Raw genomic sequence first — 72,089 nt, 5'->3', positions numbered from 1 at the left:
ATGCTACCATACCCGACCATATAGGTTCGGTGTCCTCCATACCCGACCATGACAAGGCTCAGTGTTGTCCATACCCAACTGCAGTGGTGTTCGCACAATAGATATCATACCCGGCCATATAAGCTCGGTGTCACAAAATAGATACATACATATATGATATACATGAGTATCCAAAGGAAACATTACAACTCTATCGGGGTGACATAAAGTCCGTAAACCCCCGATTTCTATAATAGAATCACCATCATCAGTATCATCATCACTATGGAGAGCTTTTACCAATAATATCATAAGAATCTTGAAAGTCATGGACTTCTAGCATTTGTAGGAATAGGACATTACAGATATCTTAGATGGATTTACAATAAGGAAATCCTGCCTTTAGAAAGAAGGGTTAGCCTTACATACCTTTACGTCTTCTTAAATACTTAACATTCTCCTCCAAAGTCTGCAAAATCTACATTCAAGTGTATTCATACTAAGGTTAAGTCTTGAAAACACTCTTAAGTTCAAACTAGTGCAATTAACCAACTAACAAAATTTGGGAAGCATTTCCCCTATTTTATCAACTTCCACCAAATTACAAATAAACTCCCAAACAATAATAATAACATTCACAATACCATATTCAAGAAGTTACATTCAATTCAATCTCAAATTTATCCAAAATCCCTTTTCAAGTTCATCTCATAGTCATCTTCTTCACTTCAACACTTTATAAGTTTTACGCTTTAATTCTTTTCCTTTCCAAGAATTACTAAATATTTACATCAACTCCATCATTTAAATAATAGGAAGAGCATACCTTATATTAGAGTAACTTCACCTTCCTCAACTCCTTTCAAGACCAAGTTTATCACAACTTTAAAAAGAAGCAAGAACAATCTCCTTCCATGGATTGCCTTTGGGTTTTGATGTTGATCTTTTCTCTTGATGATATGGAAAGTTTTGGAGTGTTATAGAACCTTCAATAACTCTCTATAAGTGTGGGGAAATAAAGGTGGGATTTTGGTATGAAAATGGGATCTTTTGGGATTTAAAAAGGTGGCAAAGTCGCCACCCCGCACCAACTTGCGGTGGAGATGTGGCTCAGCATATGGGATATGCGAACGCATCTCCCCTCCTATCCATGGGGTGGAGGTTTGGTAGTGGGGCATACCATTTTGGGGGGTTTTCTGCCCATATGCGGTCCATCATACTGAGTATGCGGCCGTATATGGCCCTATTTTGCTCGGTTTCACGAAAATGTGTTCTTTTCGATTCGTTTGACTTCAAATCCTTATGGAACCTTCTTGGAACTTGTGCAAAACTTCATTAACCATCTAAGGGGACATATAGCTCCCCCTCAAGGCATTACTAAACAATTTATAACTCAAATACTGCAAAATCTTCCCAAAACATGACTCAAATTCCAATTCCTTCGACGAACTTACTTCCACCGATTCATATGACTCCAAAACCTTAAGGTACACACTTAAAGTTATCAAATACCCTTTTTAACCTTATAAGGAATTCATGTCCACTTTAGGCTTGCGTTAGTCTACTCATAATGCAAATGACACGAAATTTCCAAGATGTAACAGACCCCTCGTTGGTTGTCCCGACTGATAACATAACAGTCAATGATAGTTTGACTTACGAAGAAGTCCCAGTGAAAATCCTTGATCGTCAAGTTTCCAAGTTAAGGACGAAAGAAATTTCTTCAGTAAAAGTCCTTTGGAGTAGTCAGAAATTTGAAGAGGCTACGTGGGAAGCCGAAGAAGACATGAAGTCCAATATCCTCATCTCTTTAAAGAGTCAGCAAAAAGTGTTGAAGGTAATTTGCCCTTCCATTCAAATTTTTATTCTATAGTCTCCATGTCTTTCCAGTATTCAGTCAGTTTAGTAGTCACTCAGCCGAGTGGTCATTCAGCCAATTCAGTAGCTGTCCAGTTCAGCAAGCTAATCAGTTTAGTATCCCTTTCGGTTCAGTTTTCATGTGTTCATGTCAGTTAGTGTACACACGTCTCAGTAGTCACTCCTTACCAGAACCCATTATTCAAGGACGAATGATCCCAAGGGGGAGATATTGTAACACCTCAGACCTTTAACTTAAGCTTTGATCATGATTTTAGACTTAGAAAATCAGATAGAGAACGTTGGAGTTGGAATTTTTGCTACAGTTCAGCAGATAGAGTTTTACGCCCAGGATTACTGACCATAACGTTAGATACGGACCGTAACTCGGTCCGTAATTATTGATTTGGTCACTGGTTTTGGGACATGAAAAATTATGGTCAGGAATTACGGGCTGTAATTCGAATTACGGACCGTAATTTGTGGTCGTAATTAAATAGGTGTTTAGTTGGGCATTCTGTTTTGAGACATCAAAAATTACTGTCCAAGAATTATTGACTGTAATTTGAATTATTGATCGTAATTCAGTCCGTAAAACTCAATCCGCACCAGAACCTATAAATACCTGGTTCCAATCCTAATTTTTATTTTTACAAGTCCCTAAACCCTAAAATGACCCGTTCTTCTCCTCCATTACCAAGAACACTAAGGTAAGCTATCCTAACCTATTCCAAGTGGATTAAATCATGTGTTCATCTAACCTAATCAGGGAATCATTGTTCTAAACCTAGGATTTTCAAGAAAACCCATATTAAAGGTTTGAGACACAAGCTTTTGGGATTCTTCTCAAAGGTCAGACTTTTATTGTGGATTGTGAAGCAGCTAAGGTATGTAAGACTAACTATCTACGTTTGAGAACGTTTATGATTCTCCCTACACCTCATTCTACATGCTTATCAGTATTGACTTAGAATGCAGTTTAGCCCTAGTTTCTTGAATAGTTGTAGAATTGCTATCTTTTAGGGTTATAGTTTCATAATTCGTTCATGGTGATCACTTTAAATATCATGAACTCAGTACGTAATCATTATAAACTTGTGTATTGACACCACATGAGTCTCAGTCAGTATATAAAGAGTTATTTGTTTAAGTCCCATAATCAGAAACAGTTATGGTGCTATCAGCTATAGCCAGTCTTAGTCTTGTAAATTGTTTAATGTTGAACAACTATTGTTACACCCCTCGTCTCCGTAGTAGTAGAACCTATGGGTTCCTAGCCGGGTATGCCCTTGGAATAGAGACCCGAGCCTGAGTTTGGAGATAGGAAATGTCTTACCCCGTGTACAAGATTACCAGTATATGTTCCCGGTAATTTACAAACTTAGAATTTGAGCGAATCAAGTTGACGCGATCGGAACAGAACCAGAAAAATATGCAAGACACCAGTCAACGTCGACGGGTCATCGACATGTTCGACGGACCGTCGACGTGCGGCGTCGATGGGATTCCTTAGCCATTCTTTTGTAGGCGCAGGTCGACGGGCAAGTCGACGGATCGTCGACGGGCCGTCGACCCGCTCGTCGAACCGGACCGCTGTATCCTTTTTGGCTTCCAAGCATAAATATGTGGGTCACGACTTCATTTCATATTTTCCTCCTTCCAAAAATTAGAAAACCAAAAAATATTCTCTTCCTATATTTTTCATCATATTAGTGAAGATTTGACAAGACCCGGACCCCGTAAACCCGAGATGGTGAAGAAGAAAGGTTGCTTCTAGGGTTCCTGCAAAGTTGTAAAGCTTAGGGAGTCAAAGTGAAGTGGTTCTTGGGATTCTTGACCCCTCAAGGTATGTAAATGATTTCTATCTTTGTATTTAAGTTGAGTATCAAGAGTTTTAATGATTCTAAGTAAAGAGGGGTTAGTTGTGAAAGTGGTAAGGTGATGAAAGACAAAATAGTAACTTAGGGTTATTTTAAGAGATGATTGGGAATGGATTTGAAAATATTTTGATATATAAGTGTTGCTTATTGTTGTTATTTAAAGTGAATGATAAGTGGAAAGGTTGTTAAGCTTATGAGAGAAATGTTATCCATGATTCGTTAAGCTCTCTATGCATCCAAAGGAGGTTAGCAAGTGAAGTACATAGTCTAATGAAGGTCTATGTTATCTTAATTGTAGATTTACAAGTCGAGACGTAGAAGTTGGACGATTTGATATACGTCAAGATATGTTAAGGCTATCCTTTCCTTCTTTTGGCATGATCCTATGATGTGATCTAACAAGCGAGTAAGCGAGATTTCACATTACTCTACTCTTAGAAGTAAGGAGTATTTCAGTCTTTGAGGTTCATGTACCCCTTTATGATTATTCCTTCTGTTCAGGGTCCAGTTTTATGTATATAGTTATTCATGTGTTACATTCATTTATATATATATATATATGTATGTTGACCCATGACAGGAAGGAGTTATATATGCAAGTATTAAATGTGTATGGGGTATGGAAAGGAGTAGGCGTTATATACGCATTACCACCTGATCAGCTGGTGCACTATGATGACGATATGAGAATCAGGCTGCAAGTATTGCAGCAATGTATATTATGATAGCCACAGAGAGGCCGATATGATATGAGAAAAGAGGCAGGCGTTATATACGCGGATGTCCTTCATTGATAGGCATGAGCATGCATATTATGCGCCCACAGAGGCATTGTTAGATATGCAGATTTATGCAGATACTAGTTCATACAAGTACATGCAGTCAGTCATTTCAGCTTATGAGTTCAAATCTTATCCATGATTTCCCATGTGTATATATATATATAATGTTGCTTTTACGCTTTACATGCTCAATACATTATCCGTACTGACTCCCCATTGCTCGGGGGGTTGCGTTCATGCCCGCAGGTACAAGGAGATAGACAAGTGGTCCAACTCAATAGGACCTCTAGATCTAGCAGTGGTCGGTACGCTCCATTCGATCCGGAGCTACAGTCAGTTTTGGTATGCCCCTTTTGAGATGTGTATGCATATGGGTATGACGGGGCCCTGTCCCGTCCTTTCTACAGCTTTCATTCCAGTAGAGGTCTGTAGACAGTTTTATGTATTAGTCAGATGATGTATCCTTGTCGGCTTCTATTTTTTTGTGTACAGTATATGTAGCAGCCTAGCTGGCTTGCACTGTTCTTCCGTATGAAGTGTATATATGTATGCAGATTGTGCAGAGTTCTGATGTTTCCTTTTTATGAGATTAGTTTGTGTCGTTCATGGGTCTTTGATGTTCAGTATGTTTCAGATAAGTATTTAAGGGTGTTTGGTCGCTAGAGGTCAGGCTCCCGTCACGGCTCATCGGGTTGGGTCGTGACAGAAGTGGTATTAGAGCAGTTCCGTCCTAGGGTTGTCTACAGACCGTGTCTAGTAGAATCTTGTTTATAGGCATGTTGTGCACCACACTTATAAACAGGAGGCTACTGGACATTTAGGATGATGTCATTCTTTCTCTCCTAGATTGTGCGATAGAGCCATGTGTTAGGCGTTCGCTTTCTAATAAATTGTTATGATTTCAGCAGTGCCTCCCAAGAAAGCTACAGCTGCCCAGAAAGGCAAGAAATCCACAGATGAGGCCACTAGCCTCACTCGACAGGCCACGAGAGCCCAGGATGAAATTCAGAGTGAGGGGCCATTTGAGACATCGCATACACCGCCTCCACCACCTGCCCCAGTTCCTCAGCCGGATGCACCGGGCCAGGATGTGCGGGATGCCGTACGGTTGTTGACTAGATTAGTAGTCGCCCAGGCTCAGCGGCAGGGAGTTGGTATTGACCAGGCAGATGGGACTAGTAGTTCGAGGGTTAAGACCTTCCTTGGGTTAGGTCCTCTAGAGTTTTCCGTGGCAAAGCAGAATATGGACCCCCAGGATTTCATTGATGGTATGCAGAGGACTTTGAGAGTTATGTATGCGGATGAGGTCGAGTCCGTACAGTTGGCTTCGTATAGGCTGCGTGATATTGCAGTACAGTGGTATCAAACTTGGGAGTTATCTAGAGGAGAGAATGCCCCTCCAGCTGTGTGGTGAGAGTTCGCAGATGCTTTTATCCGCCATTATTTTCCTCCTGAGCTCAGGTGAGCCCGAGTAGATAGATTCCTACGTATTGAGCAAGATAGTATGAGTGTCCAGGAGTACTGCGTGTATTTTGATTCTATGGCCAGATATGCTCCAGCCATGCTGGCTGAGATGGAGGATAGAGTTCATCGTTTTGTGGTTGGTCTAGGGCCACATTTGATTGATGCTTGTACGACTGTCGCATTACAGCTAGGCATGGATATCTCCCGTATATAGGCATATGCGCAGAATTTGGAGGATCGCAAGCACCAGAGGAGGACAGATCGTGATCGTGACTGGGGCCATGGTAAGAGGTCCAGATCTTTTGATAGTGGGGGTAAGTTTAGAGGAGGACAGAGACAGCAACATCCCCGATATCATTTCCATTCAGCAGGGAGTAACATCCCCAATATCCTTTCCATTCAGCAGGGAGTGTATCTCCGCAGTTTCCAGGTCCGAGATTTGACAGGTCTCCTTATTCCGGAGCAGGCCAGAGTTCTAGAGCACCAGGCTCTCTGTACAGACCGGAGTCAGGCCAGATGAGACCCCCTTTGCCGCGATGTGCCCAGTGTGGCAAGTTACACGCCGGTCAGTGTCGACTGGATCAGATGGTTGTTATGCTTGTGGCCAGCTAGGCCACAGGGCGAGGGAGTGCCCGATGAGGATGGGTACAGGTATAGCTCAACCTACAGGGTCTGTGGCTGGCTCTTCTTCTGTAGTGCGCCCTTCAGGGCAAGTTTTTCAAACGCCAGCAGGGCGAGGTAGAGGGAGGAGTGGAGCGTCTAGCTCGAGCGGTCCTTGTTGACACCCAATTTTGGCCCTCTGTATTTAAAAATTAACTTCTTTAGGCTTCCTAGTCATTAAATAGCACAAAATACTGTTTTTATACATTTTTTAAATTTAATATAATTTATTGATGATTGTCCTTATTTTTATCAATTTATTTTCATTTTAAATAATTATTTTGTTACAGTCGTTTGTATATAAACAACATGCTAACACAGTTTTACTTGAATTAATTAGCAGGTCTCCTTAATTCAAATCACATTTTTTACTTTATTCACAAAATTACCTTAAATATATTTTGATACTTTATTATTTTAGTTACAGTCTATTATTACATGGAAGTCGGAGGAACTAATTTTAAACACAGATAAGATTTAACATATGGTTTTGTGAAGCCCATGGTTTTGGCACATGGGTTTGGATAAAAAATGGTTTATCTTTGTCTATATAAAGGAGGAATTCCCCACTCATTTTTCTCATCACTTGCACACTACCTCACACACATTTTTCTTCTCTCTACTCTCTCTAGATTTTCTTTCTATAGGAAGACTAGCAAGGCTAGTACTTTCTTCTTATTTCTATATTTTTTTTTAATTGTCTTTATATTTCATTCATACATTTCTTCTTTAATTATTCATATATATTGTCTTTACATTTATTTACTTGCATCGTCTTTATATTTCTTTTATATACATTGCCTTTATATTTATTTATCTATATTATTTTTACATCTATTTATATACATTGTGTCCTTAAATTTCTTCATATATTGTTTCTATATTTTTGTATTATCTATACATTTTTCTTTACATTTTACATACATTTTCCTTACACTCTCCACACTTTTCCTTTATATTATCTTACATCTATCTATTGTTTTATATATTTTTTATGCACATACGTTATATACATATACATGTACATATTTACATTACTTAACTACTAAGAAAAGAAGGGAGAAACTTTTCATTAAAAGGAATGCACTTATTGTCTCTACATTTTTTATGCATTATCTTTATATTTTGCTATATTGTCTCTACAACTTTATTTATTTTCAATACATGTATACATTGTCAAGTATTTTCTTTACACTTTTGTCAATACCATCACACTACATGCCTATTTGTTTTCTATATATTTTGCTATGTACATTTACTTTACATTGGCTATACATCATATTTATATTTACCTATATTTTCATTTGTATTCTTATGTTCTTTTTACATACATCATTCACCTATACATTTGATACATTACATACACTACACTAATTCTAGGGTCAAATCAAGTTTCATCATTCTTTTGTCAAATCACGTTTTCAAAAACTTTATGTCAAATCATCTTTTCAATAACTTTTTGTCAAACTATTTTTTCAAGGACTTTGGTCACATTATTTTTTCAAAGAATCTTTATCAAATCACTTTTTAAAGACTTTATGTCACATACCTTACTTTTTAACTTTTTCAAATTATTTTAACTAATACTTTTTCTTTCATCTTGCAATTTATTACAAATACAACACTTTTGGCCGATGAAGAAATTTCTGTCGATTTTCAAGGTCTCCCATGTGCAAAAGACGGGTTTTTATTTTAAGTTTATTCATTATTTCTTTAATTCATTCGATAGTTATTTATGCTCTTACTAATACTTTTACTAAGTGTTTATACAGGTATCTGGAGACACATCCCGAAGACGACACTCGGAAGGAACCCGAACACTTCACCGAATCCTTGTTTGTATTTACTTTCGCGCGTTATTTAAAATTGTACAAAACATAAACTCATAGTATAGTGGAAACTTTATTTTTGAAAAACGGGTTGATATATTTATTTACTTGTCGCCGTTTTTGTTTAACTTAAAATTTGTCATTCGCTTTAGGCAAGACTTAGGCCGTCAATACTTTCATAAATCGATTAAATCGATTTGGTATAAATGCTTCGTTAAATTCACACTTTTGACGTTTAGGCAAAAATACTAGTCCATCCTTTATTTTATATTCTTTATACACTTTTAATACAACTTACATTTTATATTGTTTCATGTACACTAATACATATTTTACTTAAGTTAAATCCACATTTTGATGCTAGGTAAATACTAAGTCGTCTATTTACAAATCTTTTATTCTTTAAAGGCATTACACATTTTTACTCATTTTTTATCCACAATTCCTTATACTTATTTTTTGCCAATACTTTTTACAATTCTTTTGTTCCATATTATTTTGATAGGATATTCATTAAACACACTTTTTGTTACATCCCGTATTTTTTTGAACGTCGGATTAATTGTAAGTTGAGGTGGGGCCCACACGTCAAGATTTTTTTTTTGGGACATGTGACAAATTATATGAATCACATATGTGAAGTTAAACACAAGTCAAGAAGGACCCTTGGGCCAAATCAAAGTGGAAGCCCTCCAAAAGGGACAATTTAAGGAAGCATTTTCGGATGATCTGACTTCTAGGGGCAAAAACGGTATTATAAATTTGGACTTTGGGAAAACGCCCAGAAATAAAAGTTGTATATAATTGAATTGGCTTTCCATTCATAGGTCGTGGGCCCTCATACGATATCGGGATCAAACGTTATGATCGTTTTACTGAACGAAGGTCCAGGCAGAAAAAAAGGTCTGCGCGATCGCGCCTGGGAGGGGCGCGAACGCGCAGAAGAAAATCTGTAACACAGCGCGAACGCGCCAGAAGGTGGCGCGATCGCGCTGAACACTTTTCTAGACAGTTCTGGCAGATTCTAAAAGGTTATATAACGGGGCTTTAGCCCCCAATCAACAACAAAACACCCTCTAAGCCTCCCCAAAATCTCTGAAAACTTCCACCAACTTCCACCCATCAATTTTCACGCAAATCAAAATATAATTTTCAAATTCCGGTCCAGACAGCGCACAGTTGCAACTACAAAATTGTGTAGTAATGTGTTGTGGCTCAAGGTCAGGGTGAAGAAGTGAAGATACAGAAATATTATCGCGATATAGGTATGAATCTTTCATTGTTAACATTAATCTTGGTTGATTTACGGAAAAGGAGTTGTTTAACTGCTGTAAATTAATTTGGTTGGTGGAAATATGGTACAAACACCCTATGGGATGTTTTATGGAATAATTTGATGTGGGAAATAATACTATTGATTCTGGTATTGTTATTGTTGTGCTGGTTGTTGAATTGAGAATTCGGGCTAGGCATATAAACAGGGGAGATGCTGCCCAAATTTCTGTAGAAAGATGTTAACTTAAGATTCAATTCCTAAGAGCGTATAATTAATATTTGGTAATTGTGACCATTTGTAGAATTTGGAGAGTTTGGGATTTGAATTTGGAAGTTGGAAACTTGTTATGAAATTGTATGCCAAAGATTTGATGTTTTGCATAAGTTATGACTTTGGCGGAAAATTGTATATCATGTATATCGAGTGTATAACTTGAGGAAAACGATATGAAATGTTTCTAGAACTATATGGTGATGATCTTGATTGTTGATGAATGTGAAATTATTGATATTAGTTGAAAGTTTGGGTTGAATTGAAGATTATGTCAACTTGTGAGAAAAATGACTAGTTGAAGGATATTTGTGTTTTTAATGTTCATTGTTGATATTGATGTTGTCGTTTGGGTTGTTGTTGATAATCTATAGCCGAGTTGAATTCTCGGGGTGCTATATGTATAGGGGAAGTGCTGCCGAAATTTCGGTAGACAAATATGCATTAAGTTGAAATTATGGTATTTATAACTTACAATTGGTAAACTTGACCAATTGCAGTTTTTCGACGAAACGGGAAGTGAGTTTGGAAAGGCGTAAGGAGCGTGAAAGGTATGTAAAGCAACCCCAATTCTTCCCTTGGCATGCCCTTAGTGTGTTAGGGTCGGATCCGGGCCTCGAAGGACCTCTTGATGGCCCTCGGAATCCGCAAGAGAAAATTTCAGTTTTTCCTTCAGTAGAATTGAACCATTTTGATACGCTATTTCTTGGAATTATGCAATTTTGCTCTCAATCACTTAAAAATTCATGGAATATCTGTAGAACCTTTTTAGGTGATACCATAAGCTTAGAGGGCATAATTTGAGCCCGCCGCCTTGTTTGTCCCGAGGCGGGCCCACTATTTCCGGTTTTGCCCTTAATGTGTTAAAGCTTCCTTTTTAAGCGATTTTTGAAAGAAATGCTTCGATTACCCTACTAATCGCTTAACGAATATTATTTTAAATATTCTACTAAATATTATAAATTATTTTGACACTCGGAATGACTTCAGGAAAGTTATATTTCTGTAATTTATTATGATATCCGAAATATATTTATTATGATTCCGTCTGACTCCATGGATTTGTTTGGCTTTGATACGCTTCATCGAGTCTTTGAAAACATTTTATGATATTTTTAAATTGCATTAGTCTCTCACTACTCCATTCGTGGATGTCCCAATGTTTCCCACACTGAGCCCGGGCCAGGATATGTTGTCAAGCGTGATTCTCTGCATTGTTCGCCGCGTCCCGATGTGAGGGGGCAGGTATACGCGTACATGGGTCTGTGGAGTATGATGTGCCATGTCCGCCTATTCTGATCTGATCTGTTATGGCCATTTTGATATGACATTTTATGATGCGGGGCCACGCCCCTTTATCTGATTCCTCTGTATGGTGGCACCAGTGTCGGGAGGGTGGCCACGTTCTGTCTGCTGAGTCCCGTGGCAGGGACCGGATATGATATGACATATGTTTCTGTACACATTCTGTCTGTTTTGGAAATATGCATTTGACACTCTGGATTTTGTACTCATTTTCTGTAATCATTATGATTTGACTTCTGTGATTCCGCTTTACATATTCAGTACATATTTCGTACTGACCCCCTTTCTTCGGGGGCTGCGTTTTCATGCCGCGCAGGTACAGACGACAGGTTCGCTGATCCATCTGTTTAGGATCCCATCTCTGCTATTTTGGGGCGCTCTCTTCTTCAGAGCCCATCTTTTGGTACAGTCTGTCACTGCTATCTGGATATGTACATTATTCTGGGTATGACGGGGCCCTGTCCCGTCTTATGATTATGATATGTTCTGTAGAGGCCTGTGGATATATCTGTGTGGGTTCTGTACATATGTTTGGGATATTTTGTTCTATGATGGCCTTATCGGCCTATGTGTGCCAAGTCTGCTTTTCTGTTAAATTCTGTAGCGTCCACTGATATTATTATTATATTATTATTCTGTTAATATGCTAATTTGTGTATCGGGTACGTATAGGTGCCTAGCTCGGGCACTGGTCGCGGCCCACGGGGTTGGGTCGTGACAAAAGTGGTATCAGAGCGGTTCGTCCTCGGAATGTCCACAGACCGTGTCTAGTAGAGTCTTGTTTATCGGTGTGTTGTGCACCACGCCTATAAACAGGAGGCTACAGGGCATTTAGGATACTACCCTTCTTTCTGTCTTAGATCGTGCGTTAGAGCTGTGTTATCAGGATGACTCCTCCCTAACGAATGGTTACATTTGCAGATATGCCTCCAAAAATGGCGACAGCGGCCCAAAAGGCCAAGTCAGTGGCCGTAGGAGAGACTAGCCGGGTCCAGAGGACTACCAGGGCCCAGGCATATATTGCTCCGGAGACTTTGCCCCAGACAGAGGGTTCTTCTACACCGCCACTCGTGGAGGAGATTGGGGCGGTCGCAGCCGCAGATCGGGGGGCGGCTCCACCGCCAGCTCCCGCAGTTCCAGTACCTGAGCCTCCAGCTCCACGACCAGGCACTGAGGATCAGTCTATGAGAGAGGCAGTCCAGTTGCTGACGAGACTTGTGGCAGTCCAGTTGCTGACGAGGACCGGCGTAGAGGACATCAGCCCGACAGGAGCCAGGATCGGAGACAACCCAAGAGGGCCAGATCAGCTGGGTATTCTGGGGAGTCTTGGAGTAGGCAGCCTCAGGAACAGCAGCAGTCTAGCAGACATCCTTCCCAGCCGGCACAGAGCACACCTCCGCAGTTTACAGGTCGAAGATTCGATAGCCCAGGGTATTCAGGAGCAGGCCAGAGCTCCAGGACTTCAGGTCCGCGGACAGATGGGGGTTCCGGTCAGATGAGGCCACCCAGGCCTCTGTGTTCTTATTGTGGCAGATATCATCCTGGAGAATGCTACAGAGTCACCGGTGCATGTTTTTCTTGTGGCCGTCAGGGCCATTCTGTGAGAGATTGCCCGTATAAGGGTAATTTGGGTGGTGCAGTGCAGCCTACCGGATTAGATGTTGGTTCATCATCTTCATCTGTAGCTATGCACCCCCCGGGACAAGGTACATCAGCACCAGCAGGCCGCGGTAGAGGCCGTGGCGGAGCTTCCAGTTCTGGCGGTCCTTCGAACCGCATCTATTCCCTGACTATTCGACAGGATTCGGAGACGCCACCAAATGTGGATATAGGTATATTATTATTCCTTTCTCGAAATATATGTGTAATGATCGGTCTAGGCTCTATTTTGTGGTACATTTGCCCGTCCTAGTTACTAATAGGATTGAGGAAACACCCGAATTGACAAAAACCGTTGGGGTAGCCGTGCATATAATAAAAGGTGAGTCTTGAAGATTTAGAGGGCTAATATAATAAATGCATAATTAGAAAAATGAAAGACCCTCTCTAGAGCGGAGTGGGACCCGCTACGAAAATTGTTCGGAAATTGTTAAGACCCCAGTTTGCCCTAGATTGCGTAAAAAGGGTCGTGTGAGGAAGTGGGTGCTATTATATCAGCGTTAACGTGTCTAAGTGAACTAAAGTTTCGAGGTTAAGCGTGCTAGGGCCAGAGCAATTCTGGGATGGGTGACCCCCTGAGAAGTAAACAAAATTTTCACAAGTATAGGAATAAGGGACGAATGGAAAATTTGGGATAACCTAAAGGAGATTAGGATATGCGGAGTGATTAGAAACCCCCAAGAAATCGGGTAGACTAAGACAAGATAAGCTGGTGAGGAAGAAGATAGCGCAATGCAACTTGGGACCGAGAGTAAGTTTGAATAGGCGTTTGGGAACTGTTTTGTGAGAGAAATGGTAGTAAATGTGTATGTGTGCATATGACACCCCATTCATGACTGTACCGACCGACAGGTGGACCTCAGCAGCCAGTGTCGCGAGGTATGAAAGATATTAACTGAACAGAATTTGAGAGACAAAGCGAAAGACATGGTACAAATATTTCAAGTAAACTGACACCAATTCCGTCGCTAGCTAAGGCCGGGACGTTCTAGCACAACGATGTTCGGAAATAGAAAGAAAACGAGTACGTAAAAGGAGGATAGTAATAGTAACGATTGGGAAATTTTGAAGGAAAGAAAGAGACCTCTTCGACGTATTATAATACCCCATAAGGCTAGTTGAACATTCGAGGACGAATGTTCTAAAGGGGGGGAGGATGTTACATCCCGTATTGTTTTGAACGTCGGATTAATTGTAAGTTGAGGTGGGGCCCACACGTCAAGATTTTTTTTTTGGGACATGTGACAAATTATATGAATCACATATGTGAAGTTAAACACAAGTCAAGAAGGACCCTTGGGCCAAATCAAAGTGGAAGCCCTCCAAAAGGGACAATTTAAGGAAGCATTTTCGGATGATCTGACTTCTAGGGGCAAACACGGTATTATAAATTTGGAATTTGGGAAAACGCCCAGAAATAAAAGTTGTATATAATTGAATTAGCTTTTCATCCATAGGTCGTGGGCCCTCATACGATATCGGGATCAAACGTTATGACCGTTTTACTGAACGAAGGTCCAGGCAGAAAAAAAGGTCTGCGCGATCGCGCCTGGGAGGGGCGCGAACGCGCAGAAGAAAATCTGTAACACAGCGCGAACGCGCCAGAAGGTGGCGCGATCGCGCTGAACACTTTTCTAGACAGTTCTGGCAGATTCTAAAAGGTTATATAACGGGGCTTTAGCCCCCAATCAACAACAAAACACCCTCTAAGCCTCCCCAAAATCTCTGAAAACTTCCACCAACTTCCACCCATCAATTTTCACGCAAATCAAAATATAATTTTCAAATTCCGGTCCAGACAGCGCACAGTTGCAACTACAAAATTGTGTAGTAATGTGTTGTGGCTCAAGGTCAGGGTGAAGAAGTGAAGATACAGAAATATTATCGCGATATAGGTATGAATCTTTCATTGTTAACATTAATCTTGGTTGATTTACGGAAAAGGAGTTGTTTAACTGCTGTAAATTAATTTGGTTGGTGGAAATATGGTACAAACACCCTATGGGATGTTTTATGGAATAATTTGATGTGGGAAATAATACTATTGATTCTGGTATTGTTATTGTTGTGCTGGTTGTTGAATTGAGAATTCGGGCTAGGCATATAAACAGGGGAGATGCTGCCCAAATTTCTGTAGAAAGATGTTAACTTAAGATTCAATTCCTAAGAGCGTATAATTAATATTTGGTAATTGTGACCATTTGTAGAATTTGGAGAGTTTGGGATTTGAATTTGGAAGTTGGAAACTTGTTATGAAATTGTATGCCAAAGATTTGATGTTTTGCATAAGTTATGACTTTGGCGGAAAATTGTATATCATGTATATCGAGTGTATAACTTGAGGAAAACGATATGAAATGTTTCTAGAACTATATGGTGATGATCTTGATTGTTGATGAATGTGAAATTATTGATATTAGTTGAAAGTTTGGGTTGAATTGAAGATTATGTCAACTTGTGAGAAAAATGACTAGTTGAAGGATATTTGTGTTTTTAATGTTCATTGTTGATATTGATGTTGTCGTTTGGGTTGTTGTTGATAATCTATAGCCGAGTTGAATTCTCGGGGTGCTATATGTATAGGGGAAGTGCTGCCGAAATTTCGGTAGACAAATATGCATTAAGTTGAAATTATGGTATTTATAACTTACAATTGGTAAACTTGACCAATTGCAGTTTTTCGACGAAACGGGAAGTGAGTTTGGAAAGGCGTAAGGAGCGTGAAAGGTATGTAAAGCAACCCCAATTCTTCCCTTGGCATGCCCTTAGTGTGTTAGGGTCGGATCCGGGCCTCGAAGGACCTCTTGATGGCCCTCGGAATCCGCAAGAGAAAATTTCAGTTTTTCCTTCAGTAGAATTGAACCATTTTGATACGCTATTTCTTGGAATTATGCAATTTTGCTCTCAATCACTTAAAAATTCATGGAATATCTGTAGAACCTTTTTAGGTGATACCATAAGCTTAGAGGGCATAATTTGAGCCCGCCGCCTTGTTTGTCCCGAGGCGGGCCCACTATTTCCGGTTTTGCCCTTAATGTGTTAAAGCTTCCTTTTTAAGCGATTTTTGAAAGAAATGCTTCGATTACCCTACTAATCGCTTAACGAATATTATTTTAAATATTCTACTAAATATTATAAATTATTTTGACACTCGGAATGACTTCAGGAAAGTTATATTTCTGTAATTTATTATGATATCCGAAATATATTTATTATGATTCCGTCTGACTCCATGGATTTGTTTGGCTTTGATACGCTTCATCGAGTCTTTGAAAACATTTTATGATATTTTTAAATTGCATTAGTCTCTCACTACTCCATTCGTGGATGTCCCAATGTTTCCCACACTGAGCCCGGGCCAGGATATGTTGTCAAGCGTGATTCTCTGCATTGTTCGCCGCGTCCCGATGTGAGGGGGCAGGTATACGCGTACATGGGTCTGTGGAGTATGATGTGCCATGTCCGCCTATTCTGATCTGATCTGTTATGGCCATTTTGATATGACATTTTATGATGCGGGGCCACGCCCCTTTATCTGATTCCTCTGTATGGTGGCACCAGTGTCGGGAGGGTGGCCACGTTCTGTCTGCTGAGTCCCGTGGCAGGGACCGGATATGATATGACATATGTTTCTGTACACATTCTGTCTGTTTTGGAAATATGCATTTGACACTCTGGATTTTGTACTCATTTTCTGTAATCATTATGATTTGACTTCTGTGATTCCGCTTTACATATTCAGTACATATTTCGTACTGACCCCCTTTCTTCGGGGGCTGCGTTTTCATGCCGCGCAGGTACAGACGACAGGTTCGCTGATCCATCTGTTTAGGATCCCATCTCTGCTATTTTGGGGCGCTCTCTTCTTCAGAGCCCATCTTTTGGTACAGTCTGTCACTGCTATCTGGATATGTACATTATTCTGGGTATGACGGGGCCCTGTCCCGTCTTATGATTATGATATGTTCTGTAGAGGCCTGTGGATATATCTGTGTGGGTTCTGTACATATGTTTGGGATATTTTGTTCTATGATGGCCTTATCGGCCTATGTGTGCCAAGTCTGCTTTTCTGTTAAATTCTGTAGCGTCCACTGATATTATTATTATATTATTATTCTGTTAATATGCTAATTTGTGTATCGGGTACGTATAGGTGCCTAGCTCGGGCACTGGTCGCGGCCCACGGGGTTGGGTCGTGACAAAAGTGGTATCAGAGCGGTTCGTCCTCGGAATGTCCACAGACCGTGTCTAGTAGAGTCTTGTTTATCGGTGTGTTGTGCACCACGCCTATAAACAGGAGGCTACAGGGCATTTAGGATACTACCCTTCTTTCTGTCTTAGATCGTGCGTTAGAGCTGTGTTATCAGGATGACTCCTCCCTAACGAATGGTTACATTTGCAGATATGCCTCCAAAAATGGCGACAGCGGCCCAAAAGGCCAAGTCAGTGGCCGTAGGAGAGACTAGCCGGGTCCAGAGGACTACCAGGGCCCAGGCATATATTGCTCCGGAGACTTTGCCCCAGACAGAGGGTTCTTCTACACCGCCACTCGTGGAGGAGATTGGGGCGGTCGCAGCCGCAGATCGGGGGGCGGCTCCACCGCCAGCTCCCGCAGTTCCAGTACCTGAGCCTCCAGCTCCACGACCAGGCACTGAGGATCAGTCTATGAGAGAGGCAGTCCAGTTGCTGACGAGACTTGTGGCAGTCCAGTTGCTGACGAGGACCGGCGTAGAGGACATCAGCCCGACAGGAGCCAGGATCGGAGACAACCCAAGAGGGCCAGATCAGCTGGGTATTCTGGGGAGTCTTGGAGTAGGCAGCCTCAGGAACAGCAGCAGTCTAGCAGACATCCTTCCCAGCCGGCACAGAGCACACCTCCGCAGTTTACAGGTCGAAGATTCGATAGCCCAGGGTATTCAGGAGCAGGCCAGAGCTCCAGGACTTCAGGTCCGCGGACAGATGGGGGTTCCGGTCAGATGAGGCCACCCAGGCCTCTGTGTTCTTATTGTGGCAGATATCATCCTGGAGAATGCTACAGAGTCACCGGTGCATGTTTTTCTTGTGGCCGTCAGGGCCATTCTGTGAGAGATTGCCCGTATAAGGGTAATTTGGGTGGTGCAGTGCAGCCTACCGGATTAGATGTTGGTTCATCATCTTCATCTGTAGCTATGCACCCCCCGGGACAAGGTACATCAGCACCAGCAGGCCGCGGTAGAGGCCGTGGCGGAGCTTCCAGTTCTGGCGGTCCTTCGAACCGCATCTATTCCCTGACTATTCGACAGGATTCGGAGACGCCACCAAATGTGGATATAGGTATATTATTATTCCTTTCTCGAAATATATGTGTAATGATCGGTCTAGGCTCTATTTTGTGGTACATTTGCCCGTCCTAGTTACTAATAGGATTGAGGAAACACCCGAATTGACAAAAACCGTTGGGGTAGCCGTGCATATAATAAAAGGTGAGTCTTGAAGATTTAGAGGGCTAATATAATAAATGCATAATTAGAAAAATGAAAGACCCTCTCTAGAGCGGAGTGGGACCCGCTACGAAAATTGTTCGGAAATTGTTAAGACCCCAGTTTGCCCTAGATTGCGTAAAAAGGGTCGTGTGAGGAAGTGGGTGCTATTATATCAGCGTTAACGTGTCTAAGTGAACTAAAGTTTCGAGGTTAAGCGTGCTAGGGCCAGAGCAATTCTGGGATGGGTGACCCCCTGAGAAGTAAACAAAATTTTCACAAGTATAGGAATAAGGGACGAATGGAAAATTTGGGATAACCTAAAGGAGATTAGGATATGCGGAGTGATTAGAAACCCCCAAGAAATCGGGTAGACTAAGACAAGATAAGCTGGTGAGGAAGAAGATAGCGCAATGCAACTTGGGACCGAGAGTAAGTTTGAATAGGCGTTTGGGAACTGTTTTGTGAGAGAAATGGTAGTAAATGTGTATGTGTGCATATGACACCCCATTCATGACTGTACCGACCGACAGGTGGACCTCAGCAGCCAGTGTCGCGAGGTATGAAAGATATTAACTGAACAGAATTTGAGAGACAAAGCGAAAGACATGGTACAAATATTTCAAGTAAACTGACACCAATTCCGTCGCTAGCTAAGGCCGGGACGTTCTAGCACAACGATGTTCGGAAATAGAAAGAAAACGAGTACGTAAAAGGAGGATAGTAATAGTAACGATTGGGAAATTTTGAAGGAAAGAAAGAGACCTCTTCGACGTATTATAATACCCCATAAGGCTAGTTGAACATTCGAGGACGAATGTTCTAAAGGGGGGGAGGATGTTACATCCCGTATTGTTTTGAACGTCGGATTAATTGTAAGTTGAGGTGGGGCCCACACGTCAAGATTTTTTTTTTGGGACATGTGACAAATTATATGAATCACATATGTGAAGTTAAACACAAGTCAAGAAGGACCCTTGGGCCAAATCAAAGTGGAAGCCCTCCAAAAGGGACAATTTAAGGAAGCATTTTCGGATGATCTGACTTCTAGGGGCAAACACGGTATTATAAATTTGGAATTTGGGAAAACGCCCAGAAATAAAAGTTGTATATAATTGAATTAGCTTTTCATCCATAGGTCGTGGGCCCTCATACGATATCGGGATCAAACGTTATGACCGTTTTACTGAACGAAGGTCCAGGCAGAAAAAAAGGTCTGCGCGATCGCGCCTGGGAGGGGCGCGAACGCGCAGAAGAAAATCTGTAACACAGCGCGAACGCGCCAGAAGGTGGCGCGATCGCGCTGAACACTTTTCTAGACAGTTCTGGCAGATTCTAAAAGGTTATATAACGGGGCTTTAGCCCCCAATCAACAACAAAACACCCTCTAAGCCTCCCCAAAATCTCTGAAAACTTCCACCAACTTCCACCCATCAATTTTCACGCAAATCAAAATATAATTTTCAAATTCCGGTCCAGACAGCGCACAGTTGCAACTACAAAATTGTGTAGTAATGTGTTGTGGCTCAAGGTCAGGGTGAAGAAGTGAAGATACAGAAATATTATCGCGATATAGGTATGAATCTTTCATTGTTAACATTAATCTTGGTTGATTTACGGAAAAGGAGTTGTTTAACTGCTGTAAATTAATTTGGTTGGTGGAAATATGGTACAAACACCCTATGGGATGTTTTATGGAATAATTTGATGTGGGAAATAATACTATTGATTCTGGTATTGTTATTGTTGTGCTGGTTGTTGAATTGAGAATTCGGGCTAGGCATATAAACAGGGGAGATGCTGCCCAAATTTCTGTAGAAAGATGTTAACTTAAGATTCAATTCCTAAGAGCGTATAATTAATATTTGGTAATTGTGACCATTTGTAGAATTTGGAGAGTTTGGGATTTGAATTTGGAAGTTGGAAACTTGTTATGAAATTGTATGCCAAAGATTTGATGTTTTGCATAAGTTATGACTTTGGCGGAAAATTGTATATCATGTATATCGAGTGTATAACTTGAGGAAAACGATATGAAATGTTTCTAGAACTATATGGTGATGATCTTGATTGTTGATGAATGTGAAATTATTGATATTAGTTGAAAGTTTGGGTTGAATTGAAGATTATGTCAACTTGTGAGAAAAATGACTAGTTGAAGGATATTTGTGTTTTTAATGTTCATTGTTGATATTGATGTTGTCGTTTGGGTTGTTGTTGATAATCTATAGCCGAGTTGAATTCTCGGGGTGCTATATGTATAGGGGAAGTGCTGCCGAAATTTCGGTAGACAAATATGCATTAAGTTGAAATTATGGTATTTATAACTTACAATTGGTAAACTTGACCAATTGCAGTTTTTCGACGAAACGGGAAGTGAGTTTGGAAAGGCGTAAGGAGCGTGAAAGGTATGTAAAGCAACCCCAATTCTTCCCTTGGCATGCCCTTAGTGTGTTAGGGTCGGATCCGGGCCTCGAAGGACCTCTTGATGGCCCTCGGAATCCGCAAGAGAAAATTTCAGTTTTTCCTTCAGTAGAATTGAACCATTTTGATACGCTATTTCTTGGAATTATGCAATTTTGCTCTCAATCACTTAAAAATTCATGGAATATCTGTAGAACCTTTTTAGGTGATACCATAAGCTTAGAGGGCATAATTTGAGCCCGCCGCCTTGTTTGTCCCGAGGCGGGCCCACTATTTCCGGTTTTGCCCTTAATGTGTTAAAGCTTCCTTTTTAAGCGATTTTTGAAAGAAATGCTTCGATTACCCTACTAATCGCTTAACGAATATTATTTTAAATATTCTACTAAATATTATAAATTATTTTGACACTCGGAATGACTTCAGGAAAGTTATATTTCTGTAATTTATTATGATATCCGAAATATATTTATTATGATTCCGTCTGACTCCATGGATTTGTTTGGCTTTGATACGCTTCATCGAGTCTTTGAAAACATTTTATGATATTTTTAAATTGCATTAGTCTCTCACTACTCCATTCGTGGATGTCCCAATGTTTCCCACACTGAGCCCGGGCCAGGATATGTTGTCAAGCGTGATTCTCTGCATTGTTCGCCGCGTCCCGATGTGAGGGGGCAGGTATACGCGTACATGGGTCTGTGGAGTATGATGTGCCATGTCCGCCTATTCTGATCTGATCTGTTATGGCCATTTTGATATGACATTTTATGATGCGGGGCCACGCCCCTTTATCTGATTCCTCTGTATGGTGGCACCAGTGTCGGGAGGGTGGCCACGTTCTGTCTGCTGAGTCCCGTGGCAGGGACCGGATATGATATGACATATGTTTCTGTACACATTCTGTCTGTTTTGGAAATATGCATTTGACACTCTGGATTTTGTACTCATTTTCTGTAATCATTATGATTTGACTTCTGTGATTCCGCTTTACATATTCAGTACATATTTCGTACTGACCCCCTTTCTTCGGGGGCTGCGTTTTCATGCCGCGCAGGTACAGACGACAGGTTCGCTGATCCATCTGTTTAGGATCCCATCTCTGCTATTTTGGGGCGCTCTCTTCTTCAGAGCCCATCTTTTGGTACAGTCTGTCACTGCTATCTGGATATGTACATTATTCTGGGTATGACGGGGCCCTGTCCCGTCTTATGATTATGATATGTTCTGTAGAGGCCTGTGGATATATCTGTGTGGGTTCTGTACATATGTTTGGGATATTTTGTTCTATGATGGCCTTATCGGCCTATGTGTGCCAAGTCTGCTTTTCTGTTAAATTCTGTAGCGTCCACTGATATTATTATTATATTATTATTCTGTTAATATGCTAATTTGGGTATCGGGTACGTATAGGTGCCCAGCTCGGGCACTGGTCGCGGCCCACGGGGTTGGGTCGTGACACTTTTTTTATGAAACGGTAAAAACAAGTCAAATCTACTTCACTTTTTTCTGAATTCTTTTGTTATATAAGATCTCTAAACTAATGAATATTCTTAAAGTCTTCTTACATTCTTTATGCATTGATATATCTAGTTATACAATTTTTTATACATTTTTTTTATGATATACACTCTTTTATATTTGAAATACATTCTTTATATGTTTCACATACCTACATTCCTTTATATACGACATACATTCTTTATATACTTGATATATTTATTTTACATACTCATGCAATTTTTTATACATTCTTTACACTAACATATATACACCCTTTATATTAACAAATACACTTTTATTCTTACGAGGTACATTCTCTTTTATATTTTCTTTTTTAATATACATTCTTTATGAATACTTGATACTTGATATAAATACATTTTTATACACTGTTTATACTTAGTATATTATCACCTAATGTAGCTTTTCATGAAGTCATAACATTTTGAAAACATGTAATAATAGTGATAAACGGATAGATAACCCCCCTCTAGTGTTCAGTTAAACTAAGTTTAAGGATTGTCTTCAGACAGGCTCCGAGGGATGCTTAATACCTTCCCCTTGGGGTAAATAAAACCCTTATCTAGAATCTCATAGGTTTCGTGGACTAAAAATGGAGTAAACACACAAATACATACAGGTTTCCTGTTTTTCCTTAAAAATAAGGTGGCGACTCAAACCCTTTTATACCAGTTAGAAGAACCGGGAAGTTACAAACTATCTTGGACCCGTCGTAACAGTCCTCAGCACTGCGTGTATGCATTGGCTGGTAGACAGGACCGCGAAACGTCTCCTGATGTTGTTATAGGTATATTATCGGTTTCCTCCCATGATATTTATGCACTGATTGATCCAGGTTCCACTTTATCATATGTTACACCATTTGTTGCTGGCAAGTTTGGGGTAGAGCCAGAGTTGATCAAACCTTTCGAGGTGTCCACGCCAGTCGGTGATCCGGTTATAGCTAAGCGAGTATACCGGGACTGTGTTGTTATATTTTGTGACCGCCACACCGTAGCAGATTTGATTGAGTTAGATATGATTGATTTTGATGTTATTATGGGCATGGACTGGTTAGCTTCTTGTTATGCTAATGTTGATTGTAGAGCAAAGATAGTTCGATTTCAGTTTCCAGGCGAGCCAGTCCTAGAGTGGAAGGGCAATGCTGCTTCGCCTAGAGGTAGGTTTATTTCCTCCCTTAAGGCAGAGAAAATGATCAGAAAAGGGTATATTTTTCATCTAGTTCGGGTTCAAGATATGCAAGCAGAATTGCCGACTCTTCAGTCTGTTCCTGTGGTTAATGAGTTCCCAGAAGTGTTTCCAGATGAGCTTCCAGGCATTCCCCTAGAGAGGGAGATCGATTTTGCTATTGACCTATTGTCAAACACTCAACCAATATCTATTCCTCCTTATAGGATGGCACCTGCGGAGTTGAAGGAATTGAAGGAGCAGTTGAAAGATTTGCTCGAGAAGGGCTTTATCAGGCCTAGTACATCACCGTGGGGAGCGCCGGTGTTATTTGTGAGAAAGAAAGATGGCTCTCTACGAATGTGTATTGATTATAGGCAATTGAATAAAGTGACTGTAAAGAATAAGTATCCGCTCCCGAGGATTGATGATTTATTTGATCAGTTGCAAGGTGCCAAGTATTTCTCAAAGATAGACTTGAGGTCAGAATACCACCAGGTTAGGGTGAAGGAAGAAGATATTCCGAAGACAGCATTCTGGACTAGATATGGCCACTATGAGTTCCGTGTTATATTGTTCGGGCTAACTAATGCCTGTCACACCCCATTTTGAGTTGGGTTGGATTTAGGATATGACGTATTGGTGATTCCTATTTATTTTATTTGAGGAGTCGCCACCTAATTAATTTAATGGTGAATTAGGACACCTAAATATTAACTAAGGGAAAGTTAAACTAAACCTCAATTAATAGTCTGCTTAACCAGTGTGATTCTAGGTAAGGGCTCTATATTATCCTAAAGGGAAGGGGTTAGGCATCCTTTAGGATCCGTTAACTTACGGTTATCCGACCAAACTTAGGTTAATTAATGTAGATTAAATGCGAATATAATATTTAAGAAAAAAAAACAATTTTTTGTAAATTATTACTAAGGTTTAAAAAGGATAAAAATATAATAATGCTATTTAAAATAATGTTTATAGATATTGCTAAGGTTTTGAATGAGAAATATTAGCCAGAATAAGACGAATAGAAAATAAGATAATTTATATAAGGGAAATTTCAAATGCCGTTTAGCAAAGAAGGTTTCAAATGCTAAATAACACTTCAAAATAATGTTGATATAATTTTAAATACTAATACTATTTTAAAATAAAACCTGTAAAAAAAAATTGCATATGAATAATAGTTTTAATAGAAAATTTCGCAAATTTGAACTTTGAATAGCGTGATATGAATAGGAATATATAGAAAATCTAGACTATTCTTTAAATGGAAAAGCAAAAGGAAGTAAGTTTTCTTTCTCTTTATTTAGTTATGCTTCAACTGAAAAATATGCATGATTGATTCGAACTTGAAGGGTTTAGTTATAAAATATGCTTGAATTTATATTTGCGTATTAGCGGTGTTTTGAAATTAAGATAACAAGAAATAGAGTGTGATTCCTTTGACTAAAAATATTAATTTATGCTATCAATTATTCTAGAAGTAAATATTATAAGTTCTATAAACGATTTTGATGTGAAAAAAAAGAAAATGAAACTTATGGGTTTAATTATTAGTCTTCTTTAAATTAACTACCCATTACTAAACTAGATCTATTAATTCATTAAGGTTCATCTAAGTTAATAAACAAAGCAAACAAAGAGTCAGTTACATAATATGAATTAAATGCAGAAAACAAAATAAAAGAGCAGATACTATCAAAAGGGTCCAGCCCATTTTTGGGACTGCTGGAAACTATTTACTGTTGGGCTTCGGCCCAGCAGATTTCTTTTATGCGCTGCTGCGGATCCGTGGCTGCTGTTGTTGTTCCTGCATATTGGGCTTTGGCCCAAAAGTTTTATGGATCATTTTGTTGCGGACGGAGATGGACCGAGAGAAGTTCTCGTTGGGCTTTCAGCCCAACATCGAATACGGAGGAAGAACGAGTCTCCCGGACTCGTATGCGATGTTCATACATAAAAAAAAGAAAGGATTAATATAGTGAAGATATGCAAGACACGCTGAAAGAAACAAGTAATCGGAACGAAATAAATCGTCACATAAACAATAAACATGAGCAGGACCTTCACACGCTAATATAGTAGAGCAATCTCAACAGACGACTGATTTAGATGTGTATATATGTTTATATTATGTACATACGTATATAATATATGATCAAACAACCCACACTTGCAAATGCACAAACGTATAAGAATTTAAACAAGCACATAATCATCACAACATTCATACATGTCTGAGCCCTTTATTCTTTCACTACTTTTTAATACAATTCAGAAACACCACAGCAGCTTAAACTGTACCAGCAGCAAATTAGCAAACTCAACGGTAAGGTAGCAACCCCTTTTTGCTTATTTCAGAAGTTTATACACTTAAAGGAATAACACTAATCATTGAAGAAAATTCTACACTTAGATAGGGATCGTGGACCTCAACAGCTACCTAATGCAAGATTTTTTAAACATGGTTCGAGTAGGACAGACAACACAGAGTTTAAGATTTTCACAACTGGCATATACACGAATGGATATAGGCAGTCCAGACAAGAGGTAATATATGGCGTAATTCAGATCTCATAGTTACATCCCAAGAATTTACCAAAAATAGAGATTGAATGATTCATTTTAACACGTAGGATAGGCAGCAGGACATTAAAAGTAGATTGACAACAGATGAAACAAGATTGTAAGTTGATACCCATATCAAAGTTGCCTGCAACATCTATTAGCATGGACTAATGATTTGTTTTTTTACAAAAGATGCTAAAACACAGTCATAGTGTAGCTATATAATCAAACCAGCAAATCTAAAGTGACCAGATACTTCTCAACATAGCAGGATAGGAGGTGTAATGATCAGAGCCAGACCAGAAAAGAACCAAAATGTTTTGCAAAGATCACACTTAAATAGGGCCAGACCATCTACTATGCATCTTAATATGGTTTAAACCAACCAAAACCTTCGCTGTCATAAGGAATGAAGTACTCTAATAGATATAGGCCGAGAGGCACCGTGATAAAGTAACACAAAAAAATGTTGTTCAGAATTCAAATCAAAATAACATTGTAATCTCAGCAACATCAATTAAGCCCTGGACTCAAGGTATACTAATCAAAGTAAAACAAGACAAAGCATTATAATAACTTATACAGATCAAATTATCAAACATGTTATTTGAATATCTAAGTGTTTTTCAGCAGTTTTAACTGAACAGGATACCAAGGTTGGCACAAGATTTATCAAACTACTCATTCCCATAGCTAGACAAATTCTGAAGGGACAGTACCCCATGAAGAAACAGGAAAAGTATGCTCTCTCACACATTTCTGAGCTTATACAACATACAAATCCACATACACTTGACATATACATGCTGAGTTTGGCTCATTGATATCACTAAATTAATCAATTATGTGGATAAATCCAGGTAATTTAAGAAGCAGGACTATAAACCATACATAAATGTCTATTACAGACTGTACCTCAATCCTATTTAAGCCATACAACAAGTATTTAAAGACTAAACATAGCATTAAAGTAGCATGTAACTGAACATATACTTGACTAAAGATTTAACTAACATACATGCTGATCATATAATTAACAAACTAAACACATAATCAGATTTAAAACAGTAGGCTATTCAACAAAACCAAAAAAATTTGATTATACCACTTGAGGCTAACAATATTAATGCAACTACCTATCATCATATAACATATCACACATTCAACTAAGGCAGAATAATAAACACAGAATCAATCTAAGCCAGTCGCATAACTAACATCTAACCACTACATAAAAACTACAGAAAAATTAAAAGAGTCAAGAAATTTAAGGACCTTCTTCGGGTGCAGCGAAGTGGGTACGGGCTTTCGAATCTATGCTCGAACACTTCAAATTCGATGTCGCGAGACTCGCATTCGCGACAAACGCAGAGCAGACGAGAAATTGTTTGAATATATTTTTTGATTCGATGTTTCGTGATACTGTCACAATCAAAAGAAAATATTTTGCAAGGGGTTTCTTGAACAAAAAAAAAATAGATTCTGGGGGTTTCCCCTCTCCTCCTTAGTTCGAATTTTCCTCTGTTTCTTGAAGGGATTTTGGGGATTCAAGACCGAGTTTTAGTAAGGGATTTTAGGTATTGAAAGAATTTATCTTGTAGGGGTTTTTCGAATCCAAAAGCTCTGTCCCTCAACGATCATAGAAATCAATATTTATAGGGGAGATCTAGGGTTTCTTTGTGAAGGAGAGAGAGGAGCGGGGGACAGACGAGCGTGGGGGTGATGGTGAGGTGGTCGGAGATGGAAGTAGTGGGGTGTCAGAGCAGTGGGGTGTGGGGTGTCAGGGGTGAGTGGAGATGAAGCGGAGTGGAGGTAACGTGGGGGCGACGGTGAAGTCAGAGGTATGGTGGAGGTAACGTGACGAAGTGGGAGTGTCAGAGATGGCAGTGGGGCGTGATGGTGTCAGGGGTGAGTGGAGATGAGGCGGAGTGGAGGTAACGTGGGAAGGTGGAAATTAGAGGCGTGGGGGGAGGACGAAGGAGGAGACGATGGTGAAGGAGGAAAGAAAGTGAGGGGAAAGGAGAGAAGACGCGGCGGAAATGGGGATGGAAAAATGAAGGGGAACCCTTTTAGGGTTTCCCTTATTTTGTCTGAAAATGGGTCGGACCCAGTCCATAAATGGACTGGGTTGATTTTTTAGACCGAATATTAAAAGAATGGGTTAGTGAATTAAACATGGATTGATCAAAAATTGAGATAAGAAATATGGTTTAGTCCAAAAAAATATTAGGAATTAATCGGACTTTGATTTGGGGTCCGGTAAGTCAAAATACGGACCGAGCGCAAAAATAGTTTGGCTTCTAAATTTAAATAAAAGACCTGCTTTAAACAACTTGTGTTAAATATTGCTCAATACAAAATGTGCAATCATCAATGCTCGGATAAAAAATGGCGTTGGAATAGCCGTGCAACAATATTTCGAAAATCCACACTGAAATAAATATTATTATTTAATTATGCAAAGATAAATGCGATGTGTGTGCGTAAGCTGGTAAAAATGTCAATTATAATAATAATAACTGTAATAGAATAATAAAGTGCCGGTATTGATAAGAGGCTAATAATTATGGTAAACATAATATTTTTTATCTTTTCCAAAAAATATTAGAAGCGTAAATAGGTATTTTGGCAGAGAGACGGGACAAAATTGGGTGTCAACAATGCCTCATCCGTGTTCATGGATTTGATGAATCGTGTATTCAGACCCTTTTTAGATTTGTTCGTGATTGTGTTCATAGATGATATTTTGGTTTATTCGCCATCAGAGGCCGATCATACAGAACATCTGCAGACAGTGTTCGGAATTCTTCGTGGTAAAGAGTGGTATGCCAAGTTTTCTAAGTGTGAGTTCTGGTTGAACTCTGTGGCTATCCTGGGTCACATTATTTTAGAGGAAGGCGTTAGAGTGGATGCCCAAAAGATTGAGGCTGTGAAAAATTGGCCAAGGCCCACGACACCAACGGAGATACGTAGTTTCTTGGGCTTGGCAGGTTATTATAGAAGGTTTGTAGAAGGAGTTTCCTCTCTTTCAGCCTCATTGACCAAATTAACTCAGAAATCAGCTAAGTTCCAATGGACAGATGCTTGTGAGGAGAGTTTTCAGACGTTGAAGGATAAGCTAACTTCAGCACCAATTTTGACTCTTCAAGAAGGAGCAGATGGCTATGTGGTGTATTGTGATGCTTCAGGTGTTGGATTGGGTTGTGTATGGATGCAGCATGGTAAGGTTGTCGCTTATGCTTCGAGACAGTTGAAGAAGCACGAGAAGAATTATCCAACCTATGATCTTGAGTTAGCGACAGTGATTCATCCCTTAAAGACATGGAGGCACTACTTATATGGTGTCCATGTTGATATCTATACTAGTCATAAGAGTCTCCAGTACATCTTTATGCAGAAGGATTTGAACTTGCGTCAGAGGCGACGGTTAGAGAGGTTAAAAGATTATGATGTGGATATTTTGTATCATCCCGGGAAGGCGAATGTAGTAGTCGATGCCCTCAGTCTTAAATCTATGGGTAGTTTGTCACATGTGCCGCCAGAGAAAAGAGAAATGGTCCTTGAGGTCCATCGATTAGCTAGCATCGAAATTTGATTGATAGATTTAGGTGATGCAGGGGTTACTGTTCAAGACACAGCGGTATCATCCTTGGTAGTTGAGATAAATGAGCGTCAGTATGAAGATCCTGATCTAGTTCATTACCGAGATACAACACCTCAAAAAGAAAAGACACCTTTGTGATCACAGGTGATGGAGTACTCAGATATCGAGGTAGATTGTGTGTCCCTAGTGTTGCAGGACTCCGTCAGCATATTATGGGAGAGGCACATCACTCCCGCTATTCTATTCATCCATGCTCAACAAAGATGTACCATGATCTCAAGGAAGTTTATTGGTGGGATGGTATGAAAAGAGATATAGCAGAATTTTTCGCTCAGTGTTCGAATTGTCAGTAGGTCAAAATAGAACACCAAAAGCCTGGAGGTCTATTACAAGCTATGGAGATTCCGACATGGAAGTGGGAGGTAGTTAATATGGACTTTATTACAAGGTTGCCCCGTACTCAGCGGAAGTGCGATTCGATATGGGTCATAGTTGATAGGCTCACAAAGTCAGCTCATTTTCTGCCTGTCAGAACTACTTATGCAGCCGAGGATTATGCGAGGCTTTATCTTAAGGAGATTGTACGACTTCATGGTGTTCCTTTAGCCATTATTTCAGATAGGGGAGCATAGTTCACAGCCAGATTCTGGAAGTCTTTTCAGCGAGGATTGGGGACTCAGGTGAGTCTTAGCACCGCATTCTGTCACGACCCGACTAGGGGCCATGACGGGTACCCGGGGCTAACTACCGAGCACTGCTCATTCTGCTACTTATCATAATCGTTAAGCGTTCATTTATCAAATTCATACTCGAATCATAGAAAAATCATTTTTTTCATTTGGAAACATAATTACCTTTATATATATAAGCCCTTCGGCTATCAAAGTAATACATACATACATATATACGCTTATGAAAATTGTGAGACCATACTACCCACACATACGTATCTACGAGCCTCTACTAGAGTACTAGACATATGGACGGGACAAGACCCCGTCGTGCCCAAAATACATATATATATATATACACACAAAAGAATCAACCGAATAGCACCTCCGGAATAATGGAGTGCTCCTGTAAATCTACTGATGGCTCCTATGGATCTGCACCGTCTCCTTGTCTACCTGTGGGCATGAACACAACGTCCAAAGAAAACGGACGTCAGTACGAATATTGTACTGAGTATGTAAGACATGGATGAAATAAGCATAATAGAAGAATCATAAACCATAGGAGGAAGATATAACCTGCATGAGTTTTATAGGTGAATACATTTCATACATATATCGTATATTTATATAATCATAGTACATGTATCATCGCATTATCATCATCATCGTTAACCCGCGTCCGGGTAGCCATCATATGCCGCCCACTAGTGGTGTCATGTCCGGCCCTCTAGGCACGGTGTAATCATAAGCAGCCCACATTAGCGGTGACATGTTCGGCCATCTAGGCACGGTGTAATCATAAGCAGCCCGCATTAGCAGTGACATGTCCGGCCATCTAAGCACGGTGTAATCATATCGTCATATACCCATCGTAACTCAACATTTTCATACATGGCATAGGCATATTATAAACTTACATTATTGATCATCTCATAGACATATCATGACTTAGCATCATTATACATTTATCATTAAAAGCATACATTAGAACTTGAAGGCAACTATGGCTATGTCGGGGTGACATAAGATCGTGAACCCCCGATTCCATTATGGAGCATTTATAAGTATTTTGCCTCGCCTTGAAGGAAATAGTACATAAGGTGAGTGTATACAATAAACAACATCATTGACTATATAGGAACATCATTTCATGAACTCTAGAATCTTTAGACTTAAGCCCATTATCATCATTATTGGGCTCGTAATGTATCTCTTATCTCATGTAGCTATTCATGAACATAGACTCTTAACCTTCCGGGGTATAGAGGATTCATGGAAAAGAAGGAAAAATCATGCCATCGGATTCATGCCATAGAATAAAGGACTAGCCTCACATACCTTTTACGTTTAACTAATCTATCGCTTGCTTGTTCTCCTTTGATGCCCACGTTTCTACCTTCAAGAGAAGTCGCATGAACATTAGCTAAGCGATTACTTAAACGTGCCTACTAAGGCTAAAGAAAATTGGGAAGCATTTCCTTTGTTTATACAATTTTTTCCATATTCTGTATCAACTCCCAAACATTCATAACAACATTCACAATATCGTAAACAACAATCATCATTCGTCTATATTACCCACATTTCGTAATTTCACTCCAATTTCGCCATAATCATGGTCATAATTCATTATTGCATTCTCTGACATATAATACTTATTCCATGTTCTAAATGTTGTTCACAACATACTTACAATCACAACATACTAATATTCGTAATTCACCCCAAACTACTACTCAACAATGACACTATTCACACATTCATGACCCATTTTCTATATCTTTCTATAATTCAAGTGTCTTAGCCTTATAATACCTTAAAAAACATGGAATGATCATAAAACACACCTTAGATGATGGGAGAATAAGCCTTGAGTGGAATTTCTCTTCTTGCACCAAAACCCTAGCTCACTTCCCTTGAGATTTCTTGGTGTAGATGAACTTTGATAGGTTTCATACACTTGATTTTGTAGGTTTGATGTAGTTGATCATGGTTTTCTCTTGGATTCTTGTAGTTGAAGAGTGGAGAGAATTCTAGAGTGTTCTAGAGAGAAGGGGAGTGAAATGGAAATGAAATGAAATGAACTTGGGTCCCTTATTAATACACAAAAATCTGACCCGTCAAGGATATACGGACCAACATACGGTCCGTATCTTTTATACGGGCCGTATGTATGGCCGTATGTTTGGTCCAGTGAACTTTGCCCCTCTTGGATAAATATACGGCCTAACATACGACCAGTATAATTTATACGGCCAGTATGTTGGGTCGTATAATGCCCAGCTGTTCCGATTTCGTTCTCGTTGACTCGTTTGATCTCCAATCCTTATGGAACCTTCTTAACACTTGTTTAACACTTCAATACCAATATAAGAGACATTATTACTCTTCTCCAAAGCATCATTAAATCATCATTGACTCGTTACTCATAATTCTTTCCGATACACAACATAGATCACCCATAGGATGGTTTGATGTTGGGGAGAATCAGTTGGTAGGCCCAGACTTAATCCAGTAAGCAGTGGATAAGGTGAAGGTGATTAGAGAGAGATTGCTAAAAGCTCAGAGCTGACAGAAATTCTATGCGGATAACCGGCGACGTAAGCTAGAGTTCGAGATGGGCGACTAGGTGTTCCTAAAAGTTTCGCCTATGAAGGGAGTGATAAGGTTTGGTAAGAAGGGTAAGTTGATCCCTCGATATATTGGGCCATATAAGATCATCTGTATTGTGGGCACAGTGGCATATGAACTAGAATTGCCTTCTGAGTTAGAATCAGTACAACCAGTATTTCATGTATCAATGCTTCGTAAGTGTATCGGAGATCCTTCAAGAGTTGTACCAGTAAATGACATCTAGGTGACCGAGCAGTTATCATACGAAGAGGTTCCAGTGGCTATATTGGACAAGCAGGTCCGTCGGTTGCGAACCAAGGATGTAGCCTCCGTTAAAGTCTTGTGGAGGAATAAGAGTGTTGAAGAAGTGACTTGGGAAGCGGAAGAAGTGATGAAGATTAAGTACCCGCATTTGTTCCCAGCAGTATAGGAGGTGCAGTCGGAGGCATCACTTTTTCCAGGTATTGTTTTCATTTCAGTTATCGTGATTTGGTCGTGTGAGGCCATGGTATTGTGTGTTGTAGTGTGTGGCCATGTGTGGCATTATTTTGGGTTGTTGTGCGTAGGGCGGATCGGTATAAGTACAGGGGAAACTCTGTCAAAAATTTTATAACCCAGGATTGTTCGAACACCCGAGGATGGATGTTCTTAGGGGGGGGGGAATGTTACACCCTTCGTCTCCGTAGTAGTAGAACCTATGGGTTCCTAACCGAGTATGCCCTTGGAATAGAGACCCGAGCCCGAGTTTGGAGATAGGAAATGTCTTACCCCGTGTACAAGAGTACCAATATGTGTTCCGGGTAATTTACAGAGTTAGAAGTTGAGCGAATCAAGTCGACGCGATCGGAACCGAACCAGAAAAATCTGCAGGACACAAGTCAACGTCGATGGGTCGTCGACATGTTCGACAGACCGTCGACGTGCAGCGTCGATGGGATTCCGCAGCCATGCTTTTGTAGGCGCAGGTCGACGGGCAAGTCGACGGATCGTCGACATGTCGATGGGCCGTCGACCCGCTCGTCGAACCGGACCGTTGTAGCCTTTTTGGCTTCCAAGTATAAATATGTGGCTCCCAAAAATATTCTATTCAAATATTTTCCATTATATTAGTTAAGATTTGACAAGAACCGGACCCCGTAAACCTGAGATGGTGAAGAAGAAAGGTTGCTTCTAGGGTTCCTTCAAGGTTGTAAAGCTTAGGGAGTCAAATTGAAGTGGTTCTTGGGATTCTTGATCCCTCAAGGTATGTAAATGATTTCTACCTTTGTATTTAAGTTGAGTATCAAGAGTTGTAGTGATTCTAAGTAAAGAGGGGGTAGTTGTCAAAGTGGTAAGTTGACGAAAGACAAAATAGTAACTTAGGATTATTTTAAGAGATGATTGGGAATGGATTTGAAAATATTTTGATATATAAGTGTTGTTATTGTTGTTATGGTTGGTATTAAAGTGAATGAGAAGTTGAAGGGTTGTTAAGCTTATGAGAGAAATGTTGTCCATGATTCGTTAAGCTCTCTATGCATCCAAAGGAGGTTAGCAAGTGAAGTACATAGTCTAATGAAGGTCTATGTTTTCTTAATTGTAGATTTACAAGTCGAGAAGTAGGAGTTGGACGATTTGATATATGTCAAGGTATGTTAAGGCTATCCTTTCCTTCTTTTGGCATGATTCTATGATGTGATCCAACAAGCGAGTAAGCAAGATTTCATATTACTCTACTCTTAGAAGTATTAGGAGTATTTCAGTCTTTGAGGTTCATATACCCCTTTATGATTATTCCTTCTGTTCATGGGTCCAGTTTTATGTATACAGTTATTCATGCATTACATTCATTTATATATATATATATATATATGTATGTTGACCCGTGACCAGAAGGCGTTATATACGCAAGTATTAAATGTATATGGGGTATGGAAAGAAGTAGGCGTTATATACGCATTACCACCTGATTAGCTGGTGCACTATGATGATGATATGAGAATCAGGCTGCAAGTATCGCAGCAATGTATATGATGATAGCCGCAGAGAGGCCGATATGATATGAGAAAAGAGGCCGGCGTTATATACGCGCATATATCAGGCTTTATATACGCACATATATACAAATGTATGACCTTCATTGATAGGCATGAGCATGCATATTATGCGCCCATAGAGGCATTGTTAGATATACAGATTTATGCAGATACTAGTTCATACAAGTACATGCAGTCAGTCATTTCAGCTTACGAGTTCAGATCTTATCCATGATTTCCCATGTGTATATATATATATATATATATATATATATATATATATATATATATATATAATGTTGCTTTTACGCTTTACATGCTCAGTACATTATCCGTACTGACTCCCCATTGCTCGGGGGGCTGCGTTCATGCTCGCAGGTACAAGGAGATAGACAAGTGGTCCGACTCAGTAGGACCTCTAGATCTAGCAGTGGTCGGTACGCTCCATTCGATCCGGAGCTACAGTCAGTTTTGGTATGCCCCTTTTGAGATGTGTATGCATATGAGTATGACGGGGCCCTGTCCCGTCCTTTCTACAGCTTTCATTCCAGTAGAGGTCTGTAGACAGTTTTATGTATTAGTCAGATGATGTAGCCTTGTCGGCTTCTATTCTTTTGTGTACAGTATATGTAGCAGCCTAGCTGGCTTGCATTGTTCTTCCGTATGTTGTGTATATATGTATGTAGATTGTGTAGAGTTCTAATGTTTCTTTTTTATGAGATTAGTTTGTGCCGTTCATGGGCCTTTGATGTTTAGTATGTTTCAGATAAGTATTTAAGGGTGTTTGGTCGCTAGAGGTCAGGCTCCCGTCACGACTCATCGGGTTGGATCGTGACAACTATATCTGTATTTTTGGGCCCTAGGCCACAGTTTATACATATATATTGCTTGGGCCTGAGGCCACAGTTTTTGTGCATATTATTTGGGCCCTAGGCCACAGTTATATTTACAGTCATACAGGTGATCCTTCGTTCAGAATAGGGAGTTTCAGATTCTTGCTTTCCTATTTAGTTCAATTTCAGTTTCAGTACTTATATTTCTTCTTTCATTTGCTTTACATACCAGTACAATTCAAATGTGCTGATATCCCTTTTTATTGCTTGGGGGCCTGCATCTCGCGATGCAGGCAACGATATACAGGTTGACGATTCGGCTAACTAGGATCGCTCATATCAGCTGATTGGTGAGCCCCAGTTTCTCCGGGGATTTATCTTACTTTCTGTCCGTCCAGTTTTAGACAGTTATCTTTTCAGTATTCGTAGAGGCTTCATAGACATAGTTCAGTCAGTCATATATTAGCAGTCTTTTATGTATTCGCCTTGTTGGCTATTTATTCAAATGTTTCAGACTTTAACCAATATTTCCGCATTTAGCATATTTTCAGTCAGACTTTTAGTAGATCAATATGTGTTAGTCTTATTTCCCTTATTATTGCATGTTTTGATATCACATGTTGATTCAGCCAGCCTATGGGTTCGCTCGATCACATGCAGTTAGACACCGAGTGCCTTATTACGCCTAGGCCATGGTTCGGGGCGTGATACTAGATGTAAACCAAACATGGTACAAAATAATACCATGAATATTTTATCTAAGACGTCCTACCAAACAGACTCTTATAGGTAGAATGCTGTTATAGAGAAATAAAATATAATATGAAAAATTGATTCTAAAGAAAATCATACCGTTGTAGTAAATGCTGTTATAACGAGGTTTGACTGTACATATTACAATTAATTGAAAGTACCCTAATAATAGAAATTAGTACTTAAAATTAGTTTAGAAATGTAAAAATTCCTTATTTCTTTTGGGACGGTCTGAAAAAAAAGAAGAAGAAAATTAGCCGTTACAAAATGTTGATTTGATGAGATGGTGGGCCAATGGTGGACGAACTTGCTTACCAACCGCGGAAATTTCCTCCGATTGGGTCACTTGCGTCCCACCTTTTTTACTCAAGAAAGAATACGGTCACAATATATATATATATATATATATATATATATATATATATATATATATATATATATATATATATATATATATATATATATATATATCTGTTTCTGAGCTTCATCATTGTTCACGTGCCCATTGCTCTTCCTCGCTGCAATCTTGATTTCCTAATACAATTTGAGGAGAAAGAGAATTGGAAGATGGGCCTGGAAATCATGGAACCAAATACGTGCATTCGTGGTTGTTGTACCAGCCAAAATATCCCCATTCATTTCCCTCCTTCTTCTTACTCTCTCTCTCACCCTATTGCTCGAGGTCTTATTCTTCAAATCTCTACACACACATGTAACTGACTATATAACAATTTTAGTGATCATGATGCATTTGGTTGCAGGGGCTGAAAGTGTGGTCTATGAAGCCATTCTTGATGGTCAAAAAGTTGCTGTCAAGAAACCCATCCTGTCCACATCTGATGATATTGATAAATTCCATAAAGAACTCCAATTATTATGGTCAATTTTCCTCCCATTATTTTATTTGACTATACTCTGAAGAGGGTACTATTTGTTGTCTCTTCTGCTTTAGTTTTCTTGATATGCTGATGTTGTTTCTCCTTTACTTGAGCCGAGGGTCTATCAGAAGAAGCCTCTCTACCTGCCAAGGCAGGGGTAAGGTCTTCGTGCACTGTACTCTCCCCAGACCTCACTTCTGCGATTACACTGGGTTGTTGTTGTTGTACTGTGAAGAGGGTGTGTTGGTTATACGTTTGAGCTTGATTAATTTGTTTCTTTGTGTGTTTTGGTGTGAAATGTGCTTTCTATATAGCAAAGTAGATCATCCTGGAACAGTAAAGCAACTAGTTCTTACTTTTTCCTTACCTATGGGCAAATTGTTGGTGTGTGGGGTTTTGATTGAGCCTCGTTAATTTGCTTTGAGTGAATTAACCCCACACACCAACAATTCTAATAAATAAATAAATAAATTGTTTTGGGTGTCTTGTTGTGAAATATAGTTTTTCACTTTATACAACAACAACTTACCCAATGAAATCCCACAAAGTAGGTTCTGAGGAGGGTAGAGTGTATGCAAATCTTACCCTTACATTGGGAGGTAGAAAGGCTGGTTTCGATAGACCCTCGGCATAAGGACAGACAACTCAAACCAGTGTAAACAAGCAATGGCAACTCAAATCCACTTTATATGGCACTATTACTCTTTGGGGAGTCAAACAACTTTTTATTTGACCAAAACCTTTTCATATATGTTAAATACTTTAATGATAAACAGTTGTGATTTATTGTACTTGTTATTAGTTTTTGATCATGTAAATTTTAGTTAAGAAGATTAAGAATTCAATGTTAGAATTGAGAATAACAATTAGAATTAGCAAATTGTAACGGTTAAAAAAGAAAAGAATGATATACAAAATTGCCATTTCTGATTGGCGAAGCCTAGAATATCTACCTTATCTTTCCATATGAGAATATTCCCTACTTGTCGTTGTTGTTTTTCCGTACAAGAACATTATGATTTATGGTTATGTTTTTGAGCTTGATTAATTTATTTGTTTGTGAATTTTTGTTAAAATGTTTTTTGATATAGCACATTGGATCATCCGGGGATAGCAAAGCTAGTGGGGGCGCATGCCAAGCCGCCAAATTACATGTTTTTCTTTGAATACTATGAGTCTGGAAATCTTGCTGGGAAACTACACGTGGATGAATGGAGCCCAAGTATCAGGCAGGCACTTGAAATTGCAACTCGTCTAGGTGTGTTATGCATGTGCATTTTCCAGCTGCTTGTCTTTTCCGTGTTATCGTGGATAGTGACAACAAAAACAACGTACCTAGTGTTATCGTGGATAGTGAAAAAAAAAATTTCTTCATTGTAGGGATGTTTAACTGATCTAATAGGCGAATGATGTGAAGTTATGTCAAAGAATTGATAACATTTTCCACGAAAGATCATGTTAGCAATTAATATTGTGAAACTTGCATTTAGAATGCTATGCTATTGTGTGACGAGGCAAATATTTATCAAGAACAAGAGAAGATTGTGGTAAGGGAAACATAATAATTGAGCTTCTATTGGAAGACTACAATATCGGATTGTCATAGATGATGGCACATATGGACTAAAAAGGGAAAGAAAGGGCATTGGATAATACTAGAATCATTACTAGACACCTGAACCGGTATGAGAATTTGTAGTTTAGTATATATATCAACTATTGAGAATTTATTTAACCATGATGAAATATATTGAAAGAAAAAATCATTGGGTGGTGGAGGTGAAAGAGAAAATTTGGAGGAGGGGAAGCAAATACCAAGACGATTCAGGGAATGCTAGCTAAGATGTTTTTCCTACTAAATTCAAGTATCTCTCACACTCTTCCTCCTTCCTCGATTTCCCCCTAAAACTGTCCATCTTTCCAAATGGCTTTAAACATAAAAGATGTTTGCTGAGATGGCATTTCTTTCTCCTAACTCTTTTTGATATCGAAGCTCATCAGCTACCCTGCTGATGTTGGCTACATAGGAAAGCTGTATTGAATTGTCTAGGCTACTTTTTTTCTCTCCTTTATTTCTCTCGCAATGAAAATGAATCAATTCAATTTTAGCAACATTTACAGAGCTCTTTTCCTTCCACAGCAAAGGCCTTAAAATACCTACATAACCTTGGGATTGTGCACAGGGATGTGAAACCAGCAAACATTCTCGTAATGTCTTTGATCTTCCTGATTCTTTTGCATTTTTTATGTATATCATTGTCAACTTTAAATAAGATTAAACCCTTTTAAATCCCTCTCGCAATTATATAATGATATACTTCATTGGCATATTTTTTGCTGTACTTCAGCTTGATAGAGGGCTCCAACCATACCTTGCTGACTTTGGTTTGGCCGAATACAAAAAGAATCTTAAACTAGTTTCCACTGAAAACTGGAAATCGAATGGCAAGCCAACTGGAGGTTTCCATAAGAGGAATATGGTGGGTACGCTTATTTACATGGCACCGGAGGTGCTGAGGAAAGAGATACACACTGAAAAATCTGATGCCTATAGCTTTGGAATAACAATGAAGTAAGTATTGCAGTCACCAGCTGCTTTGCATTACAAAGAGAAATGCAAGTGATTCTGCAAGTTTACTGACCCGCTACTAACTTGTTATGCCTGTTTTCAATGTAAAATATATGCTGTTTGGTTGTTGTTTTGCTTCTAAGCAAGTAGCTTCCTTTATGAAAACACGGAAGCTACTTGCTTGCCCGGCTGCAGCAACACAGATCTGTTGAGGTTCTTGTGTGCAGGAGCAAGTTAATCAGCTACTCTGTATTCTCTCTTTGTGGACAACCCTAATTATTATCAGATAGAAGAACTGCTCACAGAAAGGCCTTCTGAGTTGTCAAATGTGGTTCGGCCATTGTTTTCCCCAACTTGAATATAACTGACTTCTTCATACTTTGCATGCAAGATGTTTCATGGGTAACTGCCCAAGTTCTGTGTTTCAGTCTTAATTATTGAAACGAACATATTAGCTTTTCTAAGTGACATCCCTCTTACCACCTCTATAATATTGTGGATAAGAATTTAAGAACTCTGTATGGGCTACTCTTGCAAGCAGAAGATTGTGCAACCTCTTACGGCCTCTGAAATTTATTCCAGGAAGCGTGGTTTCAGAATTTTTGTGTGTCCCATGATAATAATTTGAGTCACATTGATGTTTGCACCAGCATTACGTTTATTTTCTATTATCTTCTTTACGAAGGATCATGGCAAAGGCCAGGTTGTTCCCATAATGAGCTAGTTTTGTGTTATTGTATCCAATCTACTCGCATATACTTTCTCTTTTGTTAGTAATGCTATGTTGTCAAATACGTCGATGGGGCTGCTTGCAGCAGCAAGGATTAACCTGTCCTCATTTTGTAGTTGATGCCAAAATATGCACGGACTAACTCTTGACGTTTCTTTTGTTTGAGAACTTTTTGTGAAGCGTAATTTTGTATTTCAACATTCTAAGAGCTTCTGGATTCATCATGTGCAGTGAGCTTCTCACTGGCGTAGTTCCGTACACTGATCTTCGTGCAGAGACACAGGTTGGTGTATTTTCACTTCCCCAAATTCTCAACATTTGGTTACCATAATAGTTACACCTCAATCTCAAGCTAGTTAGGGTCCGTAAATTGTCAGCCTTATTTGACCTATCAAATTTAAGGTAATTTTTACCTTTCATAAAAAACAAAAAGAAAAAGAACCTCTATTAGGTAATTAATTACTCTTCAGTTCTATTTCCTTTTGTTGGATAAACAGTTATGCACAATATAAATGAAGGTCTCTCCAAGTCCAGATGTAGAATGAGAAGAAGAGAGAAAGAAAATTGGTAATACATAGCTTGATCATTCTCTCAAGCCATTGAGACTTTAAATATTGCACATGCTCTAAAATTGGAAGGATTATAATGAATACCTAGTGAGATGAGGAGAATCTTCCTAACTTATTGCCGTGGATCTACCAAATTGATATTACAGTACATTTGCTACTCTCTCCGTTTTAATTTATGTGTCTTACATTCCTTTTTAGGTCCCTCTTTCTCAATTTAGTAAGTTTATAGTTCCAACATTTCCATTTTTACCTTTAGTGACACTCCCTTGTAAGAATGACCTGACTTGTTTAAGTCCACAATATTCAAAAGGGTATTTCTGTTATGTCATACACACCTTTAGTGTAAGACCACAGGATTCTAAAGTCTTCTTTACATTTTCAAACTTGGTGCCTAGTCAAGATAAGACAAGACACATAGAATGAAACGGAGGGAGCATATTTAAACACTTTACTTTAAATTGAAGTGTACATATTATTTGCTACTATCTTGTTACAAACATTCGCTTTGAATCTCTTAGCCTTATCTGACCTCTTTTTATGTTTTTTATTGAGCCGAGGGTCTTTCGGAAACAGCCGTCCTACCTTGGTAGGAGTAAGGTCTGCGTACACTCTACCCTCCCCAGACCCCACGTTGTGGGATTTCACTGGGTTGTTGTTGTTTGTTACGAAAGGTATTCGTTACTTTCTAAGTGATTTTGTAAGGATATCAGCAAAAGTATTCATTTGAATTGACGAAACTAATAATAGTACATACTGATTCGATCTTTGATAAAGTTGACAATCTATTCCTATGTGATTTGGTCTTCTGTGAAACACGGGGTATGAATTCATATTTATTGTGGTTTGATTGTTAACAAATCAGTGTTATTAATTCTTTCCTTCAGCGATTCTTGATAGAACAGTTTTCATCGTATAAGCTTACATTGTTTCTCAAAAGATACCGTATAAGCTTACATGTGGCTAAATCTATGGCTAGATACCTTACACTTGATCTGGCTATACTTTTGCAAGATATAAGATTACTGCCATTGAAAATGCAATATACTGAGGTGGATCGACTATCTAAAGGAGATTGTGCCAGTTTGCATAAAAAATACTCAACAATCTTTACATATGTGTTGTTCTCATATAACAGTCCTTCCAGGAGACCTCTAAGAATGCGAATTACAGCACTCCATTAACTATCCCAAGGAGCTTGGAGAAACTAAGCACAGTAAAATTGAATGAGATGTCGGTTCGTGTAATTATGAGAGGAGTTAATTAACAAGTCTCCCGTATCAACCTGTCCTTTAGAGGCCCTTCTCCAGGAACAAGTTAAATGGGGTATCAGTAGGTTTGCAGTCCCTAACACCAGTTTCTTCCAATATATCTGACGTGTGCTTTCATATGAAATGAAAAAACCACTACCGAATTGTGCCTTTCGGCTTTCGGTGGCTCAAAAGTGTTTCAAGTTCCAAAAACCTTAGTTTGAAAGTAACCGGAGATATTGTTTAACTAGACTACTGGAGAGTGATATTTGCATGATCACCTATTAGGAAAACGTCAATCAAAATAACTGATCAAGAAAATGTGTCTGGAGTGAAAAGAATGTATGTGAAATATTGAACGATCTGCTTAACTTGAAAGTATGATGAATTGTCAGACAATAGTGCTGAAATGGCGAAACCGTGATCTTAGAGATTTTTTAAAGCCATAAAGGGATGACGCATCAATGCATTAATCTGGACTCCCTTTGAGCAACAAATGCTGGTGGCTATTCAATATAAACTGCCTCAGTACTGTCCCATACTTAGGTTCTACACAGGAGCAGACCAATCGACTAAGTTAGATCAATAGGTTCTTGATTTATGTGCTAATATATATTAAATTGTATGAATATTGTGGGCTACAGGACTCAAGTTAAAAGTAATGAGGGAAGAGAGGGAGGCTCACCTATTGCATTAACTATATATTTTGATCCATTAGCTACTATAACAGGGGAAATAGTCGAACGTGAAGTATGTAAACAAAAGGTTGTTATTGGATATGCGATTGTTGGAACCAGACTCTAGCATCCAGGACTCACAGGATGAAAAAATTGTGTAATTTATGAATTGATTACCAGGTTGTCATTTGGAAACAGTGGTGCACATTGTTGTTTAGTTGTTTGGACCACACATAGTTTGTCGTAATCAACTACAATTAGAATAATAAAGTGAGGTGTTTGGTATGAAGGAAAATGTTTTTTCGCGGAAAATAAGTGGGTTTCTTACTTATTTTGTGGTGTTTGGTAAGTAAGCAAAAAGTATTATCCCAAAAACATTTGTATATAATCTAAGCAAACACGAAGGGGGGATAGGGGGTAAAGGGTAGGGGTGGTGGGGATGGGTGCTATGGAAGCGTGGGGGTGGGAGTAGGATGTGTTGGAGGGCGGGGAGGAGACAATCAATGTAGAATGCCACTATGGAATTTGTTTTCCCTACTTCCATCAAGGAAGTCATTTTCACTATTTTTAAGGAACTTCCTAGAGAATTTTCCAATTTTTTTGACCAACCAAACATGGGAAAATTGGAAACACACCCAAAATGTCATTTACACTGCCTTCAAACTTTACAATAATTGTAGAAAAAGAGATTGAAGAGAAAAGATAATTTTCAATTTGATTTTTAGTCATCATGGCTTCTTTGCCTTTTTTCTTTTTTCCTCCCCTTCTTTTTTTCTTCAAATATGAGGCATAGGCTTTGTTCTTATGTAATATCAGAGCAAAGTGTAACAAAGTCAATCAATTGAGTTGAAGGAAAAGTAAGGAGGATTGAAATCGAAGTTCTTATTGGACTTCGAGTTCCAAGTGGAAAACCTGAGAATTTGAGCCATGGGTCATTGATTTGACTTTTTGAGCACGAATTGTTGTGATTCCAAAGATCTTTGTGATTCAGAAAGGTGTGAGAGACTCAAGGAGGAGTGATCATCAAGGAGATTTGGTTGAAAGACGTCTCATTTGTAAATGCATGATATCAGCAGTGACATTAGTAGTTCATGTGATGATAAGTGGAGAGAACCTGAGAATTCGAGCCATGGGTCATTGATCTGACTTTTTGAGCATGAACTGTTGTGATTCCGAAGTCTTTGTGATTCAGAAAGGTGTGAGAGACTCAAGCAAGGAGATTTGGCTGAAAGACGTCTCATGTATCTGCGCATGATATCAGCAGTGACATTAGTGGTTCATGTAATGATGTGAAGCAAACATGCCGCCACTGGGGATGGTTTTCTGAAAGCAAATTGGGAAGGATTTAGGACCGTGTTTATGTAGCATGCGAAGTGAAATGATGCTTTGACGCTTTGACAGTGAGACTGATAGTTGGATCATATTTCATCATGAGGTGATGCTTTAACGGTGAGATTTTTAGTCGGATCATACTTTGCTGCCAGGGATTGATGATAATGTTTACGTAGGTGGCAAAGTTACATGATGCTCTGAAATGAGAGATCGATAACTCAAGACTTTCCTGGAAACGTTTCTTTGCCTGAAATGCCTTTTTTCTAATATATATATGTAGAGCAGAGAGAAAACTAGTTAGTGGTCGACTAATATGCTTGCTCTGAGTGGTGCAGCAATTCGTACTAGGAAAGTTGCTAGGAACATGCTCGTGTTTTGGAAGAGAGTTGACGAGGAGATGGTACTTAAATTATACCTTTCTATATTATTTCATCTGCACTTATTGCTATTACGGATTTACTGTATGTATGAGAAGTTGCTATTCAGGAGCAACCTGAGTAGCCGGAGAGCAAGGAGGAAGGAAAAGTCTGTCACTGTTACCTGCATCCATTTTTTTTACGGAAAAGGGCCAAATATACCCCTGTACTATCGGAAAAGGGCTAAATATACCCTTCGTTATACTTTGGGTCTAAATATACCCCTGTTGTTATACTATTGGTTCAAATATATCCCTACTCCGTTAAAGTTGTCCAAATTGGACATTCAATCCTACGTGGCACTAATATTTGACGAGATGGATGCCACATGGCATGCCACCTCAGCATCCCTAACTCATTTTACCCCTTCCTCTAATTGTTCTTCCACCATGCCCTTGAACTATCGGAAAAGGTCTAAAAATACTCTTCATCCAACTATTTTGCTAAAACTACCCTTCATCCGCCTTTTTTGGCTCACTTATGCCCTTTGACTAACAACACCGAATTAAAAAAAAAAGTTTATTTAAATTCTGCGTGGCATTTTATTACCGGTCCAATTTTTAAACTCTAGCCCAATTAAATAAATCTATCCACCCGATTTTCTCACTCACCCGATCCGCCCGGAAAACATAAAATCTTGCCGGAAAAATCATTTTCGGTCATTTTTGCTCTACTTCCTCATCTTATTCAAGCTTTCTCAAAAATCTAACAATGATGTTTTTGAGATTATTTACTTAAGTCTTCCCATCTAGAAGTTATTGTTCACACTCATCTCCTCTTCATGATGCTTCTGAAGGTCCTGCTGCTATCGATTACCAGTAGGTTTATTGTAGTAACAACTTTTAGTTCCGATTACTTGCTTCCAACTTCCAAGTTTGGGATTTTTTGTTGATTTTGCTGAGTACTTGTGATTATAGAATTTGCTTGAATAGCCGGAAAACGAAGATAGAGTGTTTATAACTAGAATTTTTTAATCATCAATTTTCTTGAAACTAGTTCGATCTTCTTCATTTTTTGTTGCACAATTGGGCATATGGCATACCTTAGGAAAAAGGGTTATACTAGCGTGAAAGGGGGAAACTAGAAAGGACTGAGTTTTCATTTTCTCATTTCTTGGCACCCTGCTTGGCAAATTTTGAAGGGTAGGCTATGTTTGTTGATTGTGATTTCTTGTACTTAAGAAGACTTAAAGTGAATAATCTCAAAAACACCATTGCTAGGTTTTTGAGAAAGCTTGAAGAAGATGAGGAAGTAGAGCAAAAATGGCTGAATGATTTTTTCAGTGAGATTTTATGTTTTCCGGGTGGGTCAGGTAAGTGACAAAATTAGGTGGGTGGATTTATTTAATTGGGTTAGAGTTGTAAATTGGACCAGTAATAAAATGCCACGTGGAATTTAAATAATTTTTTTTTAGTTCAATGTTGACCATTAGTCAAAAGTTATAAGTGAGCCAAAAAAGGTAAATGAAGGGTATTTTTAGACCCTTTCCAATAGTTCAGGGGCGTTTTTGGCCCTTCTCCGTTTAATCTAACATAGTTAGCTACATTCTTATCCTTTTTTCAAACTTGTTTTCATAATGCTTTACTCGGGCCGAGAGTCTTTCGGTAGCAGTCTTTCTACTTTCACAAGGTAGGGGTAAGGTATGCGTACACACCACCCTCCGCAGACCCCACTTGTGGGATTACATTGGCTATGTTGTTGTTTTTGTAATACACTAGCTCTGATACCATATATAATAAGAAAAAAGAGAAAGAAAATTGAAGAATGAGATGTGAAAGAGACTATAAAATGGCAAGGGAGGGAGCGTAGTAGTAAAGAGCCTCAACCTCCAATCGCGTTTGAGTCACCAAAAGACTAAAGTGGGAATAGTCCACTGTTTGACTGCTGGTTTTGTGGGTGGAGTTTCCCATTTCAAAGAATGAGAAAAAGAGGAAAAAATTTAGGAATACTCAACTTTGTTATCCCTTAAGTTATTTGGAGTTTTTTTTTTCATAAGGTAGAATTTTATAAACGTGTGAGCATCAAGAATATGTCGGTAGGAACATAAGTGTAAACCAAAAAAGTTCCTAAAGAATGTGTAGATAACTTATAAAGTAACCATAGCTTCTACACCATCAGTATCAGCTACATTTGCCATGTTGCTCCAAAAAGAAAGCAAAGAAATACAATGAAATCTAAGACTAATAATATCACGACCCAAATTTGGATTTAGGCCACGATAGGCACCCAAAGCCACTAGCCATTTGACGAACTGTCTAAGCTAAAGCATGCTCGAAACGTAGAATCAGAGGAGAGAATACTACTAATACTGTCTCAAATAGATATAAGTGAGCAACCGCAATACAAAGTAGCGAAAGTCAACCCATATACAACCCAAAAAGAGATTAAGTCATGGAGTAGTGAAAGTCAACCCATATACAACCCAAAAAGAGATTAAGTCATGGTGTACTAATTCTGAATACAATTGATACGAGACATAGCTCGACAAAGATAAAACACGAAAGCGGATAGGAGCTTAAGCCACCTCCATGGACTAATTGTGGCTCACCTCAACTAGGTAGGACTTACAACTGGCTGGAATCATTGGTCAGGAGCTGGATCACCACCTACTATACCTGCGCACACGTAGTTACTTTGAGTCTAAAAGACCCAGCAAGATCATTGACTCGCTCTATCAGCCTACCTATTTGTAAGTCTTTAGAAATCGATGGTAATGCATACAAACACCTCATCATTGCAATACAAGTATAGATATGAAATACACGTAAAATAACTGAACTGAATCATGAATACTGATACTGAAAGTAGACATGATGTACAAACTTCTAAGCTGTGATGGTAATGAGACATCACCACTAGACAGAAAGTTGGTTGGTTGCAAATAGATCTTCACTGTGAAACATAAAGATGATGGCTCGATTGAAGGATTCAATGCAAGATTAGTGGCTAAGGGCATCACTCAATCTTATGGAGTTGATTATCAGGAGACATTTACCCCAGTTGCAAATATGATTACTATCAAAATTCTCTGTCTTGTACAACTAATCTTGATCGAGACTTACAAAAGTTTGACACATTTCTTCATGGAGATTTAGAAAAAGAGGTTCATATGAAGATCCCTCATGGATTTGATTCTAAACAAAGTCAGGCAAAGGTATGCAGACTGAGAAAAGCTTTGTACGGACTGAAGCGATTCCCTAGAGCTTGGTTTTACAAATTTTGCAAAGCAGTGCAATGATCTCCTTCGGCTACCAACGAAATAATATTGATCACACCCTCTTCATAACACATCAAAAGGGTAAATTCACTCTTCTCATAGTTTATGTTGTCGACATAGTAATGGTAGGAGATGACAAAGAAGAGATGACCCGATTGAAGAAGTTATTAGCCCAAGAATTTGAGATCAAAGATCTAGGAATATTGTAGTTTTTTAGGGGGAATTGAGGTTGGTCGATCAAAAAAAGGAATCTTTATTTCTCAAAGGAAGTGTATTCTAGATTCTGGAAAGAAACTGGTATGATACGTTGCAAACCAACATAATCATCTATTGAAAGCAATCACAAGTTACAAACAGGGATGAGACAGTCAGTTGATAAGGAGACATATCATAGGGCGGTTGGAAGACTCATTCATATCTCTCACACTACACCAGACATAGTTTATTCAGTCAGCTAGGTGAGTCAGTTCATGCATGGTCCTCGAGTTCCTTATATGCAAGTTTGTCTTTCACGTTTTGCAGGGAAAGGTCTGCTTTTCTCTAAACATGGTCACCGCCAATAGAAGCATTTAGAGATGCGGATCGATCCTAAGATGACAAAAGGTCTACATCCGGTTACGTTACACTCGTAAGAAGCAAGAGGTAAAGTGTAGTTGCTAGATCTAGCGCGCAAGCAGAATATTGAGCTATGACCTAGGGCATTTGTGAGCTTCTCTGGCTACAATAGTTACTGGAAGAATTGAGATTGTCTGGAAAAAGGAGAACTTTCTTTGTACCATGGCAACTAGTTACAAACATTATAGCTCAATATTCCGTTCAACATGACCCAACAAAACATGCTGAAGTTGATCGGCATTTCATCAAAGAAAAAGTTACTAGTAGTACCTTGATTTTGTTTCATTATCACCAAAAATGCAGCTAGTGGACGTGCGTACCTTGAGTTTGTTTCATTATCGTAAAAAATGCAGCTATTGGATGTGCTTATAAAAGGCTTCAACAAAAGGACTTATCATACTTTGGTTGCCAGTTAGGCATGTGCGACATCTTTGCACCAACTTGAGGGCCGTGTTGAGTGTGTTAATTGATTAGCATGATTTTAGGAGACTTTATTTTCTAGCATAATTATTAGAATAAAATATTTTCTTTATTGTAATTGATTGTCTTTCCTTAATTAGATATAGGATTCATTGTATAAATACCCCTTCTCATGGGATGTAAAGATATACAAAATATAAGAAGTTGTTCTCTTCTAAAAATCTTCACCAGTCCACAAAGAATAAGAATCAGTCAATTCTAGACGCTGCACAAGATACCTCCCTTGTGTCGTAAATGACCCTCCATGAAGGTCCAAATCAATTAACTCAAGTTCCTGAACGGAATTGGGAAATTCCGTCATGCTGCCAGCAGTGTTGTCAAAGGCGCGCTTCGCCTCGCTTTATGTGCGCTTCAGTGTCATCATCAAGGCTCTAAGACATACTTTTCCATGCCAATGAGCCTCTTTTGAAGAGATGACACTAGATAATTGATATTTCACTTTATCGTAATGTATTTACGATTTGTTTGTCCATATATTTGTTATTCATGCGTATTATTATTAATCTTGGACTAAACATATATATATATATATGTATATTTGTATTTTTGCGTGATTGTGTCTTTTTTTAGTAAAGCCCCTGCTTTATTTGCGCTTTGCGCTTAAAGCCCCAGCTGACCATAGAGCTTTTTTGCGCTTTTCGCTTTTGATAACACTGGCTGCCAGTGAGTGTTTGCGAATGTCTTCTTTCATTCCGGAAACGAGTTACACCCTCCGTTTCAACCGACACGGAGTTTAAGAAAATAAAGAATACTTTTGAATCTTGTGGTCTTAAACTAAAAATGTGTGTAATGTACCAAAACGCCCTTTAAATATTGTGGTCTTAAGTATACCATGTAGAATGTTGGGTATAAAGAGTTACTAAATATAGAAAGTGACATTCTTTTTGAAACAAAGTAGAAAAGGAAGTAAGACGAACAACTTGAAATAGAGGGAGTACATTAAAATCTCCACAAATAACGCAAGGGCTGTCTGCCATACCTATCATTGCTGATTTAGTTTTTGAGAAAAGGTAAGTGTATTAATGTTAGGTAGCACCAAGATGATGCTAAGAGTGTTACATCCAAAAACTAGCTACAAGGCTCCTCCTATCTATTCAAGCAGCTAACAAAATCAATCAAAGATTCTGTGTCATTCGCATGATCCAATTTACACCAAAAGAATCTTCAGTAAACAATCAACTTTTGTCAAAATTTCGAAGTGCTACCAAATGCTGATCATTTTAGTTTTATCCAGCTCAGTCCATTTCAGTATTTGGCCACCAAAAACTCATAGAAGGATCTTGTTAATTGAAGAGTGAGGAACATACCAATGAGATAATTCAATAGAACAAGACATTTTTCTTAAAAATGGATTATATGTTTTACCCTTCATTTCCTTTTCTCCTGTATGAAGATGTTAAATGAATTTTTATTGCTACAATAAAGTAATTGTTGTCTATTACACTGATCAAGGCATGTTCATTCTAGTCGTGCATTTTCTAATTTAATTTATGTCTGAGCACTATACTAGATAGACAATTTTATGGTTATAAAGATTAGAATACCGTTCTCCTTCTTTTACCTGATTAAAAAAATGCCATTCTCCTTTTGAAATGGTGGAGAACTGAAGTTTTTCTACTCCTCACACAAGATGGGGGTTTGGCTTTTAATTCAAAAAATTGTTTTTCCGAATATATGATTCTTTTTACATCTGGAAAGAGATTATGAGCAGTTGATTTAGTCTGTCATATATCTTATATGCTTTCTGGTTCCTATATCTCGTATGGCAGGCCCATACTGTGCTTGAAATGAACTACACCGAGCAGCAGCTTACTGCAGCCATTGTATGTGTAGGCTTACGACCCGTTCTAGCTGATCTTCAGTCCGGTGCTCCAGCAAGTTTAGTCTCGTTGATAGAAGGATGTTGGGACAAAGATCCACAAAATAGGCCTTCTTTTGACGATATTGTTGTGGAACTTGATTCCATTCTGGAACATGAAATTGGAAGGAACTGTATGGAGAAGGCCTCAGCGGAATCTTTTATTTCTTCAAATGGTGTTGATGCTGCAAATTTCCAAAGCTATCAGGAGAATATCAGCTGGTTCAGTCAAGGTAAAGACTTTTTGAAAAAGGTTCCTACTGCCCTTGCTGCTAGCACATGGCTGGATTCTTCAGATGATCATGTATATAGTCCAGTTCTGTCTTGGGGTTCCTTTGCATCATGTGGGAGAAGGGAAACGATGGAAGATAGACACTTCCTTATGCCTCAGTTATGTGATGAAAAGGATATTCACATGTTTGCAATCTTTGATGGTCATCGAGGTAGGATACCAAGTACTTTTCTCTGTTTGATTTTTTACTGTTGAATTGAATCACCACTGAGTATTCTACTTGTGGAAAAAAGGAATAGGATGTTAAAGGGAGTGGGATTGAACAAATTTCTTAATTTCTACCGTTATACCCTTAGGTTAACCATCATTTAGAAGGGAATAAATAATTTCTTATACACACCGAAACTGAATGTTCTCATTTGCTATGTCAGGTTGAAGAACTGGAAATGTGGGTGTCTAGTAATTTTTGGAGGAACACGTTGGTATCATATGTTACCTCATGTATTTACTACTTGTTTTTAAAGAACAGGGAAGATTGTGTGTGATATCATAGGGCCTTTTTTGCATTTGTATCTAGTTATAACAGTAACCAAACTCAAGAGCCTTTTTTGCATTTGTATAGAGTTATAACAGTAACCAACTAAGATAGTAATAAATACTAATAATAATAATAAAGTAGTTGTTCCTATTATTCTGATTATTGTGATAACAATTTACTATTATTATGACTCCGCGCGTTCCTCTAAAAGCTTTTTTGTGTTTTTTTAAAGAGAAAATGGAGTATACTTTGGAAAATCCAAAAAAGAAAGGTATTTAAATATGTAACACGATAAGCGAGTAAAGCAATTTCCTTTTTTTGTTTGTAGAATGAGGTAAGGGCTGCAACTTACTTGTTACCAGAAAACGTGGGAAGTGTTGATGAATAGTCAGACATAAGATTAATTGATTGTAACTTTACCAGCTAATGGTTTATATAAATAAATTAATGCCTTATCACTGCTGAATCCTATATAAAAAATTGATTTACTTCTCCATTTGCTAAACAATCATCCTTACCTTGAAAAGCACAAGCAGCTTTAAAATCTGTTTGCTTCAACAGGCATGTCATTAGGGAAGAAGGTGGGGATATTCTTACAGCTTTAGCCCTCCTCTTCTTTTTTTTCCCTATCCCTTTGTATCAATAGCAAAGGTCCTTCTCGTTCTATATGTCCTGTTGGGATCACTTGGTTGTTGATTGGTTGGTGGGAGGAATGTGTAGTTGGTTGGAACGATTTGTTTCTTACGTCAGATCAACATTATCCAGTTATTCCTCATTGCAAGAACAACTATGCTGCAGGTTTATCATTCTGGCGTTATTTTCTCTACTAAAGAAATTGATAAGATTCTATTTTTTGGTTTTTTGAGGGGGAGCAGGGATTGGTTAACTTGGGATAAGATGGGTGGACCACTGGCCAGCGGCCACAAAGCCAATCTTAGATGGTTGGTTTGCTAACTTGTAGTTATTGAAGAGCGTAAATTATAAGGTCTCACTGCATGGAGTTGCAAGATGATGAGGGTGTAAATAGGAAAGAAGTTTTGCTTGCTTTCAGTTATATCTTGCTATTATTAGTGTATTTTTAGCAGAATCTTGTGACATTGTCCAACAGGGTTTGACAAAATGATTCAATGGTGAACTCCATTTATTGGACCATACCAACCTCACCTCTAATTTAGCATTATTGCAGAGCATCCCTTTAATCTGGAAATTGCATTGGCATTTGACTCCTTGGTGTTTTCTGTTTGTTGTACTCGAAACTAAACTTTCCATTTCTCCAAGCTTTTTAAATTGAATAATTTGGTATTCTAATAACAACTCATGATGTTAAAGAAGTTTTGAGGACGCTGAGGTAATTTTTTTACCTAAGTGATTGCATTTTAGGGTTAAGCAAACAAAGGATGTACCAGCCACTATGAAGCCCTTTTATTTCTCGTAACTGAAGCTTACTAGAAACATCTTTCACTGGAATATAGCAGTCTTAACTAGTGTGTTTACAGGTTCAGCAGCTGCTGAGTTTTCCACTGGAGCTTTACCGGGATTTTTGCAGAATCTTGGTTCAGTTTGCAGGTTTTACACGCTTAACTTGTGATTGCTCTCCAATTGTGTTTGTGTGAATGACCAAGAAAATTTTAAGAGAGACAAGGCACTCAATCATGGCTGTTTATGACTTTGCAGTCCCTCTGATGCGCTTTTTGAAGCATTCATAAAGACAGATGTTGCATTCAGGACACAGCTTGATTCTTGTCGCAAACGCAAGGGAGCAGTTCAGAAAGATTGGCACCCTGGTTGTACTGCAATAGCTGTTCTTATCATCAGAAACAAACTAATTGTTGCTAATGCTGGTGATTGCAGAACAATCTTGTGTCGATCTGGGAATCCATATGCTCTAAGTAGGGTGAGATCATTCATTTTCATAAGTTTTCTGATGAATCAGAAGGCTTTGCATTTTCACTAATATACGGTACTGTTGTAGGATCATGTTGCAAGTTGTCTTGAGGAGCGGGAACGTATTATCCGTTCAGGTGGCGTTGTCAAATGGCAAGTGGATACATGGAGGGTGGGTGATGCGGCCCTCCAGGTTAGTCTTTCCAGTTTCACGTATTTGTATAGCGCTGGTTAATTATTTGCCTAGTATCCACAGCATGCTGTTTTTTTTTTCCTTACATTTTTACCAGATTCTTGTCAACTGTTATATTCTTGCCCATTTTTTCACTTTGGCTTGGATGTTCTAGCTCCCTTCTATATGTGTTCATATATACTGGAAGTCCACATTTATGCAAATTTCCCAGTTGGTTGGAGTAGTTCCCTTGTTATATTTGATCAGGAGAATCCCCTTGTCTATGATTCTTACTTTCCTTCTGATCCCAGTTCTGTTTGAAATAGATATCCCCAATAAGGCATGACCAAATGTATATGTAGCGGTTCTATTTTTTCCGATTCGTATTTGCACTTGCCTCCTTAAAAAGGAGAGTGTCCCGGGGAAGTACGGTCGTCAATCGTACCAGAAAAAGGGAAAAAATATACTTCTACGTGAATGGTACTCTAAGTGGATGTTATTTTAGAGTCGTCACCTAATTTTAAGGAAATTAGGAAAACCAGTTCGAAAAGGGTTCATTTAAAACGTTAAATTTTAAAAGAATCCTAATTTAACCAAAGTTCGGGTAAGGGTTCTGGTGATCCCTTGGGGAAGGTGTTAGGCACCCCGGCATTAAGGATCCGTAAAATACGGTTTACCTACGGGTTCTAATAGTATGCCTTTGTAGATATGAATTGTTTATGGCGAAAAAATTGTTTCGGTTTATATTTCCACAACAAAAGATTTTAGTCATTCATGCGAAATATATCATGTTTCAAGGAACAAAAGTGGTAAAGTTTTGCCCAAAATTGGGCGTTTAGGGTGTCGGACTGGAACACTTAGGTTAATACCCGAAGTCTCTTAACCTAAGTAAGTCTCTTAACCTAAGTAGGGCTCTACGTAAGTCCACCCAAAAAATAGTTTAAGAAAATATTTTTTAAGTGTATAAAATAGTTTTTAGAAAAATAATTTTTAGGCATACTATTATAGTCCATATATTAATCGTATTCTACGTATATAGTCCATTTTTATTCTATTTTTGGTCAAGTTTTAGTCAAGTTTTTTTTTTTTTAGTCTAAGTCTAAATAGTCACAATCGTCCCATAAGTTCTGAATATTAGTCCGAATCAGTCCGTATGTCACAAGTCCAGAGGTTTTATAAATGGTTCAAATTAGCCCGATAATTCACGAAATCGATCATTTTTAGTTCAGATTATACTAAATCAATCCATTTGAGGTCACAAGCTATATCAAAGTTTCCAAAACCAGTTTTGTATAGTTTTAAAATCAAGTTTATGCGACTTTAAATGTGGGATAACCTTAACGGTTCCAATTTATAAATAAATACACAAGTATAGAATTTAAATGCATAAATAAAGAGATAGGGATATTGGGCCGACCAAGCCCAACAGAATAAATGCATATAAAATTTATCCGCTCCAAGTTATGCTCCATATTTTGCTCCAAGTTGGTAGACTCGATCTAGATACGCTGGTGGGCCCCAACGGGTTTGGATGGACAAGGGTACAAACGGGTATACAAGACATTAGTACACATTCGTAAATTAAACTAAGTACAAGAATTAAGCTGAATTATAATTATTACATAGCCAAAAATGAATTACAAATAGCATTGGGCCAAGCCCAGTAAGATAACTCGGACTGGTAGCAAATATTGCAAAGGTGGCCTAATAAAGGCTAAGGAACTATTGGTCTCAGAAACACATAACAAAGTAGCCCAAAAGAAACAAATGATTAGGGCCCAGAACTGGAGGCCCAAGGCCAAACACCTCAAAATTCCACTGAGGCAGGAAACTGCAATATTCACTAAGTATACACCGGTATACATTCTTTTGGAGGGCAACACAACATGTTGCATACCCACCAAATATTCAATATCCGTCCCAACTTAACCATTCTAATTCCCAGAAATGAACAAATTTATGTGAGCAAAGCAACATCACTGTTTTGAGCGTCAAGAAAGCACAGTAACACAACACACAAGTTACTTGGTGTAAGAACACCTAATCAGGAATCCACAGAAGACAAACAAAACTTGGACTACTCATAAATAAACCTTCAAAAGCTACGAGGAACACATTGAATTCAGTTTTAGGATGACAGATTAGCTAATAGGTAGGATTAGGATCAAACATGGTCAAACTAAGTGCACATAAAGAGTGAGCCAATCTAAAGTTTAACGAACAAGCCACAACCTCTTTCATTGAACAAGTAACCAAGTTACAGCCTCAAAATTCATTTGACTAGGTTAAGAAAACCATTTTATCTCCTTTAAACAGTCACACAAAGTTCAAATAGGATAGAATAGCACATAAATTCAACAAGTAGGTTTAAGAAACACAAATCCAAATCCTCACATCTTAACACAACTAGCTAAACCAAACAGAAGAAAACATGAATCATTCTAAAAGGTTTTAGGCATGACAAGCTCTTTTCTTTCCAAAATAGCACAGAAAATTCAAAACACATCCTGCTAGGTGTAAACAACAACAACAACAACAACAACAACCCAGTGAAATCCCACATCGTGGGGTCTGGGGAGGGTAGAGTGTACGCAGACCTGACTCCTACCAAGGTAGGACGGCTGTTTCCGAAAGACCCCCGGCTCAATAAAAGCATAAAAAGAAGTCAGATAAGGTTAAGAGATTCGGATAAGAGATTTAAAGCGATATGGAAATGAAATAATGCAAGCGACACAGATAACACATGATAATCAGAGCACAGGAAATAACAGATAATAGCAGAAATCGGAGCAGATGACACAAGATAACCAAAGCACAGGAAATAACAGATAATAACAGATAATAGCAGAAATCGGAGCACAAGAAATTATATTGCAATAATGCGACTACTAATAAGAACGGATAACGAGACTATCTACTAGCCTTCTACCCTAATTTGGGTCCTCCAAACCCTCCTATCTAAGGTCATGTCCTCGGCAAGCTGTAATTGCGCCATGTCGTGTCTAATTACCTCTCCCCAATACTTCTTCGGCCTACCCCTACCTCATCTGAAACCATCCATGGCCAACCTCTCACACCTCCGCACTGGGGCATCTGTATCTCTCCTCTTCACATGCCCAAACCATCTCAATCTCGCTTCTCGCATCTTGTCTTCCACCGAGGCCACCCCCACCTTATCCCGAATATCCTCATTCCTAATCCTGTCACTCCTGGTGTGGCCACACATCCATCTCAACATTCTCATCTCGGCAACTTTCATCTTTTGAACGTGAGAGATCTTAACTGGCCAACACTCCGCCCCATACAGCATAGTCGGTCTAACCACCACTTTGTAAAACTTGCCCTTAAGTTTTGGTGGCACCTTCTTGTCACATAGCACTCCGGAAGCAAGCCTCCATTTCATCCACCCTGCCCCAATACGATGTGTGACATCATCGTCAATCTCCCTGCTGCCTTGCACAATAGACCTAAGGTACTTGAAACTACTTTTCTTCTGGATGGCCTGGGTACCAAGCCTTACTTCCAAGTCAGCCTCCTGAGGTGCTTCACTGAACTTACACTCCATGTACTCTGTCTTGGTCCTACTCAGCGTAAACCCTTTTAGACTCCAGAGTATGTCTCCAACACTCCAGCTTAGCGTTAACTCCGCTACGAGTCTCGTCAATCAGGACTATGTCGTCCGCGAAAAGCATACACCATGGCACCTCACCTTGAATTTGCCGTGTCAATCCATCCATCACCAAGGCAAATAAAAACGGACTAAGAGCTGATCTTTGATGCAACCCCATCACAACTGGAAAGTGCTCTGAGTCTCCTCTTACTGTCCTCACCCTGGTTTTGGCTCCCTCATACATGTCCTTGATCACCCTAATGTACGCCACAGGTACATTTTTAGCCTCCAAGCATTTCCATAGGATCTGTCTTGGAACTTTGTCATAAGCCTTTTCTAGGTCGATGAATACCATGTGTAAGTCCCTCTTCCTCTCCCTATACTGCTCCACCAACCTTCTCATAAGATGGATGGCTTCTGCTAGGTGTAAACAAGAACAATAAATATCCAGGACCATTTTTGAGACCAGGTTTTCACTCAAGGGGTATTCAAAAACCCTTTTAAACTAGTTTGCACTTTGCAGGTAATGAACATATAGAAAGCACAAAGGCAAGTTCTCAAAACCACTTTTCGAATTTTAAAAACAGTCATAAGAGGCGAGCAAGAGGTCATACAAGCAGGACACAAACAAACATTTTGGAAAAACCATTTTTTTATCTCAGTTTTGCCTTCAAAGCCTTAAAAACAGGAATCACAACATGACCAGTACCAAATAGGGAACAGGACATCAAGATTTCAATTCTTGATACAACACAGAAGTTTAGTAAAAGCAGTGTTTAAGCCACAACAAGTTATGAACTTCATTTGAAACCATTCTAAACAGGAAATCCTTTAAACAAACAAGCAAACACACAATGATTCATGTCTTAACCTCAAACAGCCAAACAATACACCTCAAACCTCAAGGAACCAATGGAGCAGTAACTCCAATCATAAACAGATCCCCTTTTTGTCATCTTAAAACCATTTCAAGACATCAAATCCTTTAAAACATCAAGACACCCCTAATAAACATCTCAAAACCTTGAAACAACTTAAACATCTCAGAGCCAAAAGAGAATTCTGTTAAAACTGTAGGCATGAACATAATATAGGTTTCTTTGGCTCAAACATCCATTTTCAAAGTTCTAAAATATATTAAACAACATCATAAAACACTCAAACAAACTCCATATCCTTATTTCACACATCAAAGCAGTTTCAAAAGCTAAATGGCATAATATGATTTAAGTAACACAACTAGCAATATAAGCTGTAAATAGAGTAAAATAGGTTGGAATAGGAGTGTTACCTTTTTGTAGGGCAACCAAAAGATCAAAATGGAGGGATTGAGTCAACTTTCAAACACCAACACTTGAAAACCTTTTAAAACAACCTTTTTCTTCTTAAATCTTTGTATAATATGTGTATATTAGAATAGTATAAGTAAGTATATCTTATAGTATTCTTAAAGTAGTGGTCTATTTGTAGTATTTAGGTAGTATATAGTATATTTTGGTTTTTTCAGTGTATCTGAGTAGTAGGAGGATTGTATATTTTCTAAATACTTAGAATTTTTAGCCAAAAGGTCGGATCCTTAAAAATGGCACAATTGCCTTCTATTTATAGCAAACAATTAAGGTTTAGGGACAAAAGAGGGAATGTCATTCATCCAAACGAATTCTTTCCCTACCCACCCCCCACCCCCCACCCCCCCAAAAAAAAACCCTAATTTCAATCTCACAAATTCAAATTCGAGTAAAGGACCAGATTATTCCCACCAGAATTGTACTACCTTATTCTATATTCAACAATTTTAACAAAATCAGATAATTTCCAACGGATAGTACTAGAATTTACACACAAAATATCTAATAAATCCGTAAATACTAGGATAGTACAGTGAGTCACACATACAGCCCAAAAATAGTACAACCAACGTTACAATAGTACTAATTTAGGATAAAATCCCATAGAATTCCCTTTACCCTAATCCAATGGAAGTTTCCCCTTTAAAAAAACTTCCATTTGGTGTCATCGTGCTCAAGATAATAGCAAGCTCAATGGCTTCTGTCCATGGCTCCCATGACACGGAAGAATTTTAGGGTAACATCCCATTAGGGGTTCAATTAGACACGGTAGTATTTAGGTAGTATATATTTAGTATATAGTATATTTTGGTTTTTTCAGTGTATCTGAGTAGTAGGAGGATTGTATATTTTCTAAATACTTAGAATTTTTAGCCAAAAGGTCGGATCCTTAAAAATGGCACAATTGCCTTCTATTTATAGCAAACAATTAAGGTTTAGGGACAAAAGAGGGAATGTCATTCATCCAAACGAATTCTTTCCCTACCCACCCCCGCAAAAAAAACCCTAATTTCAATCTCACAAATTCAAATTCGAGTAAAGGACCAGATTATTCCCACCAGAATTGTACTACCTTATTCTATATTCAACAATTTTAACAAAATCAGATAATTTCCAACGGATAGTACTAGAATTTACACACAAAATATCTAATAAATCCGTAAATACTAGGATAGTACAGTGAGTCACACATACAGCCCAAAAATAGTACAACCAACGTTACAATAGTACTAATTTAGGATAAAATCCCATAGAATTCCCTTTACCCTAATCCAATGGAAGTTTCCCCTTTAAAAAAACTTCCATTTGGTGTCATCGTGCTCAAGATAATAGCAAGCTCAATGGCTTCTGTCCATGGCTCCCATGACACGGAAGAATTTTAGGGTAACATCCCATTAGGGGTTCAATTAGACATGAAATCATAAGTAAAACATAAAATTAAACTTGATAATAGCATTAGGATAGAAAGGGGAACAAAACCCCTCGAAAATTAGCCGTGGAATAGCCATGAAAATGGCTCGATGATCAATCGCATAAAAAACCCTAAGTCGCCATTTGAGAGAGAAGAAAGGAGACGATGATCTCATTGTAAATGAAATAAAAAGAGGGGGGGGGGGGGGGGGGGGGGGGTTTGGAAGTTTTGTTTAAAAACTTTCAACCCCCCTTTAAAATCTAAATTCCCCCCAAAAGTTTTTAAATTATTTAAAAAGGCCCCCCTATGTTTAGAATACACACTTTTCAAATTGTACTCCATTTTTGAATAAGTACCTAATTTCGCAAAAACACGTATTCATCTAGAAACCCATCGTAAACTTATTTTTTATAAAAACAAAATTTGGAATACGCCATTTTAAAATACGAGCTTTAATATAAACCCAATATTGACATAGTTTCGGGTAATACTTCAAAGTGTGAAAAATGCGGTCAAAATGAGCCGTAATTCATACGTCGTTTTAATTAACAATTTTCCCAAGTTAGACGGAGCGGGATACGTATTTTCTTTTTGAATTATATTTATGAAAGTAAATAACTCGTACTTTTCTTGCAATTGTCAATTTTTACGGAATAATAATTAAATGTCAATTTTTGCAATTTTCTCGGGATTTTTGAAATTTTATTTTCTTTAAGCGTGCATCCTTGCTCCGTTTTTGACTCGGGAATTTTGAAAATTAAAATACGCGTCTTATGAGGTGAAAATTAGGTGTCAACAGTATATGCACATTACCCAGTCCTTTTAGTGAGGGCAAGTGTTGTCTGCACTATAATCCTTCATTAGCAGTTACAAAATGTACAGATATCATGAAGCTCAATGATCAAGTTTTTATACAAGTTATAAATGTATTAATATCAGAACAAGTAGTCATGGAATGCACTACCTTTTTCTCGTTCGTCATGTATATATTGTATGGTGAATGGTAGGTTAATGACTTGTGTTATAGAAGTTTGGAAAAAAAATTTCACATCCAAATATTATATGAAGGGGTGCTTGACACCTTTAGGCTAGCAGCAAATAGCAATGATTGGCTGGAGTCTGTTGCGTTTTGCACCCCTAACATATGTCCTCTTTTGGGATTTGCACCCTGTCCTATTATCTTTTGTAATTCGCACCCTAACCGCTTTATTTTCTTGCAAAATAATGAAACCACTCTTTTTGTAAATTTTCCAACAGGGCAAAACTGGAATACAAATAATAAATCGTCTAATTTGTATTCCAGTTTTGCCCTGTTGGAAAATTTACAAAAAACAGTGGTTTCATTATTTTGCAAGAAAATAAAGTGGTTAGTGTGCGAATTACAAAAAAAATGTAGGACAGGGTGCAAATCACAAAGAGGACATACGTTAGGGGTGCAAAACACAACGGACTCATTTGGCTGAGACCAACTATAAATAGGATACATTATCTCAATAGTTGGTGATTTAGGCTGGCCTTGTGTGGAAAACAAAGAAAGAAATAGTTGGTTAATTAGGATCTTTCAAAATATAGATGTTGTTTTATCATTTAGTAATCTGATTACATTTACTTTCTCTAGGTCACACGGTCTATTGGCGATGATGATCTGAAGCCAGCTGTAACTGCGGAACCTGAGATAACTTCGACTATTCTTTATGCCGAGGATGAATACATTGTAAGGATTACAACCAATAAATCTTCCATCTTGATGGGACTTAGTTTACTCAAGAAGAATTATCATTCCGTGATATTTGAATGACTACTTATTCTTATCAAATTCTAGTAGTGAATCTATCTATATATTTATATGTGACAACATTTTATTTACTTTCAGACCAAATTAGTTGATTCTCAGATTAGACTTACCTTCTTATCTCTGGTTGTATGAAAACCAGTTATTCCAGGCATTGTGTAGAAGTGTTGATGGGTTTAGAAACATAGTGCATTGTTGCACAATCAGTTCCCACATGAGGGTCTGTTTTTTAACTTTCATTAAAATATGATGACAAATAACATGCAGCTAATGATCTGGACTCCGTTTTGGTACTAATATTGTTTGTTGGTTTGAGGCCCTATGTTTCCTTGACCTTGTTGCTTCCCCTTTGCGGCCACTCTTATTACTTTGACTTGGAAATGTATGGGTACATTCAGACTTTCTCTTTTTGTTTTCTTCCCTTTTTCCTTTGCTTTGAATTAGGGGTTGGATATTAATTTAACTGGTAGCGAGTATTTTGGGTGGGGAGGGAAAGTGGAGTAGGGACAGGAAAGTCTACGCTGGTATTGGAATTTGTGAAGTGCATTAGAATTTTGATGGGCACTCACAAGGTCAGTTCAAGGCATTCATAAGAAAGAAAAGGCTATGAAACTCCACATGAATGGGAAAATATGGACGTTTGCAAGAGGAATTTGACATCAGAATTACTGATTTCCTGTTAAAGGTATGCATAGTTGTTGTTGTTGTTAGTTAAGAAAAGCGAGCCCAAAAGCCAAACCTTTGAATGCTTGTTCCAAATAAGAGGTTACCTAAGCCTGTGAGTCCATTGTGCTTGTCTTTGGGTGGTAGCCATCCTTCTAAATTGAAGTTACATACCTTTAAAACATTTTATCCTTAAGGATCCTTTGGAACAGCCTCTCAACCCCACAAAGGTAGGGGTAAGGTCTGCGTACATCCTACCCTCCCCAGACCCCACTTGTGGGATTACACTAGGTGTGTTGTTGTTGTTGATCCTTTGGTATGGGAATTTTCCAACAAATTAAGCCAGAAAGGTTTTCGGTCAAGTGTTTGCTAGCTTTCTAAGTTTCTATCTCCACATAACTTGATGGATCATTTATTAGCCAGTTCTGGATGGAATAATTCTAAAGGAAAAAATAGGATATTAGGGTCCCTCTAGGTATATGTGGTAAGATATATGTAGCTCCTTGTGTATAGAAAGAGCACACTATCTTGTGAATCCTCTCTTTCTTTTTCTTCATTCTTTCTCTTTCCCCAATCTCCTTTAGGCTCTCCTCCTGTGCAAGCCCCTGCCCTTGTGCAATTTCCACTCTTAACTTCTCTAGTGGTATTCTCCTACCTTAGCAACACTGGTTATACGCTTCCTCCATATCTCCTTTCCCTAACCATTTTGCTCACTCTCGTCAAGCTTTGCCCAACATCTCCCGTGAAGTCCTCTCGTAGTCCACCTACTCAGATCTGCCCCTAGATATCTCTATGCCTCAACCCCCTTTCTCCCCTCCCTCCTTTGCTGTTTCATGTGTCTGCCTATGGCATATCATTTCTCCTGACAAAAGGAGTTTGCTGCTCCTTACACTGCTTACATTGGCAATTGACTTCTCTTGCTTGGCGGGCTATTGCTTCCTTTTTTTTCCTTAATCATTTTTTTGTGTCCATCTTTTAGTTTCCTTCTTTCTTTTTGGCCCCTCCCCCAACATTCCCGTTCAAAATGTTTTAGCTTTTGTGTTAAGAGAATTGATTTTAGTGTATGAATTAGTGATTTTAGGTTTTGTTCAGTAGAGGTTTGTTGTGCTGAAAGATAATTTGCATGGTTGGATACAAAACTCAGATCGTGTGGATGATTGGATATGATATTTTGTTGACAAACTAATGGAGAACATATAATTTTTTCTCATATATATTCTGGGTTTAATGGAATTATTGACAATTCATTTGGTAAGTAGTCTGACATAACAAATAGTGGTCAAGAATACTAATCATGTTGTAATATCCTCATTGTGATGAAGTCCAAGAGAGTTAGAGTCCACCATATCTTGTTCGGTGTAGCGAACAACTAAAGAGTAATATGAACATGGTGCACCACTTCATACTTTGCCTTCTAATGATTAATCTACATTTACCACATACCATTATTCCTATTCCCTTGTTTGTTATCATGTTTTCAATAGATCTCTTCGTGTTGGATGGTTATGCGTTATAATGATAAATCCCCTTATCTTCGTTGCATTTTCTGTTAAATCAGTGTGGATCTTTCTTGAGAAGTTATTTTGGATAGAATTTGCTTGATATTGTTCTATAGTTTCTGCCAAGAAATAACTTTCTGTCTAGAATTTCTTCTCTAATTTGACAGTTGTCGGAGAATGCTATGCTCACTAGATTCTGTGTGTATATTTGGACATTGTCGTTGCCATTTTGCTTCTAATATTGACTTGATAATGTTGCTGGATCCTCTGTACTAACGTTGGTTTACAAATCTCAATTAATCGCTCCCGTAGTTGAACAATATCTATATAGTCATGCAAGTTATAGTGTTCATTTGCTTATGTCTTATTCAATATATCAGGTAATGGCGAGTGATGGCCTTTGGGATGTTGTTAGTGAGACGGATGTGGTGAACATAATCAGAGATACAGTGAAAGAGCCAGGAATGTGCTCAAAGAGATTAGCAACAGAAGCTGCGGAACGGGGAAGCAAAGACAATATAACCGTTATCGTTGTTTTCTTGCGTCCAGTTTCCACAGCCGAGAGAATTTATTAGCTCTGGTATCATCATTCATCATTCTTTGCAAAAAGGTGCCATTCGTGAACTTCCTACAAATCGAAGATTCTTTCTGTGAAGTGCAAATCAATTGATAAGAACAAACGTGATGTATTTAATCAGTGGAGTTATTTGGATAAGTTAATTGTCCGCTGTCAGCTTGTGATAGTTGTTTTCTGATTTGTGATCTTGATTCGGAATAAAGTTTCTCTTTTCGGACTTCCTTAGTTGTTCCCGATACTTTTTCAAAATAATATCATCATCCAATGATAGCAAAGAGTGTAACATGTGAATGTCTTTATATGAATTCGCACATATTAGTGCTATTGGAACAACAATAACATACCCAGTGAAATCCCACAAAGTGGGGTCTGGAGAGGGTAGAGTGTACGCTGGCCTTATCTCTACCTTGGGAGGTGGAGAGGCTATTTCCGGTAGACCCTCGGCATTTAGACAAAATATAGTAATAGAATGCATCTGCTGAAGGCAAGACTCATGTAACAACAAGCTGGACCGAAGCTCAGCCATAGTTGGTTTTGGTCGTTGAGTAATTCAATATTAGTGCTATTGCAGAGTTATAAACTCCTTGAACATCTTTTTGTGCAGCTAGCTGTTTTAGATTAACAAATTCCCTTTTATGCATATTGTGATGTGAATATATACTTAGTAGTGGATTTGTTGCCCACATTATTGGCATCCACCAAGCACCTGAAAGATTGCAGAAAACATTTGCAGCTACAACATTACCATAAAACAAGTCACTAAAAAGATGTTATTACATTTAGAGCGGTTACATCCAGACAAATATTAATACAATGAAAACACAAACAAAAACAAAAACAAAAACACAAGTCTGGAACCTAAACGACAGGAAAAAAGTCCAAATGGACGGGACTAAATTGTAAAAAAAGTTGTAACTTTTCTACTTTTAATGCAGTTTTTTATGCGCAAGTTATCCTGATGAATTAATTAGCTTTTGGTGACCTTTTAGTTTTGAAATTATCACAGGTAACTTGTGGGATCACCTGAAATCAAAATCCAATTAAATTTGGGATTAAGAAAATTGGGGTTCAAAATATATTTTTTCAAACTTCTTAATCTTTTACAAAATACAAAAAGACCTCAATTTAATCTAAAAAACCCACTAGCCCCCTTCTCCTTCTCCCCTCGCCCACAACCCCATCCCCCAATTTTTTTTTGTAAAAAAGTTTTAATTTTTTTATTTGCTTTTTTACCAGCCACCCCCCTCCTCCTCCTCCCACCCCTCCCCCCAATCAATCTTTTTTTTTTTTTTTTTTGTAAAAAGTTTTGATTTTCTTTATTTGTTCCCCCCCCCCCCCTCCTCCTCCCAACCCTCCCCCCTAATTTTTTTTTAAAAAAGTTTTGATTTTCTTTTTACCAGTCCCCACTCTTCCTCCTCCCACCCCCCACCCCCCCCCCCTCCACAACAAAAAAAATTAATTTTTTTTAAAAAGTTTTGAAAAGTTTTTCTTTTTGTTTTTTTGCACCCCCCACCCTTCCAAAAATAAAATTGTTTTAAAAAAAAAGTTTTGAAAAGTTTTTATGTTTTTGCACCACAACCCCCCCCCCCCCCCCCCCCCCACCCACCCAAAAAAAAATCTTGAAAGGAAGTTTTGATTTTTTGTTTTTGTTTTTGGGGTTTAGGAAAAGTTTGGATAAAATGCAGGTTGTTATTATTGTGTATTTGTAGTGAAATAGATGGTTTTTCTGTTGCTGTCCTGGTATGTTTTAGGGTTTAGGAAAATATACCCAACAAATGGTTTTTTTGGTTCTTGTCTTGGTATTTATCTGGTTCTGTTTGTAGAAGATAACCAATATATTTGTAGTTATTGCAACAAGTTCTACACTTTTTGCAACACACTTTTTGCAACAAGTAGATAATCTGTTGCAACGACTCACTAATCTGTTGGATATAGCTTCAGTTATTTGCTTTCTATTTGTAGAAAAATATCTAACAGATTTGTAGTTGTTGTAACAAGTTCTACACTTGTTGTAACAAGTAGACAATCTGTTGCAACAACTACAAATCTGTTGGACATATCCTACAGATTTGTAGTTATTGCAACAAGTTCTACACTTGTTGCAACAAGTAGACAATCTGTTGCAACAACTACAAATTTGTTGGACATAGCTTTAGTTTTTTGGTTCTGTTTGTAGAGGATATCCTACAGATTTGTAGTTGTTGCAACAAGTTCCACACTTGTTGGACATAGCTTCAGTTATTTGGTTCTGTTTGTAGAAGATATCCAACAGATTTGTAGTTGTTGCAATAAGTTGACAATCTATTTATGAATCAGTAAATGTTGAGGAAAGATATAGTCAAATTGACAGCTAAACTGACAATCAATCCTCAGAAAGAGATGAAGAACAGAGCCAAGAAGCATTAGATACAAATGAAGAAAGTAGAGAAGAGCTAGAAGATGAAGAAACTGATGGCCTTTGTTGAACAGAGAGCGAACGGACGGCAAGTGACTTTGATCTCATGCTGGCCTTTACTTCGGCTACTAATAAGGGGCTTGGGGTTTGACAAAAAAATACCGGGGCTTCGTTTAGCCGCCTATGTAGTAAGAAAAACTGTGAGTTTGCCGTTGAATAGCCATAGTGAGTTCATCACCAGTGGCATAAGCAGAGGAGCCATTTTAGCTAAAAATTCATGTTGGATCGGATTCGAACGAATGATGGAAATGAAGGAGATGGAGTAGATCAATGAAATCTACTACACCCTAGAAGGCAGTTGCTGAACAAATTATTACTGAAGTTGTGGTATTTGGAGCCAAGGTTGTTGTTGAACAATTTCTGTTTTTTTTTTTTTTTTGTCCTTTATGTTATTTGTGAATGATGTTTATAAATTTATTTATTTTGATTAGTTGTGGTATTTGGAGCCAAGGTGGCTATTGAACAATTTCTGTTTGTGAACTTATTTATTTTGCTTACTAATTGTTGCAATAGATGCATACAGTTGTTGAAGAAGTTGCAAGAAGTTACTCTTTTGTTTCAACAAGTTACTAATCTGTTTCAACAAGTTACTAATCTTTTTTAAACAAGTTGCTTAGTTGTTGCAACAAATTACTCACCTTTTTGGAAAAAATCAAACAATTGTTTAAATTATTGCAAAAACTAAAAAATATGTTGCAACAGATGAGTTAATTATTGCAACAGACCATACACTTGTTGAAGAAGTTGCAACAAGTTACTAATCTGTTTCAACAAATGGATCAGATGTTTAAGCAAGTTGCTTAGTTGTTGCAACAGATTAATCACCGTGTTTGAATTATTGCAACAACTTGCTCATATGTTGCAACAACTCCTCAATTGTTGCAACATGTTCACGATGTTGATCACATTGAACTCTTTTTTTATTTTTATTTTTATACTGAATAACATTGAATTCATTTGTTTATCACTAAATATGGTTGAATTAAGTACTTCGCATCAAATCACTTGATTTAGGAAGAATACACTTAGAATTGCCCATCTAATCCATGAAATTACATGAAATTACTATCTAATCCTTTAAGGATGTTAGTAGATATATATATTCATCACTAAATACCATTTATTTTTTTACACCTCGGAAAGATTTCATGTCGTTGTGCGGTGAATAGGCCAACGTAAGTTATGATGTCCCTACTAGTAAGAAGGATACTTAATGATTCTAATTAAAATTCCAAAGACATTTGAAGAAAAAGAGAAGAAAGCTTGTTGGAGAAAGTTAAGGTAGAGAATATCTTACCCCGACTACAATATACCAACAGGTATTCCTGGTGGTTTACGGGGTTAGAAGTTGAACGGATCGAATCGGCGAAATCTGAACTAAATCAGGAAAATTTTGCAAACACCAGTCACTGTCGACAGACCGTCACTGTGCACCGTCAATATGTTTCTGCAGACTGAGACCTGCAGGCGCAAGTTGACGGATCGTCGACCCGACCGTCAACATGTTTCTGCAATCAGAGATTCTTAGGTGCAAGTCGACAAAGCAAGTCAACGGACCGTCGACACGTCGACGGGTCGACGACCTGCTCGTCAAAACGCTTCTCTGGAACTTTCCAGTTTTAGCTATAAATAGACGAGTTGTGCTCCGAGTTTTCAGATTTCAGTCTCTATCTAAGTCTTGAAGGTTCTAGAAAAATTCTTCCATCATATCATCATATATCCAAGGGAAATCAATGAGTAAACACCAAGAATTAGTAGAATCAAGTGCAAGGACACTCTCTAGGGTTTGTGGAAATCAAGAATCTCTTTGGTGTTGAAGTGGGGTTTTCTCCAAGTGAAGCATTTACATCCAAAGTCCATTCCTACATCATCAAAGGTGATTATTATGTTCAATTTGTGTTATTAAGAATATTGAGAGGTCAAAAGACTTATATTATGGAAAAGAGGAGGATATGGAGTGCAAATATGGAAATAGTGATGTTCTTGAATGATGACTTAACTTGAATAATAGTTTTTGACGTGTTATGAGTACAATCTTGTGTTGAATAATATAAATGATGTTAAAAGAGTATTATATGAGAATGAACATGAAGTTGTAATATAGGTATGGTTATGGATGATTTTGAAGGTGGATTTAAGAAGTAAGCAATGTTTAACTTGAAGAATTTATTGGCTATGTTGTTATGAGTGTTCTTATTAATGTTTGAGGGTTGTCTTATTTTATGGAGGAAGTTGTTGAAACAAAGGAAATGTCACCAAATTTTCATTGACTCTTAGTTGATTTAGCTTAAGCTTAAGTATGTTTCCGGTTGTCTAATCCTAGTACAAATTCCCTTGAAGGTAGAATCGCGAGCTCGAAAGGCAAGCAAGTAGACAATAGAGTTAAAAAGATATAAAGGTATGTAAGGCTAGCCCTTCCTTCAAAGGCATGATTCCTATATATATATTGTAATTTCTTTCCGGTAATTCCCATGACCTTCTTACATTCCAAAAAAAGAAAGCTAAAGAGTATTAAAAGTCTCCTCCGAGATAGAGATCAGATATGTTCCATGATAATGATATGATGCTATTATGATGTTAATGATCTTAACATGATTCCTAGATGCTATACATTGTTGATATCCTCGCCTTATAATGCTAGTTCCTTCAAGGTGAGACATGACGATCATGATGTTCCATAATGTAATCGGAGGTTACCGACCTTACGTCACTCCGATAGAGTTACAGTGTTTACTTGAGCTCTTATGCATACTTCATGATAAGTATATATATGTATGATTACATCGCACCTAAATGGTAGGGCATGACACCGCTAAGGCAGGCGGCTTATGATTACACCGTGCCTAGATGGCCAGGCATGACACCGCTAAGGCGGGCGGCTTATGATAACACCGTGCCTACTTGGCCGAACATGACATCACTAGTGGGTGGCGTGACATGATTACCCCGGATGCGGGCTAATGATGTTATTGATTCAGACAGCTTATGTATGTATGTGTGATGTGTTATAAAGGTAAAAAGTAAGCATTCATGATCCCGCCTCAAGAGGCAAGCAGTTACAGTTATCTTTTCTTCTTATGCTTTCTACATTTCCTTATTATGTTACCATGTATGCCTTATACTCAGTACATTGTTCGTATTGACATCCTTTTCTTTTTGGACGCTGTGTTCATGTCCACAGGTAGACAGGGGAACGGCCCAGATCCTTAGGAGCCAGATCAGCTTGCACAGGAGCACTTCCCTACTCCGGAGGTGCAGTTTTTGATAAATTCTTTTGTGTATATATTCGAGCAAGATGGGGTCCTGTCCCGTCCTTATGTTCAGTATTCCAGTTAGAGGCTCGTAGATACATATGTATGGGTAGTGGATGTCTTATGATCATCCCAGTGTACATTATTGTATATCAATTTACAGCCGTGAGGGCTTATGTGTGTGTGTCTATATATATATATATATATATATATATATATATATATATATATATATATATATATATATATATATATATATATATTGCCTTGGTGATTACGTGTGTACAAGTTGGGTATGATGGTTAGCATGATGAGTGGTGCTCGACAGTCAGCTCCGGGTACCCGTCATGGCCCACTGGCTGGGTTGTGACATATTTCCTTTGTTTAACACTAAATATGGGTGAATCAAGTAGTTCGCATCAAATCACTCTAATGATCACTCAATTTAGTGCATAATGACTTAGTAGATCATCTTTCCTGACTCAAAAATACATCAAATTGATTAAGCATTATACACTGATCACCAAATATCATTGATTTCCTTTGTTTATCACTAAATATGGGTGAATTAAGTAGTTCACATCAATTCACTCTAATGATCACTCGATTTAGTGCATATTGACTAAGTAGATCATCTTTCCTGACTCAAAATACATCAAATTGATTAAGTATTATACACTGATCACTAAATATCGTTGATTTCCTTTGTTTATCACTAAATATGGGTGAATCAAGTAGTTCACAATGCATACTGACCTAGTAGATCATCTTTCCTAACTCAAAATACCATCAAATTGATTAAGTATTATATATTGTGTTACACCTTGGAAATTTCCCTGTGAACGTACAGTGAATAGACTAACGAAGAATACGAGTATACGATGTTTTCATAAGAAGGGAAGGACGTTTGACGACCCTAAGTAAGATTTCAAAGGCAATTGCAATAGGAGATAGGTTATGCTCCATAATGAATAATTATAGGTTCTGAAAACGTGGGAGTGGCAGGTTTGCACTTCGGCCCAGTCGATCGTAAAATGAAATACAGACCGTAAAGTAGTTTACGGGCCGTAAACTGCCATGTCGTATTTCAAATCCCAAAACTTTGACTTTCTGTCAAATGCTTGAATGGTTAAATACGACACAGAATGCGGACCGTAAACTGGAATACGGACCGTAAACTGAGTTTACGACCACTGTTGCACTTTCAACTACTGTTCATTTCAAATCAAATTTTAAGTCATTAAAAAGGAGACCCAAGCTCATTAATTCATTTCATTTCCACACCACTTCTCTCTAGAAATATCTAGAACATTCTCTAACCTTCATCCACAAGAAAATCAAAGGAAATCCATGATCAATAACACCAAATCCATGAAACAAAGTGTATGAAACCTAGCTAAAGTTCATCTATCTCAAGAAAGGTGAAGTAGGGTTTTGGTGCTAGAAGAGTATTTCCATTCAAGGCTTGTTCAA

The 72,089-nt window shown here is 38.4% G+C and overlaps 1 protein-coding gene across 2 annotated transcripts; it reads left to right on the top strand.

The window, feature by feature from the left end:
• Positions 1 to 37,073: 37,073 nt before the first annotated feature.
• On the top strand, positions 37,074 to 65,195 carry LOC132626441 (protein kinase and PP2C-like domain-containing protein). 2 transcript variants are annotated; one of them, XM_060341310.1, is made up of 12 exons: positions 37,075 to 37,277; positions 37,357 to 37,474; positions 38,565 to 38,731; positions 39,614 to 39,681; positions 39,822 to 40,045; positions 41,004 to 41,055; positions 51,095 to 51,626; positions 53,450 to 53,519; positions 53,628 to 53,847; positions 53,926 to 54,030; positions 61,998 to 62,093; positions 64,714 to 65,195. In XM_060341310.1, the coding sequence occupies exons 1-12, from the start codon at positions 37,163 to 37,165 to the stop codon at positions 64,906 to 64,908; spliced, it is 1,962 nt and encodes a 653-aa protein (XP_060197293.1). In that variant the 5' UTR covers positions 37,075 to 37,162; the 3' UTR covers positions 64,909 to 65,195. The 2 variants fall into 2 exon arrangements, 1 of the variants encoding a protein (XP_060197293.1); XR_009577295.1 differs by lacking the exon at positions 64,714 to 65,195 and having other exon boundaries at positions 37,074 to 37,277; positions 53,628 to 53,842.
• Positions 65,196 to 72,089: the final 6,894 nt, after the last annotated feature.

Source organism: Lycium barbarum, chromosome 2 (assembly GCF_019175385.1).
Source record: "Lycium barbarum isolate Lr01 chromosome 2, ASM1917538v2, whole genome shotgun sequence".
Classification (NCBI taxonomy): domain Eukaryota; kingdom Viridiplantae; phylum Streptophyta; class Magnoliopsida; order Solanales; family Solanaceae; genus Lycium; species Lycium barbarum.
This window is presented reverse-complemented; position numbering and strand designations above follow the sequence as displayed.

Coding starts and splice junctions, on each gene's coding strand:
- LOC132626441 (XM_060341310.1), top strand. CDS start 37,163: ATGGGCCTGGAAATCATGGAACCAAATACGTGCATTCGTGGTTGTTGT. Junction 53,520..53,627: donor AATCTTGGTTCAGTTTGCAG/GTTTTACACGCT, acceptor ATGACTTTGCAG/TCCCTCTGATGCGCTTTTTG. Junction 54,031..61,997: donor TGGGTGATGCGGCCCTCCAG/GTTAGTCTTTCC, acceptor TACTTTCTCTAG/GTCACACGGTCTATTGGCGA.